General features: G+C 36.1%; 3 protein-coding genes and 3 pseudogenes across 4 annotated transcripts; 4 read left to right on the top strand and 2 right to left on the bottom strand.

The window, feature by feature from the left end:
* Window positions 1-12,262: 12,262 nt before the first annotated feature.
* LOC146894038 (zinc finger protein 431-like) lies at window positions 12,263-12,680 on the top strand (annotated as a pseudogene).
* A 1,162-nt stretch (window positions 12,681-13,842) lies between these two features.
* Window positions 13,843-15,434, top strand: LOC148122876 (uncharacterized). The gene is given in 2 exon segments (XM_087898303.1): window positions 13,843-15,270; window positions 15,272-15,434. Coding segments are annotated over 2 exon segments (1,368 nt in total). The 5' UTR covers window positions 13,843-13,980; the 3' UTR covers window positions 15,350-15,434.
* A 4,138-nt stretch (window positions 15,435-19,572) lies between these two features.
* Window positions 19,573-20,232, top strand: LOC146895760 (U6 snRNA-associated Sm-like protein LSm2). Its single transcript, XM_087898532.1, has one exon. The coding sequence runs from the start codon at window positions 19,600-19,602 to the stop codon at window positions 19,885-19,887; it is 288 nt and encodes a 95-aa protein (XP_087754658.1). The 5' UTR covers window positions 19,573-19,599; the 3' UTR covers window positions 19,888-20,232.
* A 3,434-nt stretch (window positions 20,233-23,666) lies between these two features.
* Window positions 23,667-24,601, bottom strand: LOC148122875 (olfactory receptor 5L1-like; annotated as a pseudogene).
* A 20,952-nt stretch (window positions 24,602-45,553) lies between these two features.
* LOC148122874 (olfactory receptor 1165-like) lies at window positions 45,554-46,528 on the top strand. The gene has a single exon (XM_087898337.1). The coding sequence runs from the start codon at window positions 45,554-45,556 to the stop codon at window positions 46,526-46,528; it is 975 nt and encodes a 324-aa protein (XP_087754463.1).
* A 1,687-nt stretch (window positions 46,529-48,215) lies between these two features.
* LOC148122873 (olfactory receptor 5D3-like) lies at window positions 48,216-63,811 on the bottom strand (annotated as a pseudogene). Its single transcript, XR_015735493.1, has 2 exons — window positions 63,514-63,811; window positions 48,216-50,579 (listed from the first exon to the last, which is right to left on the bottom strand). The product of XR_015735493.1 is annotated as an olfactory receptor 5D3-like (transcript).
* Window positions 63,812-72,089: the final 8,278 nt, after the last annotated feature.

Below are 72,089 nucleotides of genomic sequence, written 5' to 3'. Positions count from 1 at the left end.
GGTGTTCTACTTTTCAAATACTTGTACCTGATGTCTTACTGTGGATCTGTTAGAACTATGATTTTCTCAAGAAGAAAACTGCAACTTTATGGCATACCAGGCCTTAAGGTTGGTTGTGACCCTGTAATGCTTCCTTGAGCAGCTTAGAGGCCTGTTCTATGATGTATGGGGATGGGTCTAGAAGCTGGTTGTAAAACAGGGGTGGGGGAGCTTCTTTATAATGATTTGGAGTCAAATGTCGGGAAAATCCTGGTGAACAAATGTGTATTCTAGCATCTCTAATAGGCTTAGTCAGCATATGCTTTGGGTCCTCCCCCAGCTAAATTCTATTTTGTGAGACTCGGAATAGTTGAGTGCTACACAACACATGAGATGCCTTTTACAACCTTCACAAAATTAATCAAATGGATCTTACAGGTAGAGATTAAATGCAAAGTGCTGAAGGTCTAGAAGATATTGGGGAATCTAGGCCTCTCTGAGTTTGGCAACCTGCTTTTCATGGAAGCACCAAAAGCACGCAGAAGTTGAGTAGAGAGATGTTTCTACATACAGCTCCCAACACCTAATGCTCTGAGCAAATTCAGCCCACGGAGCTGTTATTCAAAGGCCTGCATCTTGGTCCAAGGACTTGCAAGGGCTGCAAGAGACCTCACAGGGCAGGGAATCTGGCTGCAGGTTCCCACCCAGATCTGGGGAGGACCCACCATACTGGCTCCGGCACCTCTTCATCTGCTCTGCCCCATTTGGGATCAGCAGCCCCGTTCTCACCATGGCGTGGTTTTCCAGCTTTCCCAAACTCTCCGCGCAGCTCCCTGCAGCAGCGATCACACTGCAGCCCCCAAATCGCTGGCACCAGCTCCTCTTCAAAGCCAATCCTGCAGCCTGTGGCTGGAAAAGTTCTGTGTCTGCCTGGAAGTCGCGTCCAGGAAAAATTGTGCTGTGTCTTTAAGTATACTGTACCACTAAGGAAGGTGCTCTTGTCACTCAGGCCTCACTAGCCAATCAGGCACCCAGGTGACCTGCCAGTCAGAAGTTCTGCAGGATTCTTCCGGCGGCGGCTGTTTTCAAGCTTGATTTTGAAGAGAAGTCGGCGTCCGAGCTTTTTTTCTTCTCTGCTGTGAGTGCAGTAAGCAGAGCAAAGCATGGACAAGCTGGAAAATCACAATGTGGTGAGCTTGGGGCTATTCTCAGACAGGGAGAAGCAGCTAGCTGAGCCATGGGAGACCGTGTTTTGCATCCTTATCTGGCCGGGTAGGAGCCGGTGACCAGATGCAGAGTTCACCATATTTATGCCTGGTCCTTCTGGTCCTGCATGCCCCAGCAGGGTCTGTGTGATCCTGCCCGTGATTCTGCATGTTTTTTGAAATTCCTGAGCTGACTGGCAGCCTCTGAGTGACTTCACTATCCTTACTTCGCCAGTTCAGAGATGTGGGAGCGGGACTGTGGTTTGAAATACCCTTGTTGTGGACTTCACTGTGAAATGCAGGCTCCCTTAATGCTTTTATTGACGCAATGGAACACAAATTTGCCAAGGTCAGAGAGCCCTGGTCCCTCTAGTATCTTTCAGAAGTTCTGCACATTGAACATTTAATATTTAGGTTTAGGATCCATCCTGAGTTAATTCTGTGGAGCTTGTAAACAGTATTTCTTGTATAGAGTAGCACTCCACTGCTAAACTGTGATGTAGCAGAGTAGAATTGATGGAAATAGAATTTCCAGTTCTTGGGAAACATTAAATCACAACATAGAATTTAAGAAAGGGAGAGCTGCACACCAGATACCCCAAAGGGAATGTTATTCTAACCTGTTAGAGATTAGTATGACAAAATATAAAAGTTTGTTTCCCAGGATTAACCAGCTACATTCCCATAACAAAGGAGACAAACCTGATTTACAACCAGCACAAATGACCATCCCTCCATTAAAAAACTGGCTTCTAAATGCTGCTCAAGGGGCCATTACAGGGTCACAACCAACATTAAGTTCTGTTGTGCCTTAAAGGTATTAATTGTAGAATTAATCTCCAGTTTTTTTGAAAACTAATTTTGAGTCAAGGTCTCCTATTTTGATTGAGATGTGCTTGAACCCTGTCTGTCTGTAGCCCCACAAGGCATTGCCCTTGTTCTCCTTTTGACTAAACACTAAACCTTGGTTTACATGTCTGCAACACCACACAGTTCTAAAATTGTGTTTGCATCACATAGTGGACTGTCCATTGCAGAACAGGAAAGGATTTGTGTGTGGAGCATGGCTTCTTCCTTCAGACCAGAAGAGGAGCAACATTGTTCTGTGTTCACTGCAGGAGGAAACAGACTAGATAATGGCTAGGTCACAGGCTGCACTGCAGGGGTCTCCATTACAAAGAAGGACTGATGTGGCATGGTGAATGACTTTCTTTGTAATTTCCCTTCATGTATTAATTTCTTCCATGTGAATAAAGACAGAAAGAGTTGGTGGGTGTACAATTTAGGGAGGATAGCTTGAACTACTAAATATTCAGTTTCCAAGTAGAGAACTCTCCTATGCAGATAGCTACAACCTTACTTGACATAGTTAAGTCAGCTGAAAGGTTGGAGAAACAGGCGATTGACTCTAACACCATCACATTACAGCACTCAGTACCTAATATTTTACATGGAACAAAGTCATACAGTCTCTTATTAATGGCATTCTCTCTATCAGGAAAAAGCCTACTCCATTTCAGATTTAGTATAGATAAATTTTCTACTTTTTTAAAATCATTTTAAATCATCAATTATTGGTATCATTTTTAACATTCATTTTTTAAATGCATTACTGCTATATTTTTCAATGTTTCCTAGCTTAATAATTTCATTCCATTTTTTCTTAAGTGCTGTTTATTTATTTATATCAGTTTAGTGGAGGTTTTCTTAACTTTGTGGTCCCAGATCCCTTTGGGGAATCAAATGACCCTATCTCAGAACTGGCCTAAGACCATCAGAAAGCACAGATATTTTATGTTATAATTCATAACAGTAGCAAAAATGCAGTTATGAAGTAGCAGTGAAAATAATTTAATAGTTGGAGACTAAACACATAGGGAGGAACTGTTTTAAATGGTCACAACGTTATGAAGATTGAGAACAACTGGTTTATATCAATGTCTCCTGTAGCTCAGGCTTCCCTCACACTATGTAATTGGGAAATGCTCTGAACACCTAATCCTGCCTCTGCTACCCAGTGCTGGAAAGACAGTCCTGCAACTCCTTCCAAGCTTGACCTTGACTCGTCTGTAGGAAGGAGAAATAGATTAGTGAAAGAGTATCCTCCAACTTCTCCATATTTTATTGTGAATTTATAAGTGAAGTAGGACCGGTGTAAGAATTTAGTTCACTGACCAACTGTAAAGCAAGCATAGTTACAACAGAAAAGAGGATGGACAAGAAAGAGGGTGAAAGCTTTCCTGCTGTGACAGTAGCTGACATTAGCAATGAGAAGTGACATACCACAGACCATGCATTCACGAATCGATATAAAAACTGAACTTACTATTAAACCAAATTACTGTAGTTAGAGTAGTTGCAAACTAGAAGAACTGAATAAAATGGTGTGGTTCTGCCTAACATGACTGTATACCCTGAGAGAATGATGTGAGTTGTACTTGGTGTGCTGTAATACAGATCCCTAGTCTCTGGAGCACATGACCATGAAGCTTGTTTCTACTTTTTAACCATATTTTATTGATATTGTAATTACATTATTTTCACTATCTCTCTCTTGTTTCCAACTGTTCCCATGAACCTTTTATTATATTCTAATCCATGGCCTCTTTTTGTTTAACAATGATTGTTTGAATGTGTCCTGTGTTTGGTTGCAGGACCTCCCAGCTATGAAGTAAAGGGTTGACTACATTGGACATTGAGTGTGTAATGGAATGTGCACACATAGGACTGTGTGCCTTGGAGGAGGAACAGGAAGTGCTCTGGGAGAATGGAGGATTTTACTAAACTACAAATTATGGTCTTGTCTCACCATAGTGTGGAAGGACAAACCTGGAGGGTTTTTGTACTCTAAGACATTTGATCTCTATTCACCCAGTAGGATAATTGCTAAGGTTTTGAAGCTAGGATGGGTGATCCTAGCTAATGAAGGACTCTTCTAGGCAATCAGGAGCACCACTAGGAGGTAGTTTACAGATTCTTTACAGGATTCTCTTGTTCTGCTGAAGGGAGCTGTAAGGAGGACCACAAAGCCATGCCATGGTGAATGTAGGAGCCACTGTGCCCAAACCAGCAAGAGCAGGTTGGCTGAGCTGTCAGAGCTGCTTGTAAAGAATGGACCATGAGCCAGACAGGTTCTGTTAATTTGTGTGGTGACCTGGGTAGTGGCCCTCAGCCTCTGAGCTTTGTTGAGTGTGGATTCCTTGGGGGAAGGGGAGACTCTGCCAAACTGTTGTGGGAGACTATGAGCTTATAATATTGTTACCTCATGCTATGTAATTGAAAATTACTTTAATCACCTAATCCTGCCTCTGCTGCCCAGTGTTGGATAGATAGTCCTGCAACTCCTGCAGGACTGGGACTTAACTGGTCTGTGAAAAGGAAAAATAGACCAGCTAATGAGTGACCTCCAGTATCTTTGTTTTTTAGTGCTTGCTTATAAATGAAGAGGGATCTGTGCAAGAATTGAGTTTATAGGTCAAGCCTGAAGCTGGTAGATTCACAGTGCAGAAATGGAGAGACAGGCAGTGGTTGAGAACTTTCCTACTTCAACAGTAGTTGAGATTAGTAATGTTTAGCTATATACTGATTGCCTAATTAGGAATTAGGTAATTAATTTTAGATGTTCCATAATTGTCCTGGTGGACATTTCTTGTTGTCCAGAGGCCAAGGCAATCAAGAATATAGATAAAGAACTGACCTCATGAAACCAAATTGCTATAGTTGCAGTAGTTCAACCAAAATAGATCTGAGTAAAATGTGGCCCTGCCTAAGAGGACTGTTATTTTACTGGTTTTAAATATACACCCTGAGATAAAAGGTTTGGGAAATATTTGATGTGCCTAATATAAATCCCCAGTATCTGAAGTACATGGCCATAAACCCTGTTTCACTATTTTTAAAATAATTTTTTGAGATTTTAACTGTATCATATCTACATTCTCTTTCCTGTCTCCAAGCCTTACCATGACCCCTTATTATCTTCTTATTCATAGTCCATTTTTCTTTAACAACAATTGTGAATGTGACTTGTATTTGTCTGCAGGATTTCCCAAGTATGAAGGGATGGGTTGACTGCATTGCTCATTGAGTGTGTAATGGAATGTGCACAGAAAGGACCCTCTGCTTTGGATGAGGAACAGAGTATACTCTAGGAAAGTTGATGAATCTCTACTAAAATATAAACTTTGTGGACTAGAACCCGGTCTACTGGGCTGGAAGGCCAGAACAGGGAAGTACTGTGCTGTCTGGTGATTTCTGATCACCCATTAGGGGAGCTGATAATATTCTGAGGCCCAGCAGGGTGGCCTTAGCCAATGAGGTACTCTGAAAGTCTTAGCAATCAGGAATAGTAGTGGCAGGTAGGTTGCACATTCTTTCTAGGATTCTTCTCTACTTTTGTTGTGATAAATTGTAAGGAAGGCCATAAGCTATGCCATGCTGAGTGTAGGGTGTTCAGGGAAGGTCTGTTGAGCTATTCTTTCTGCTGGGATTTGGATGGACCATGAGTCAGGCTATGGTTATGTTGCTCTATGTAATGACCTGCACAGTGCTCCTTGTCCTCTGAGCCTCCCTGTGTATGGATTTCCTGTGGATAGGGAGACTGCAGCCCAACAATGGTATGGTAGGATATTATGCTAGTAATTTCACTGCCCAGTGTACAAACAGAGTCATGCTTTTGGTGTGCAGTGGGAAGACAGATTGGAAAACTGATAATCTGATTTCTAGAAGTTCTGAATATGCAGTCTACTTTCAAGTTTGTCTTATAAATGTTTTAAATAGTTTAAAAGCTGGTAGAACTATGGTGATATTGTCTTTTAGTAATACATGATTAAAATACCTCTAACTTTTTTCTACCACCAGCTGCAATGGTGTGATTCAGTGATGGTTAGTTCCAGGGGCAAAGGGAGTTTCTGAGCTGTGGAGGTTTCTTAGGTGTGTATGGTGTTGGGCAGGTAGATAGAGAAGAATCTACACGTTGTGCTATAATCCATTTGACAGGAAGTAGATATTATTCTATAGTGGGATTGGGCATCATTGGGGCTGGGTTTACCTGAAAACACCAGGAAGTCTAAAGGGCTGCAAAACCATAACAAGAGATCATCTGTTTTTGCAAAGAGGGCTCTAAAGCATGGGACCTCTCTGGAAGAAATACCAGTAGCTGGAGGGTTACAAACAACTGTTTCAGGGTCACTTTGAAGTAATTTTGTGAAAATTGTGAAGTCTTGACAAAGACATCTTGCTGCCTGGACCGTTTTCCAAAGTTCTTTTGTAACATTGGGGCATCCATTTTCAGTTTACAGGCCCATAGTGTCTGGCAGACTTTTCCATGAAGGAGAAAATTTCAAAGACAGTTCCACCTATAATGGCAGTTTTTCAGTCACCTTTATTTGTGTCCTTCAGAATGTCTAACAGACTCTTTCATGAAACAGGTACTGTCTCATCTTCTTTAGGCAACTTTAACAGTCATTTTTTGTAGGTCCTGCATGTGCAGTTTATACAACATACCATCAAGCAATCCAGGCAAGAGCAGTTTCTTGCCCAAATGGCTAGCCTTGTCACATTGAAGGCAAATTCCATAATGAGTTTCATCAATGCCCATCAAGCTCTCTGAAATAATAGGTGCTACCAGAAGGAGACATGTCTCACTGTCATGAAAAGGCCTGTTTTTAAAACATTTAAAATGCCATATTCTGTGTGTCTTTGAAAGATTTGAAGAATATCTCTCCATATGAAATATGTCTCTGTACATCTAGAAAGCCTAGCTAATATGACTCCAAATTTAACTATTATAAATGACTATCTATTGATTTGTATTTAACAAATACCTTAAACTGGAACAGAGATTCATTTAACAAAATTGACCTTAAATTTGTATCAATACACCAAAGTTTATTCAAATGCAAAATATTATTTCTATATCATATCCCCTTTAAATGTAAATAAACATTTATAAACAATATTTGGGAATTTTGGAGTAGTTTTCTCCAAACTGCTTTCTGCTTTTTATTGGGCTAAGTATTTTTGAGGGTTCATGGAACCTATCAGGGGATCTTGGTCCATCAAACCACCTTATTCTGGAAGGAATCAACAGGTTCTCATCCTCTGCAGAAACAAAAGCAGAACCTTTTTTTCCAAAGCAACATATCCTTAGACCCAAATTTTGAAGTCAAGATACCTTTAAACTATATATTGGTTTGGCTTAGCAGCCCATAAGATGAACTGTCTCTCTGTACTTAACTCATTCCCAATCAAAAAACTCAAAGAAAATACAATAATACACATAATCTATACTCTCTGTGTATTTCCCATCTTTACGTGGCTTATTTTTCTTACTGCTTTAATCTGTGACTGTCTTCTCTCTCCCAAGCTTGCTTACATTTATACACTGTGACCCATTTACAGGTCTTTTAATCTGAATCTGTTTATTTGCACATTTGTAATTATTTTCTGACCAGAAGCACGTTTTTAAAATGCTGAACAGGCATGGCTAGGACCAACTCCTTAGCCCTGCCTGCTTGTTCTACTTAGTCCAACATGATAGAGGTATGTTTATTGCCAGCTCTGTGAGCCATTCTCTGTGCCCCAGCTCCAGGGACTTGGTGCATCTATGTTTCCATTAAACAATTTGTAACATGGTGCACACAGATCCCATTTCAGTTCAGTACCTCCCAAAAGAGTCAGAGCTATTTGTGTCATCACGAAGCAGGAAAACCTTCCCTAAAGAAGCTGTGCATCAGTTGTTGCCAATGCTGAGTCAGGAAGATCTCTCTTATAGAGGCTGTGGCACCCTTGCTTGCTGTCAGCTAACAAAGCCCATCTGGAAAAATATGTGGCTTCCAAGAAGTCTTACTTAACTCTGTTCTTTTGTGTCTAGATTTTTTTAACTCTCAGGTTTTTTGTTGATGAAGTTGCCTCATTTTGACACCATTCTGTTGAGAGACGTTCTTTGTTTCCTTGGCTGTCCAGAAATAATTACACAGAAACTATATTGATTACAATGCTGCTTAGTCAATAGCTTTGTCTTCTTATTAAGTAACACTTACATCATAAATTAACCCATTTCTATTAATCTGTGTACTGCCAATGGTTGTGGCCTACCAGTTAGGTTCCATCCAGCATCTGTCTCCTTTGGCAGTTACATGGTATCTCCCTGACTCTCCTTTCTTTCACCTCTATCTTCGCTTGGAATTCCCACCTTGCTCTACCATGTGCTGCCATAAGCCCAAAGTAGTTTTTTTTGTATTAACCAATGGGAATAAAGCATATTTACAGCTTACAGAGGGGAATCCTATATCATCTTGGAAGCTACAACTGTATTGATCCTAGAAATTGCATAATCTTCTATTTTTGAAAAATAAGGAGCGCTTCTTAAAATGCTAAGCATTTCTTATGATCTTAAGCTGTGCCATTGGTAGAGTAAATATGGCCTGCATTCTTGCTCCATATATTATAATATGGCAGAGGCATATTTGCTGCCTCCAAGAGAAATGTACATTGCCCCATTTTCCTGCATATACGGGGTCTCAGTTGCCATTAGCAATCTGCTCACAAACCTTATAGTTGGTCCTCCAGGAAGATTCAGAATTTCCTCTGGCAGCACAGTCTGGAAAGCCAGCATTTTAAAATTTTCAGCTTTATTATTTATTTATTAATTTGTTATTTATTTATTAAAAATTTCCACCTTTGTCCTTGGCTTCTCAGTCAGCCCTCATTGACAGCCACATTTAGAGAGTCCAGTTTGATCACATGCTCCACCAGTTCCATTCCAGCTGGCCTTGGTGAGCTCCCATTAGATCAGTCACACCGTCTCAGTGGGTGGATGCACACCCCTCATGGTCCTGACTTCCTTGCTCATGTTCTCCCTCCTTCTGCTCCTCATTTGGACCTTGGGAGCTAAGTCCAGTGTTCCAATGTGGGTCTCTGTCTCTATCTCCATCCATTGCCACATGAAGGTTCTAAGGTGATATGCAAGATATTCATCAGTGTGGCTATGGGACAAGGCCAATTCAGGCACCCTCTCCTCTGCTGCCCAAGGAACAATCTGGGGACTTATCCTTGGACCTGGGGACCGCTCTAGAATCAAGTCTCTTGCAAACACTAAAATGGCTCCCTTAATTAAGATATTTACTTCCCTGCTCCCATATCCAACCATCCCTCATCCCATCCCTCCTATTCCCCCAAGCTTTCGCAAATTCTCCCCTTCTCCCATCTCCCCTTACATCCAACCCCCCCCACACACACACTCCCGTGCACCCAAGTGTTGCCTGGCAATCTTGTCTACTTCCAATATCTAGGAGGATAATTATATGAAAATCTTCAACTTTCTTTCTGCTACCTCTAAATCAGGAAAACTTCTCTAAAAGAAGCCGCAGCATTTTACCAGTAAGCAAAATCCATTAGGGGAAATAAATGTGGCTAAACTTCATTTTTTACTGTCTAGAATTCCTTTCCTAGCTCTCTAAGATTTTAAGTAGATTTTAGTTGGCTGCGTGGGCACCAGTTTGTTGTGGCAAGACACTTGTTAGTTCCCAGCTGCTCAGCTCCAAAGTAATCACACAGAAACTGTATTAATTACATCAGTGCTTAGCCCATTAGCTCTAGCTTCTTATTGGCTAATTCTTACATATTAATTTAATCAATTTCTATTAATTTGTGTATTGACAGGTGGCTGTGGCTTACCAGGTAAATTTCTCAGCATCTGTCTGTGATGGAGGAGGGTCATCTGTCTATGTGTCCTTTCATTGGTTAATAAAGAAACTGCCTTGGCCCTTTGATAGATCAGAAAATTAGGTAGGTGTAGTAATCAGAACAGAATGCTGGGAAGAAGGCAGTGAGACAGTCGCCATGACTCTCCTCTCCAAGACAGACACAGGTTAGGACCTTTCTTGGTAAGCCACCACCTCATGGTGCTACACAGATTACTAAATATGGGTTAAAGCAAGATGTGAGAATTAGCCAATAAGAGTCTGAAACTAATGGGCAAGGCATTGTTTAAATGAATACAGTTTGTGTGTTGTTATTTCTGGGTGTAAAGCTAGCCATGCGGGAGCCAGGCGGGAACGCAGCCCACTGCTCCTTCTACAACATGACTTCTCTCTAACTCTGCTTTCTTCCTTCTAGCATTCAGTTTAGTTTTTCCCACCTACCTAAGTTCTGTCCTAAAGCTGTGTTATAGTCCCAAAGCAGTATCTTTATTAACTAATGATAATCACAGCATAAAGAAAGGAATTCCACAATTTGAGTTTCTATTTCCTCAACCCATTTCCTGTTCTTTGTGCCTGCTATATTGTGGTTGAAACTAATCAGTCAACTTTCTTCTTTTGCTGTCATAACTTTCCACCATCGTAAACTCGATCACTAAATCACACAAGATTCAGTAGAATTTGCTGCTAATTGGTGCTAAGGTGGTTTGGTAGCCTACTGTTTTCATTTTTGTTTGTTATTTTTTGAAGACTAGGTTTGTCTGTGTAGCCCTAGCTGTCCTGAAAGTAGCTCTATATATCAGGCTGGCTTCAAACTCAGAGAACCTCTGACTCTGACTCCCAAATGCTGGGATGTAGTAAAGAGCTGCGGGCAGGCCTGCTTTTCGCCTCACCCAGCTCTTCCACGGCTAGCTTAGCCCCGGAAATAACAACACACAAATTGTATTCATTTAAGCACTGCCTGGCCCATTATCTCTAGAGAGTTAGTTACTGGCTAACTCTCACATCTTGATTAACCCATTTCTAACCACCTGTGTAGCATCTCGAGGTCGTGGCTTACCGGGAGAGATTTAGCATGTATGACCTGGTGGCTGGCTCCATGAGGTCTGCCTCATAGCCTTCTTCCCAGCATTCTGTTCTGTTTACTCCGCCTACCTAATTTTCTGTCCTATCAAGGGGCCAAGGCAGTCTCTTTATTGACCAATGAAAATAACACAATAGACAGATAACCCTCCTCCATCACTGGGATTAAAGGTGGGCTTTTTAGTTTTTATATTGTTGTATAGTGGTTTTGTTCCTATCAAGCATATGCTGTTGTACTGAGCTTCACCCATATCTTGAATTTTAAAATTTGACAGAGGGTATCATTATGTTTCCCCAGGATGGCATGTATTCATGACATTAATACTACCTGTGCCTTCTGTGTTATTGGATTGCAGATGTATAACCTTCCTGCCTGTTTTGTTTGTTTTGAATTTTTATTTTAAAAAGAGTATTATACCTGAATGCATGGATATGCACCATGTGAGTACCTGGTCTTTACATTCATCTAAAGATGGTATTAGAAACCTTGAACTTGAATAATGGATAGTTACTATTCCTCCATGTAAGTCCTTGAGCCCACCTCTATGCAAGACCAGGAGGACTCTTTACTGTTGAGCCATCTTTCCTGCTCTGTGTTTATTATTTGTAATCAGCATATTAATTTCTATTGATTTCATTTACCCATTTTTAATTTTTTAAAAACACAGTGCCTTTTAGTAAAATCTCATTTATGTTGCAGTTTAAGTTGGGGTACTTCAGTTTTCTGGTAGATGAATAAAGAGTTGAAGTGAATGTGTAACTGTTTGTAGAAACTTCAGAAAAAACCTATGAGTTATTTCTAGCTTTTATGCTTGTTTGATTGATTTTTTTTCCATGTAAAACAGGTATTTAACATATATTTCTGGCTGCCCTAGTAGTGATTGCATGGACTAGGCTGGTATTCAACTCAGAGGCAGACAGATATACATGCCTCTGCCTTCTGAGTGCAAAGATTAGAGAGTCATGATTCAATGCATCCAGCATTTTCATTTATTTTCTTTTTTGTAGTTAGGAATTAATCATTCATACAATTTTTTTTTATCTGTACTCTGTACTGATGTTCTGTTTATGCATCTTTCATTGTTGGTTAGTAAGCATTTCTCTTGCAAGGTTCTGAACCCATTCAAAGGGTTCAGAAATGGCAGAGGTGAACTTCCTATTCAGTTTGTTTCTAAAGTATCTTAGAGATTCAATAATGATGTCTTTGTCATGGAATAAGTATGGGAAGCACCAGAATTATATGACTACACTGTCAAAGAAGTATGCATTTACAGTGTTATCAAAATCATACTTTCTGTTGTTCACATGTATGGGATATTTTAGAATTCAGTGACCTATGATGACGTGCATGTCGACTTTACTTGGGACGAATGGGCTTTATTGGATCCTTCTCAGAAGAGTCTCTACAAAGATGTGATGGTAGAGACCTACAGAAACCTCACTACTATAGGTAAGGCTGTATTATCTTTCATGTTTCATATAAGGGGAGAACTATTCGATGGTTATTGGTGCTCTTTTTTAATATGATTGAGAAAGAAGAATGGGGTAAATGAATCATGCATGGTTGTAAGATTTGTTTCCAATGGTAACTTTAATTTTTTACAATTTTTAATATAAATCATACAATTTCTGGCATTCTATTTTAGGATACAGTTGGGAAGACCATAATTTTGAAGAACATTGTCAAAATTCTAGAAGACACGAAAGGTAATTTTCGTGTATAAGCTGATACAAATGTACCTCTGAAGAATTTGTAATGTATCCTATATGTTTTAAACAAAATCAACAGTGTAAATAATAAAGTGCATTGATGTTTATTAAATTCTCACAAAATCATATTCCTTAATTTTAGATAGGTGAACTACATTTGCAAGTTATTCTTTTAAGAAGGAAGTTAAGAAAACAATGTCTTAACCTATATTACCATTTGAATCATAGTACAATGAGAGCTATTGTATTATTGTAAAGTTGTTAATCCATTTATCTCATATTATTCATATTATAAAGGTATACATGTTGAATAGGTGATAAGTATATCTCTAAAACTATCTATTACACTAATATTCCATAGAAAAGGTAGTTTAACCCATATACTTATAACTGTGTTAAGTTTAGTGAGGGGGCATTTAGAGTTATGAATCAAGAGGCAGCTGTTGCCTTAATCCATATACCACAAGTCTATGAGGACAGAAAGTCAAACTGTGTGATCTCAATGAGGAAACCTTATATTTGTTATTCTTCCTTTACTAGGTACATCATTTATGACTCTGGATATAAGACACATGAGCATAGGGATGTGAAAAAATATAACATACCTCTCTCAGAACAAATAGAAAATATGTAGCAGTCCCCTTGTTGAGTATACTTATTGAATTTGATGTACCCGTATACAAGTAATTGGTTTTCTAGTTTCATTGTTAATATATCAACAAATTAACATTTCAGAAATGAACCATCAGTACAAGGACTGTGTAAATACTTCTGTGTGTCCTAGTTCACTTAGCAAATGTAGCATCACTTGCAGTATAGGAAATGTTATGAATACAATAAGAGTGGTAAAGTTCTGATTTTTTTCAGTTCTCTTCAAATACATGAAAAGTCTCATACAGAAAAAATGATTCTGTAAATGTGAGCCATGTATTAAAGGCTGTTTTCAGTTATCTTCAAAGATGAAAAGCAAGCCTTAATGAATGGGAAAAACAAGATTGTAAACATGGTGATAAAACCTTAACATATAATTCCTCTTTAAAATAAGACTAAATTGTAAAATTAATTTATTCAGATAAAAATATTCGACAATGTATTAAATGTAGTAATGCTTTCACATATACCATTATCATTGTAGGTATGAAAAAAGTCAAACTAGAAAAAAAAGTTCTGCATATTCTCAATGTGGTAAAACCTTTGCATGTGACAGTCATCTTCACAGTCATGAAAATACAAATACTAGATTAAAACCCTATGAAGGAAATGAGGGTGGTAATGCCTTTTCAAGTCACAGTCATCTTCAAATGCATAAAAGAACATGCACTGGAGAGAAGCCCTATGAATGTAAACAGTGTGGCAAAGACTTTGCCCATCATAGTCTTCTACAAAGTCATGAAAGAACCCATACTGGAGAGAAACCCTATGAATGTACTCAATGTGGTAAAGCCTTTGCAAAGCACTGTAATCTTCAAAAACATAAAAGAACCCATACTGGAGAGAAACCCTATGAATGTAATCAGTGTGGTAAAGCCTTTACACAGCACTGTAATCTTGAACGTCATGAAAGATCCCATACTGGAGAGAAACCCTATGAATGTAATCAATGTGGTAAAGCCTTTGCACATTACAGTAGTCTTCAAATACATAAAAGAACCCATACTGGAGAGAAACCCTATGAATGTAATCAGTGTGGTAAAGCATTTGCACAGCACAGTCATCTACAAAGTCATGAAAGAACCCATACTGGAGAGAAACCCTATGAATGCAATCAGTGTGGTAAAGCGTTTGCACAGCACAGTCATCTACAAAGTCATAAAAGAACACATTCTGGAGAGAAACCCTATGAATGTAATCAGTGTGGTAAAGCCTTTGCATGTCACTTTCCTCTCCAAACACATAAAAGAACCCATACTGGAGAGAAACACTATGAATGTAATCTGTGTGGTAAAGCCTTTGCACGTCACAGTCATCTACAAAGGCATGAAAGGACCCATACTGGAGAGAAGCCCTATGAATGTAATCAGTGTGGTAAAGCCTTTGCACATCACAGTCATCTACAAAGGCATGAAAGAACCCATACTGGAGAAAAGCCCTATGAATGTAATCAGTGTTGTAAAGCCTTTGCATGTCACTTTACTCTCCAAACACATAAAAGAACCCATACTGGAGAGAAGCCCTATGAATGTAATCAGTGTGGTAAAGCCTTTGCATGTCACAGTAGTCTTCGAAAACATAAAAGAACCCATACTGGAGAGAAACCCTATGAATGTAATCAGTGTGATAAAGCCTTTGCATGTCGCGATAGTCTTCGAAAACATAAAAGAACCCATACTGGAGAGAAACCCTATGAACGTAATCAGTGTGGTAAAGCCTTTGCATGTCACTTTACTCTCCAAACACATAAAAGAACCCATACTGGAGAGAAACCCTATGAATGTAATCAGTGTGGTAAAGCCTTTGCACAGTACGGTAATCTACAAAATCATGAAAGAATCCATACTGGAGAGAAACCCTATGAATGCAATCATTGTGGTAAAGCATTTGCACAGCACAGTGCTCTAAAAAGTCATGAAAGAACCCATATTGGAGAGAAAGCCTATGAATGTATTCAGTGTGGTAAAGCCTTTGCATGTCACAGTAATCTACAAAGTCATGAAAGAACCCATACTGTAAAGAAACCCTATGAATGTAATCAGTGTGGTAAAGCCTTTGCACATCACTCTACTCCCCAAACACATAAAAGAACCCATACTGGAGAGAAACCCTATGAATGAACAGTTGGGGTTACACCAAAAAAACCTTGTCTCAACAAAAGAATTAAAGTTAAATAAAAAAGGAAGAAATGAAGGGAAGACACTCACAAACATGCTAAATTGAGCTAGGAAAAGCCCATCAGGCCTCAACTCTACACAATGAGCTGAGTATAGACAACTGAGTAAAGCTGGAGCCAGAAGGTACTCTTGTCCAGGAAAAAGCTCATCAATTGCCTGCATGATGCTAAAAATATCAGCCTGGAAATCATACACACAAGTAACTCTATATGGACAGAACAGGTTATATTTAGGAATATATATGTATGTATATATATATGTATGCAATGATAATTAGTGACAATAGAGGCTATGGAAGGAGAGCCGGTAGAAATATATGGGAGCGTATAGAGGGAGAAATGTAATTAAATTATAATCCTCCAAACAAAAGCAAAAATAATTTTAAAACTTCCACTAAATATATAGAATGGATAAGGAAAATGTGGTACATTTTCACAATGGAGAATTACACAACAGAAAAAAAAATCTTGAGAATAACAAGCAAATAGATCTAGAAAACACCATATTGAGTGAGGTAACCCAGGCCCAGAAAGACAAATATCATATATACTCACTCATAAGTTGCTTTTAAACATAAAGCAAAGAAAACCTGCCTACAAATCACAATCCCAGAGAACCTTGACAACAATGAGGACCCTAATCTATATGGCAGTAGAAAAAGATAAGCTCTGAATAAATTGGGAGCATGGGAACCATGGGAGAGAGTAGAAGGGGAGTCGAGAGTTTGGGAGAAGAACAGAAAATGTAGAGCTCAATAAAATCAATCTTAAAAAAGACAATTAGAAAGAAAAGACAATTTGAAAAATCAGAAAAGTTTTCTTTATATTGATTATTATTATTTTGTTTTTTCAATACAGGGTTTTTCTGTTGCTTTGGAGCCTACCCTGAAAGTAGCTCTTGTAGACCAGGCTGGCCTCAAACTCACATTCATCTGCCTGCCTCTTTTTCCTGAGTGCTGGGTTTAGAGATGTGTGCCACACTGCCTGGCCTGGAAAACTTTTCTTGGTAAGATTGAAAAATCTTAGAAATCAGGTTTGTGATGATTTCTGCTGATAACATAAAGTTATTTTATGGTAAATTTAAAGTAAATTGATCACAAAATACTTATCTGTTTCCAAGCAAACAAAATTCCCAAGATCTAACTACATGACTATTTTATAGAGAAGTTCAGCACCCTGATTTACATTGCCTAGAGCAAAAAGAATCTCATCCTTTGCCCAAAGTTATAGAATTCATGAAGTAAGTTGTTAAAAACAAAAAAGAGTAAAACACACACAGACACACAAACAGAGAGAGAGAGAAAGAGACAGAGAGATAGGGAAAAACAGAGACAGGAAAACAGAGAGAGACAAAGGCAAAAGGCTTTCTTATATTTTTGTTGATGTAGGTGTGCCTTCTGTCTATGTGTTATTTTCATTGGTTAATAAAGAAACTGCCTTGGCCCTCTGATAGGACAGAAAATTAGGTAGGCAGACTAAACAGAACAGAATGCTGGGAAGAGGGCAATGAGGCAGACACCATGAAGCCAGCCTCCAGGTCAGACATGCTGAATCTTTTCCAGTAAGCCACCACGTCGTGGTGCTACACAGATTATTAGAAATTTGTTAATCAAGATGTGAGATTTAGCCAATAACTAACTCTCTACAGATAATGGGCCAGGCAGTGTTTAAATGAATACAATTTGTGTGTTGTTATTTCTGGGGCTAAGCTAGCCATGTGGGAGCCGGGCAGGATGAAAAGCAGGCTCCTTCACTACAAATGGCATCAATGTGTGGATAACTGAGTCCACAGAAAGCTTGAGAAAGCTTGGGAAAGAATAGAGTAAAGCATGTTTTCTTGTAGCAGCAATTTCTCGGGTCTGCTCTGCTTGCTAGAGGCAAGCAAGTACTCTCATCTAAGAGAGGCTTCCTGACTCAGCTTTAGCTTCAAAACCCTGCGGCTCTTTTAATAGGTTCTGCCACAAACACTTATACGGTGTTGATGAAAAGCTGAAGTCATGGTTTTCAGTTTTCAACCGTAGCAGGAAAAGAACTGCTCCATTTTAAAATGCTGGTTTTCTGGGCTTTCCTGCCAGGACAATCTCTGACGCTCTCAGGCAGGAAGTCCTACTGAGTGTGGTCTGTGAGCATAATGCTGCAGCTTGTATGATGGCAGGGACCTTGAACCGCCACAGAGTTGTGGCAAAAAAAAATGGCTGAAGCAGTTCCTTTGCCATGAGGCTGAAAAGCTAAGGAATGGGCTTAATCCAACCATCAAAGTCATGGTTTTAGACTCATGTGGTCAGAAAAAGAGAGATACAGTAAAGAGAGATTCAAAGATGAAAAAAAACTCTAAATGGTTTACTATGTGTTAAAAATATAGGCAAGCTAAAGGTTAAAGTTCTTAGGGTAAAAAAGGAAGAAAGAAAGTTGTTGGGTGTGGAGATACATACCTTTAATTTCAACACTTGGGAGGCAGAGGTAGATTGACCTCTGTGACTTCAAGGTGTGGTAGCACACTCCTTTAATCCCACCGTTGAAAGGCACAGCAAAGTGGATCTCTGTGAGTTCAAGGACAGCCTAGTCTACAGAATTATTCCAGGACAAAGATATACAGACAACCTGTCTCAAAAAGTAAAAGTAAAAATAAAAGAAATAGAAGTGAAAATAAAGCCTCATAAAGATGGAAATACATAGAGCATCTTTATACTGTATGCTACTATGATCTCTTTGAACTGTTTGAATGCTGAGAAAGGAGCAACAGCTGCTAAAAGATATTTGTTTATAAATGCTGCTGAACTAATCCAAGATAGATATTTTGAAAATATCTTGACTTTAAAATTTGGATCTAAGGTTATGATGCGTTGGAAAAGTTCTTCTTTTCTTTTCACAGAGGATGAGACCCTGTGGATTGCCTGTATCCCAACATGGTGTGATTGACCCCATCCCCCTGAAAGGTTGCTATGAATACCCTCAAGAAATTACTTTGCTCAACTGCTGACTAAGATGAATCTAGCACACAGTTTATACCATGAAAGACCTGATTAACAGCGCCCCTATACAGCAGGAAGAAGTTGGAGAGAAATAACTTCGTCCATATTCCCAAATATTGCTTATAAATGTTCTTTTACATTTAAAGGGGGATATGATATAGATATAAATAATTTGCATTGGTATGAATTTTAAGGTCAATTTTGTTATATATATATATATATTTCTAATCTTGATTGAGGTATCGTGATTATGTAGTTCATTTAAAAATGTAATGTATAATTAAAAAAGGTTGTTAATGGATAATCATTGATGATAGTCAAGATTGTAGTAATGTTAGTTTCATTTTGTAGATGTGCATTGATATATGTAAGATAGGCATTCTTCATATCTTTCAAAGACTACAGAACATGGCATTAAATGTTTTAATAAGTTAGGGCTTTTCATGACAATGAGACACATCTGCTCTTGGCAACACCAATCTACTTCAAAAGGAAGATGGGCATAAAAGGCTTCTTATGGAGTTTGATAGCCATTTGGGCAAGAAACTGCTCTTACCTGGACTGATGCATAGAGTAGACACAACGATCCCACACAGAGAGGACTGCTGAACTTGCCTAAGGGTGAGATGATCTGTCAGGGTTCCTGATTCATGAAAGAGTCTGCGAGACATTGTGCAGGACACAGCAGATAGTGACTGAACTGCCTTTGAAATTTCCTGTTTCATGGAAATGTTTCTAGATACTATGGTCTTGTAGGCTTAAGATGGATGCATCAACGGTACAAAAGAACTTTAGGTGACTGTACAGGCAGTGAGATGTCTCTGTCATTTCTGAATTTTTAGAAGTTGCTTATTTCTTATTTAATTAAGTAATATTATATCCATCTGGAGTCTTTGATAGAGTTGAAGAATGGTTAGTTTTCCTTAGTTATGATGCAAGATGAAATAGATATAAATATTGTAACTGTAGAGCGCCCGGATTGCCGCGCGCTCTCGGACCGGCGTTTCTCGCGGCTCCCCCTGGCACCTGCGTGATCTCGTCCCACCCCACGCACGAGCTCTCGGGCGACTGCCCAGCCTCTGGCCCGCAGCCTACGGCCCTTTCCTCCGTGGTCCAGCACCATGCTCTTCTACTCCTTTTTCAAATCCCTCGTGGGCAAGGATGTGGTCGTGGAACTCAAGAGTGACCTAAGCATCCGTGGAACCCTGCACTCCGTGGACCAGTATCTCAATATCAAACTGACGGCCATCAGTGTTACGGACCCTGAGAAATACCCGCACATGTTATCTGTCAAGAACTACTTCATCAGGGGCTCGGTGGTCCACTATGTGCAGCTGCCAGCAGACGAGGTGGACACACAGCTGCTGCAGGATGCAGCCAGGAAGGAAGCCCTCCAGCAGAAACAGTGATGCACCTCATCCCACCACCCCTTTCCCATTGGTGACCATAACTTGATGTCCAACAAAGGACAAGGACACCCTGCCCAGTCCTTCAGGTGTGTTTTGTTTTGTTAACAATTTATTTTTTTTTGAAATGAATGGATGAAAGGGATACTAGTGGGGGCAACTGCCCTCTGTTGACAAGGGAGGGTAAAGCTGGGAACTGAAATGTTCCTGGTCCCTCCCTCTCTTCCTTCCCTGGAGACAGGAGAGCTTCCTAGATCTTTTCAGGGCAACATGTGATACACTTGGGGAGAACTGAAAGAATCTGTCCCGCATCAGGAATAAAATTTATGATGGAAACTGAAAAAAAAATATTGTAACTGTAATTCTTGCTTGTTAACTGTTTTGTTATTTGTTATTTTACTATGTCAAAGTGAAAGCCTTTCTTTTTTTTAATAGAAAAAGGGGAAATAATATAGGTGGGCCTTCTGTCTATGTGTTATTTTCATTGGTTAATAAAGAAACTGCCTTGGCCCTCTGATAGGACAGAAAATTAGGTAGGCAGACTAAACGGAACAGAATGCTGAGAAGAGGGCAATGAGGCAGACGCCATGGAGCCAGCCACCAAGTCAGACATGCTGAATCTTTTCTGGTAAGCCACCACCTCGTGTTGCTACACAGATTATTAGAAATGGGTTAATCAAGATGTGAGAGTTAGCCAGTAACTAACTCTCTACAGATAATGGGCCAGGCAGTGTTTAAATGAATACAATTTGTGTGTTGTTATTTCTGGGGCTAAGCTAGCCGTGTGGGAGCTGGGCAGGATGAAAAGCAGGCCTGCCCGCAGCTCCTCACTACATTTTGTATTCTGAAACTTTTCATGCTGAAAATGTTTGCTATCAGTAGAATCGATTCTCATTTATCATCAACAGTCTCTCGATAAAACACCAAGTAAAGTTGAAGCATTCTCGTGTGCAACCTGCATTAGAACACAGGTAAGCAAGGCACATTTTAAAATGAAAATTTCAATAAAATGTGTCCATTTCTAAATTCAGGCAGCTAGAGTCTTCTGTTTTTGAACAAACCTGAGACTTTTCTCCCATGCATGGGAGATTTTAAACATTTCTCATAAGCAGAGAGTTTACTCTGTAAATTAATCTCCAGGGAAAAGGATTCATTATGTCAAGGAAAGACTAACTTCTGTGCCATAAAGGTACTAAAGTTGAACTAAAGATGTATGTCCTGGAAGACTAAAAGTTATTTTCTGTCGAACCATCCAGGTTTAGTTAAAGTAACATAAAGTTCATGTAAAAAAAAAACATCATTTGAACTAAATTTTTACCATTATAAAGATTAAATGACATTCATTTAACTGGAGATATTTTCAAGTAAAGTGTTAAAATATTAAGAAGTTGTTCTTGTGTCTGAGTCTATTGACCCTACTAATAAGTCCCTCACTTGTTTCCTAGATAAACATTTCCTGGAAATTTCTAGAAATCTCATGAAAAAAACACTGAACTTTTACATAGAAAGAAAATATTTAATTTTATGAACAGCCCAAGGGACCTAAGAGATTTATTTTAAAAGAGCAAACCTATCCAATGACTATTATTACTAGCATTATTATCAAATCTATGTTTCCATATTAAGGATTTGCAGTGTAATTTCAGAAGTCACAGAAATTCTTATAAAGTCACTTGACCGAGACACTCTCTTGAAAGCACCCACAGTTAGGTGTGGTTTATTCATTGTCTGAACACTAAATAAATTCCATATCTCCTTCATACTGATCATTAGATAATTCTTTTCTGCAGGGAAATAAAGACTCCTCGCATTATCTGAGAGATCACTGCAAAGGTGTCTTAGGCAGATACAGAGAGCAGTCTGACACTTTGGCTTCTGCCTCACTGCTGTGGCTAAGAATCAAAGCTCAGTGTTCTCACTATAAAACAAACTTGAATTGTATGCAGAGCTGGTGGATTGCTCTGAGTTGATAATTGAATAATGTACGTGTGCAGTCAAAACATCAGAATTCCCCCAAATATGTATAACTATTATGGGTATATCAAATGAAAATTAAAATGTCTAACTGTTACATATCTTAAAATATACAAAGTGATCAGTCCTGGAAACATACAAACAACATTAAATTAAATGGCCGTAGTTTGTAGTGTGTGTGTGTGTGTGTGTGTGTGTGTGTGTGTGTGTGTGTGTGTGTGTATGGAGTGAGAGAGAACTATAGTTCACATTACATGAGTATTTCCCATAAAGTTTTCTTTTATCATATTGTTTGGAAACATTTTAACTCACAGCTGGGCCCACCTTCTAATGAGTAGAAGTGAATAATAATAATATACAATTAGATTCTCCTAAAGTTTGTATAAATTCTATTTCATTTTAAACTCATCATAGTCAACCAAAATATAGTGTAGTGTTTGTGGTAGTCTTACAAAGGAAAAACAGTGAGAAATCATTGATAAAATCAAAATAAGTTGCTAGAAATGGCACAATTTTGACTTCTGGACTCCCCATCTCCTTGACTCTATGGACAAAGGCATAAACTCAAAAAGATGTCAGCACAGTGTTATAACTTGTAGATGGAAAGCTGCATTTCTACCTGTTCTACCTGGGTTTTCTTCTTGCTTTAAAATACCAATCTAGACCTCGATGCTGTGCTTTTCTGTGTATTGTTAGATGAATGTAATGCCTTTTAAGATGTTCATGTGCAAAGCGTCATTTCAAGAAAAGTAATTTTTAACACAAAAGCATTCCAAAAACACATCTTAAAGAGACTTTGGATGTCTACCAAGATGTTATATGGTGAATCAAGACCAGGTATAAATGCTGATGATGATAACAAGGAATTTTTTTGAAGTATCAGCATTGTTGTCAGGAATGTTTTAAACTTTAAACTCAATAAATAATGCTGTAGATGCATTATTATTTATATTGGAACTGTAGATGCATTATTATTTATATTCGAAATGTTCATTTGATGAATACCTCAAAAATATCTAATTAAAATTTATAAGAGAACAGAAAAAAGCAGTAATTTGAATTGTGAATACAAAAAGCATAAAAATTTTTTAGAAGAAACTTGAACGGAACAATAATTACTGGCATCTTTGTATTCCTTAAGTTTCAAAAATTCAGAAATATGTATATAAGATGTTTTAAAAGCATATATCATACATAAAATTGAAGGACTCTATCAAATTATGTTGTCCCGCGCTACCATCTCGCCAGCAAGAACGATGCGGCACACTTAGGATCTTTCTGCAGAAAAGCTTTAATGCGTCTTGAGAGAGAGAGAGCATAAGCTTCCAAAGCGGAGACCCAGAATGAGGGGAACCCGTCCCTTATATAGGAAACAGTCCTTGCTTCAGACGTGTCACTCTTGGATTGGTCCACTGCCCATCAACCCAGATGATGCCTCAGGAGTAGGCAGGGACAGCAGCAGTGGAAAGTTATTAAAGGCATGTGCTACAACACCTTGAACTCACAGAGATCTGTCTCTGCCTCCCAGGTATAGGGATTAAAGGTGTGTACTACCACACCTTGAGGTCACAGAGGTCAATCTGCCTCTGCCCCTTGATGTCAGAGGTTAATCTACCTCTGCCTCCCTTGTGTTGGGATTAAAGGTGTGTACTGCCACACCCTGAAGTCACAGAGGTCAACTACACAAAACAAAAACAGTCACTCTGAAATGCCTTGTTTCTTCAGTTTGTAGAAAAACCTTGTTTCATCTATTAATCCCTCTGCCAACATCTACCATAGAATTCTGAACATTGACAATACAATGTTCATTAGGAATTTATCTTAGAGTGTACAACTTTCCTGAGAGCACATTTCACATCCTTGTTCTGAAGGCTGTAGATCAAGGGGTTCAGCATGGGAATCACTACAGTGTAGAACACTGTGGCCACTTTGTTGGCATCCCCACTGTTTTCTGAAGTGGAAGAACAATAGATGGAAAGAATCATTCCATGGAAGACAATTATGGCTGTGAGATGAGAGGCGCAGGTAGAGAAAGCTTTTCACCTCCCCTCTGCAGAGCGCATTCTCAGGATGGTGATGAGGATAAACAAGTAGGAGGTGAAGATAATCACAGTACTCAAGCTCTCTTTGAAGGTGGCTATGACAAACAGCAGCACCTTATTAACAGTGACGTCAGAGCAAGCCAGTCTTAAGAGAGGAGGCAGATCACAGAAGAAGTGGTCTATCACATTTGAACTAAATGTCGGGATCTCAAGGGCTAAGCACAAGTGAATCAGAGAACACACTAGTGCACAGAGGTAGCAGCCAGACACCAGCACCATGCGGAGCTTTGGGGCCATGATGACCATGTACAGTAGTGGGTTACAAATGGCCACAAAGCAATCATAGGCCATCACAGCCAGAAGGAAGACTTCAGTGACTACACACGTGCAAAAAAGAAAGAATTGGACCATACATGCCAGGAAGGATATGGCTTTCTCCTTATTGAAGATGTTAGCCAGCATTTTGGGCACAATGGTGGAGGAGTAGCAGAAATCCACAAAGGACAGGTGGCTGAGGAAGAAGTACATGGGGGTGTGCAGTTGGGAGCTGACCTGAATCATGGCAGTCATGCCCAGGTTGGCCAAGACAGTCACCCCATGAATGAGAAGAAACACCAAGGAGAGGACAACACTCACCTCAGGGACATCTGAAAATCCTGGAGAACGAACTGTGCCACAGCAGTGCAGTTTTTCTCGAACATATGCTCCATTTAAAATTGGTTGGAGAAAAGAACCACATTATTTTTTGTGTGTGTTTTAAAATGTAGTTTAACCTCTTTCCTCTAAACAGATTCTGGATGTGGGGTTGTAGTAATTATCTGTAAAGATATAAGAAAATGTTTATCTCAATTTTTCCTTGACTAAGGCCTTGATAGTAGATATGCTTAAAGTCCACAGTTTAATTCAGAAATCACAGCAAAATGAAAATCTGTGCATTATACTTAATTAACTCATTAAGTTTTGTCAAAATTGTAAACATGACTTCAAATTAAAAAGAAATATTAATTATTATTTGTTAGTTAACTTATTTATCTCTAAAATTCAAGTTTAATTACCCATAATTCTTATCAGCCAATCTTTGAGATACCAGTACCCTGGGAAATGACTTCTACACTTGGAGCTAGCCTTCACTATCTCGCGAAAAATTTAAATAACTGATGTTATGAGTTATTGACTCTCCTAAGCTCTTTTAAAATAAAAGAACAGGTTTAGTTTCTAAGTTTTCAATTGTCTCTGTGAACTAATCAATCTTATTTGGTTAATTTCAAGATTTGTTTCAAGCCATGGTTCATAGAATAAATATTCTTGTTTGCCAACTTCCTTTTTAAATGAATGACTCTTTAGCGTTTTAATTAAATATCTTTTTAAAACAAGTATGTTACATTAAATATTTTGGGAAACTAATTAAAGATGTAGAGCGTGTCATTAAGACAATTGGCTGCTGATAAATGTAAGTTATTTGAGCTATTGTAATTTATAAATAAAGTGGAAAATTGAGTGTGATTAGAAAAATTTGTTAGACATGAAAAAACATATCATTTAATCTGATAAACTTGTTCAATTTATTGCACAGAGTAGGAGAGAATGGGAAAGGAAATTAAAAACTTGATGGATATAGGACAAACATTGTATACAAAAACTATATGATTTGATTTTGCCTCTGAACATAAATAATTTTATTCATATTATGATTCAATGAAGGATTTATAGCATGATCAGATTCTAAAGAAAACTTGCAGGCTATAGCTGTATAGGAAGTTGGAATGATTTAAGAACTTGAAATTCAAATATGCAGAAAGTCCCTCCATTGTGCACTTGCCTTGATCCTGATAGAAACATCCTTGAGGCACCAATAAGACATTTGTGGAGGAAAGAATATAGAGAACACCAGACACAAGCTTTTCTCAATTTATCACCTGATTTATAAGACATGAAGATATATTCATTAACATGTCTAATTTTAAGCACATGCCGTTGTTCTGCTTTGATGGGGATTAATTCCTCAAATGTAGAAGAAAGGTGAACATTTTTTCCTTCTCTGAGTTCAAAAGGAAACATAATTTTAAAAATTATTTACCATTAAAAGGGCTAATGATGAAAAAATTTCTTTCTGATTGCCTAAAAAGGCTACTTCTCTATTAGTAAGAAATGTGACACAAGAGGACATCTACCAGTGCCCAGGGCAGTTTCTGCTGTCACAGCAGTAAGGGAGCCTGGTAACGCCTAAGGGAAAGGCTGCTGATTTCCCCATGTACTTTAGATTTTACACTAGATACATTACATAAAGTATGAAACTGTCACTCGGCCTAGAGTTGGAAAAAATGCATAAGAGTGACATATCAAACATCTTTTCTAAAAACTGAAATAAATCCTCTCTTCTACTTCAGACAGGGTTCTTATGTCTATGCTCCTGTATGAACCATGCTGAGGGTATTTATTACTGCTATACTTTGTGTTTGATTGACTGGGAGAAAAACACTACACAGCATCTGCCATATGGAATGGGTGAGGTTCGCACGAGTGAGAAATAACTTAAACGACAGACAGACACTTTCGTCCATTTGTTCACACTGTTTCCCTCTCAGACCAGTAGCTGTCCTACGTCTTTCAGCAGAGCAAACAACATTTTCTGCAGAATTATCTCTTCCCAAGGAAGGAGTATATCTTCCTACTTGCATTCTCATAGCATGGTGTGTACTAATGCATACTCTAGCATCAAGGTATAAAACTCAAGTTTTAGACCAGCCTGGTACATAAAGGGAGTTCCTTCACAACCAGGACTGTGACACAAAGAATCTCTGTCTCAGACAAAACAAACAAACAAGAAATCAAAACGTAAAGAATAAAAAAGAAAACCCCCTTTTTATATGTTATAATGATATAATTATACAGTGAGGAAGATAATTCACCTTTCAAGTTCTCAGAAACTACTATTTTAGTATATTCCACTACAAAATAATGTATTTATCTAGATTCAACCAACCAACCTGCCAAACATGCTTTATGCCACCTTCTGCCTCTGGTCATTTTACTGCAGAAAATGCTACAGTCTTTATGTGTGTGTATTATCAAAATCTGTGATCCCAAGCTCCTGAAAACAAGCCCCGATCTCTATGGCACATCAGCGTGACAGCAAGGAAATCACTCCCTCTTGAGATTCAATTATAAGTATAATAAGATATAAAATGGGGAAATTAATCAGTATGGATCAGAGTATCATATGATAGCATAATTTAATTCAAGTTTCTTTCTTTTTCAGGGGTGGATGGATGGTTTAGAGATGGGCTTTCATTGTAGTTTTTGAAGCCTGTCCTGTAACCAGATCTTGTAGACCAGACTGTTCTGAAACCCAGAGAGATAAGCCTACCTCTTCCTCCTAAGTGCTGAGATTCAAGGCGTGCACCGCCTCTGTCTGGCTTCACAGTTCTTGATGAACAGTAAAGGTTATTCCTGAGCAATACCTCTGTGTAATATGTGAATAGGTGACATAAGATGACATGTTTGACCAGTCCACTACATATATAATAATGGGTGACAAGTCACCACAGACTTTCCCCAAAGAGCAGAGCGATGTAATAAATCCTGCTGAGTCCTCTCTACATCTTATGTAATAAACTTATATAAACTATTGTCATAATCCAAGTTTATAAAACTGAATGAGTTCAACACATCTATGTCACCTTTACAGATAAGATGAGTAAAACGTAGGCAGATGAAGCCTACCCTTAGCTTAAAAGTGTGATCTCTGTTAGAAATACCCTATTAATCTTTTTTCTATTATTTTCAAGTTTTTATTGAGTTATACTTTTTTCTTTGCTACCCTCCCTTCCTCCCCACACCATTCTGCCCTCTTCTGTGACCCCAACTCCTAATTACTACAGAGATCTTGTCTTTCGCTCCTTCCAATGAGATCCATAAATGTTACTTGTAGGGTCCTCTTATGTGTCTAGACTGTCTGGGGTTGTGGACTTTAGGTTGGTCTTTCTTTGCTTTATGTCTATAAGCCACTGATGAGTGAGTACCTATTATATTTGTCTCTTTGGTCTGGGTTACCTCAATCAATATGTTCTTTTTTTTTTTTATCCTAGATCCATCCTTTTGCTTGAGAATTTCAAGATGTAAATTATCTTTTACCACTGTGCAGAACTCCTTTGTGTAAATGCACCACATTTTCTTTATCCTTTCTTCAGCTGAGGGGCATCTAGATGGTTTCCAGCTTCTTGCTATTACAAATAATGCTGCTATAAACAAAGTTGAGCACGAGTCCTTGTGGTATGAATGAGCATTCTTTGAGTATATCCAACAGCAATATTGCTGGGACTTGAGGTAAATTGTTTCCTAATTTTCTGAGGAATTGTCATATTAAATTCAAAGCACTTGCACAAGCTTGCAATCCAGCATAAGCTGTCATCAGAGTTTTTGATCTTGGACATTCTGACAGGTGTCAGATAGAATCTCAGAGTTGTTTTGACTTGCATTTCTCTGATGGCTAAGAATGTTGAAGATTTCTTCATGTCTTTCAGCCATTTGAGATTTCTCTGTTGAGATTTTCTCCTTAGTTCTGTACCCCATATTTTATTGGATTATTTGTTCGTTTGATGTTTAGTTTCTTGTGTTATTTTTATATATTGGAGATAAAAGGTTTTTAGAATGCTTATGACAGTATATCTAAAGATATAAATAATATTATAGGAATTGGTTTATTCTTTTTTTAAAGTAATTTTATTAAATTACAAAAGTTTCCATTTACGCCCCTCTTCCCAACACCCTCCCACTCCCCCCCCTCCCTCTCCACCTCCCTCTTTGTCCCTAAGGGCAGTCAGGGTTTCCAGCCCTGTGGGAAGTTCAAGTTCGTCCCCCACAATACAAGTTGTGACAACTTGTATTTAACATTTAGTTTTAAAATCTTTGTATTAGTAACACAACAATAAAAGAAATGGTTCAAACAATCAGCATTGGTAGGAACAAAGGACATAGCACTTTAATATATGCTATGTACTCCAATGAGGAGATGCCACTGTCTTAGCTCACTTTTCTATCCACCATCCCTCAGTTTTTAAGGATTTTCATATACATTCCGGAAGATTCAAACAGTTTCAAGTAACTCTCCAAAAGCGTGATTTTCCAGATGTGCTTTTAAGATTATGTCATTTTCTTATTAATAAACATGAGTAATATAATTCAAAATTAAAATGTTTTAAGTTTTTCAAACAAAGGCAGGAACTGATCCTTGTAAAATAAAAATTAAATAGAGAATGCAACCATCAAAATATTTTAAAAGAAACATACAAACATCTTGAAGAAGACACAGGTTTTTAATCTTTATTAAAGATGTCATTATTTACTATGAACCAACTACTTGACTTCAGGGAAATGCACCCTAGAGAACCCGCACTGATAATTGTCTTGGACTACAAACATCTAATTAGAAGAAACTTCCCCTTTTGTTTTTAGAATGCATACTTTTCCAGGACAATATTGTGTTCATTTTCAGACCTCATATACAAAGTTTCTTTCATCAGAATTTATATTTATGAGAATTAATAAATTAACAAATGTATGAATATATGAACAAATCTAGTAGAATTCACCAAGAATAGTTATACTAGCTATTGTTCCAATGTTCAGGACATTGTCCTATTATACGTACATTTGCAACAGCTCTAACTGAACTTAGTGGTTTATAACAAAAAGTTGGGAATTTGTAGTATGCAATGGGAGGTATATTTTATATATTTTTTATATTTTATTTTTTCACTGTAAAAATAAAACTTTAAATAAGAGAGATCATAATTCTTGATCATATGTGACACTGAGACAAATATACTTGTCCTAAAAATTAAGCAAAGATAATTAAAATTTTGTTTTAAAGAAAGGTGCCAAATGCTGTCAATCATATAACAAATGGAAAAATGGATTTGTTTATGACATTTATGGTTTACTACTACAATAAGTATCTAAAGAGAAAAGAGAAAATAATGTTGACACATAAGAACACATCTTTTAAAAGATATTTTATGATACAGTAGGCTCCAAGTTTGATCTAAAGGCTTATTAAACAATTGTAATTATCATTACTTTTATTTGATTTAGAGTCAAATGTATATCTTTATTTAGCATAAGGATCTGGACCACAGTTGAAAGGATTTTTATAGAGGATAATAAGGAAATGCTAAATTATGTGTAGAAGAGGAGAATGTGATTAAATATGTTATTTATATATATGCAAATGAAATAAAGAAATCTATTAATATGTAAGAAATATACTAATAAAATGTAAATACAAATAGTTAAATTTCAGTATTGAAACTAGAACATATAAATAATATTAAAAAGATAAAATACATTCCACATTATTTTCATATTACACCTGAATTTTGAGAATTTTGTCTTATATTCCCAAACACTAATTAATATATTTTGCTATAGCATTACAATAAAAAGTCACTGTAATTTTGTTTTGAAAATTTTCATATCTATCTACCTACTCAAATTTGGGCATTTTAAGTCCTCACTCTCATCATCTATCCATCTCCATTAATATAATATACTTTTTTATAATGTTGCAAAACACTAATAAAAAAATAAGTTTGGAAAGGAAAGTGTTTGCTTGGCTTACATTTTTATTTCACAATCTATCAGTAAAGAAGTCAGGGAACAAACTAAAGTAGAAACCAGGAGATCAAGACATTAGGGATAATCACTGAAAATTTACCTGGAAGGCTAAAGTTTGATTTAACATATGTGACCATGTCCCATGTGATTGTATGCTATATCTCTAAAGCTCCGGGGCATTCATACTATCAATTGTACTATAATAATAATAATGTAATGACTTTAATGGATATAAAGTGAAGGAAAGCTTAGGAAAAAGATTTAACAATAGCAGTTCAGCAAATCATATATATGGGTATTATGTAATTATTTATGCATACATATGTGTATTATATCCTGCGTGTAACAGTACATATGCAGGTATAAATAACATGTATAATATATAATGTAAATACAAATCCTTAATAGTTATAAAAGTTTATATATAGATAAAATTATTGAATGTATGTAATATATATGCATGTAATATATATAATTTCCTTAGTTGTTTATATGCTATTATATATAAATGTACGTTTATATTTCCTATATATTACATTCGATCATACATTATATATAATGTTTGATCTGAAATATATATGTATTATATATGTATGTATATGTCTGTCTATTTGTGCATCTGTACACACACACACACACATATACATATATGTATAATTCTATAAACCATACCTGTTCTTCACATGTGCTTTTTGACATCTCCTGGAATTATTTTACTGAATCAATATTAGGACCCATAAAATCAAATTTTAATGACATGATCCTGTTCATTTTTAAAAATGTATTTATTTGCTTATTTTATGTGTAGTGGGGTATTGCCTGCATGTTTGTCTGTGCACAGTACATGTGGCTGGTAGACAAGAGCTAGACGTGCCTTGGCATAGGTTTTACAGGTGACTCTAAGCTCTCATGTTGGCCCCAGAAATTTAAGCAGCCAGTGTTCTTAACCCCTAAGTTGTCTCTTCAAACTTCTTGCCACTCTTTTATGTATGTGTATGTGTCTTTGAAATTTAATGAAGTTATATGCCGGTGAGGTTTTGTGCCTTCATAGGCCAGGGTGGCTTATGCTAAAATTCTAGATACTGACAGACAATACTGGGTCTTATGGAAGTGCAGGATGTGCAAATAACCCCTGAGCCATGTTTATTTCCACAGAAACTCATTTTTACACCTAATCACAAATTTTATTCTGATGGATATGTTTGCTATATAGATAGATATAGGTAATATTAATTGTGATTGGGTGACAAAACTTATCAAGACACTTGCACTAGAATGACCCAAATAAATGCATACATATTAAATTATATCATAAAATCCTGTGCACATAAATGAAGTTTAAATGTTAAGGCAATTTTAAATTTCTAACAATTACTTGTCTCATTTTATAAAATGCTTGAATATTATTTTTAATAATATTTCTTCATTAACATAGATAATAACCACTAGCTACAATAACTAAAATGCATAGAAAAATCATATCTGGAATATTCCCCTCTCACATCCACAGATTAAGGACTTTACATTTACTAGCTTGAGTGTATATTATCTACATTCTATACATGGATATATATATATATATACATGGATATCTATACGCATATCCATGCCACAATGAGATAACATAACACTACAGTAAATATGGATATAATAGAAAAATTCACACCAAAACTAAAGAAAATGTAAATATTTATATAACTACAGCCACCATCTCTGACCAGCTTTCATGAAAGTATCAGTTTTCTAAGGAAACAATATAGACTTGTGTTAAAAACATACACATCTATTGTTATCAAATAAAATTTCAGTAATTAACTATAAATATGCAAATACTTTTCAATAAATGACTTCACATATTTGTGAATATTTTCAATGCTATTTTTGATATATTTTAAAACAAAATGTCAGCAGAAGTGATTATTCAATGGCTAAGAACATATACTAGGCTTACATTGAGTCATTAAGTTTGGTTCCCAGCACCCACAAGGTTTGTCTCAAAGAATGTATACTGAAGCTGTTGGGGAAATTTATGCCATCTCTTGGTCTCAAGAAAGACACACACACAAACACACACACACATACACACCCAGAGAGAGAGGGAGAGAGAGAGAGAGAGAGAGAGAGAGAGAGAGCACCTACACACATTTAAATAAAATTAAAACAAAAATCTGTTTAAAAGAAGAAAGGAAAATGTAAGGGAAACTGGTATTGACATATAAAAATAATAATAATATGATATATAATACCGAGTGTATTTTAAATATACTAATTATAAATATGGCAAGAGTTATTTTTAAGGTTTTTATTGCACATTTGTGTTGAGCAAAATGGCCAGTGTAAAAATAACCCTTAAAGAATTACGTGAAGCTTTTCCCTCGTTTTCATTACTGGTTATTGAATAGCTCTAAATATTTGCTTTTGAATTATTATACCAATTTCTTTGATGATTTGCTTTAGATCATCTAAAAAGTCCTGTATTTTCAATATACAACTTGAGTTAAACATTTTCCTAGGCTGCATTATGCTAACGTACACAAACATGGAAATATATAAGAAGTAATTGTTCTTGAAATATCTGAAGAAAATATGGGAAAATGGCCTGAGATTCATTTTCTAAGAATATTTAAAGATTGGAGGTTATTGTAATGCATATTTTGTGAATTGGAATATTGGAATAATTTATATAGGGAATCTAATCAACAAGATTACTGATTGTTGTAACAGACAACAGGACCTTAATAAAAATACCTCATCTTTCTAGAACTACATTTGCTAAGAGTTGTGAAGTCCTGAAAAGTTCTTGCTTAGCAGTTAATATGAAAAAATAGCCATGATAATGGAGTCCACTGGATATATCATCAATCATGTCATATGATGTTAGGCTACACCATCAGGAAAAGTTAGAAATACCAGATTAAATATTGCATCTAAGAATTAAATATGGGTACCAAGTCATATCACAAATATATGTCATCAAGGCATGAGGGACCTGAAGTCTAGGGAGTGTCAATAAAAAAGTCCAAGGAGGCTACAGGTTGAGCAATTAGAAACAAGTTGTCGCTTGTAATATCTGGATTGTATGTTACATTTCTAAAGCACTGGGGCATTTCCATAATCAACTTTAACAGTGATAGAAAATATATAAGGCCTCTTTAGGATGTAAGATGTAGAAATACACAAGAAAAATAAGTAATTTAATGATAGACCAGAAAGATGTTATGAATTAAGGCCTTAGAAAATATGTTATATTTCTAATTATCAATTTTTTCCAAAAATAAATTCTATTGTCAATTTCTTTTTTTATTTATAAATATTTACTATTTGTGTGACAATTTATGTTAATGTATAACAGGGCATTAAATATAAAAGTAAATATAAAATACAAATGTAAGGACTACCAGTGTCTTAGTAATAAAATCTCCTAAATTCTTATTAGTGTGAGTAGCACAGACTGGGCAGTGATCCTCTCCATTGATATCAGGATCCTCTTTCATTCACCTGTGGTATTTTCATTATAATGCACCAGAATTTATGATTTTTTGTCATGAATATTTATAAAATAAAGATTTACAACTGTACTTTCTTTATTGGTGGCAATTGAACTTACCAAAATAAATATCCAACTTATTGCTTTAATTTTTATTACTTTTAAAAGAATTGTTAAGTATATTGAAATGTTTAAATTTATTTAAAAGGAGTCAAGATAGACTTTAAAAAAATTTCTCATAGCTTTGAGGTTATAATATAAATATGTCATTTCCCTTGTCTCACTCTTTACTTCAAACCCTCTCATATATACATCCTTAATCTCTTTCAAATTCATGACATTTTTTTTCATTAGTTGTTCTTATTTGCATGCATATATTTGCAAATATATTCTAAATAGGACTGCCTCAGGCTACATAATGTTACTTATATGTATGTTTCCAGGACTTACCATTTGCTATTGCTAACCAACTGATGCTTTCTGCCCACTTGAGTTTTTATATTTACTAGTATCTCCCATCTTCTCATAGCTTATTCATGAAAGAGTACAGTTTACAAACATTCATCTTTTACCTACAGTTTATAAAATGTGTTGGCAATTCTTTTGCAATTCGCTTCAAATTCGTTTTATTTTTCTGGCATCAGATTATGTGTTTACTCTTTCATTTCTGATGATTTTGAGGCTTCTCCACTTTTTCGTACTTCTCATACATTTTGATCAATTAATTTTGTGTTTGTCTAAAAAAGTACCTTATTTATGTAAGTTCAAATATTTTTTTCTTCACTTTAAATTTTGTGCTTCACATGTGTCTTAGTCAGAGTTTTTTTACTGTGAAGAGACACCATAATTATGGCAATGTTTTTAAAGGAAAATATTTAATTGAGACTAATTTACAGTTTCAGAAGCTTAGTCTGTTGTCATCATGGTGGGAACGTGGCACATGAAGTGAAATATGGTACTGGAGAAGTAGGTGAGAGTTCTACACCTGGATCAACAGGCAACAGGAAGAGAAAGGGACTAGGCCTGGCTTAGGTCCTTGAAAATACAAAGAACACTACCAGTGACACACTTCCTCTAACAATGCCATGCTTCCAAATCCATTCAAATAGTGCCAATGACTTTTGACCAAGTATTCAAGTCTGTGAGCGTTTGAAAGTCATTCTTATTCAAGCCATCATAACAGATAACTGTATGGAAAATTTTTATTTTTAATTGACTCATATTAGCTGTTCATATTTATATTTTGTAGTATGATATTTCATAACATGTGTGTTGTCGTGCGAACTTGTTCTGAAGAAATGCGAACAAAGTATCTTGTCATCCAAGATAGGGCACCAAGAATAGAAGCAATTTCAATCAAGTAGCTTGAAACAATGAATTTAATCAGGGTTTCTTTTAAGAAACACAATAAACTGTACTTACTATATCAAGGGCAACTCATAGTCATCAGTGCCCTGGTAGGAAAAATCTCTCTCCAGCAATATTCAACTGTTATTAATTCATTTTCTAAATTTAATTGTAAATGGAGAATGCTCATTTGTTTTCCAGCTGTCCAGATTCGAATAATCACACAGAAACTATTTTAATTTTAACACTGCTTGGCCGATGACTCAGGCATATTTCTAGTTAGCTATTATAGTCTTAAATTAACCCATTTAATCAATGAATCACCACGAAGCTGTGACCTACCAGTTAGATTTTGGAGATTGTCTCCTTCAGAAGCTACATGGTGTTTCTGTGATTCTGTCTACTCTCTCTATATATTTCTGTTCAGATTTTCTACCTGTCTTTGCTCTGCTAAGCTGTCGGTCAAAAGAACTTTATTCATCAACCAATAAAAACAACACATGTACAGAACGACATCCTACATCATTTAATGTCAAGGCTTACCATATTACAAAATTAGGAGGAATAGCAAGCAAACTTATGAATTGTAATTACTACCATATCTCTGGTCCTAAATTTGTACAAATTTAGTAAAATTAAAAGTGAATTTTTTTTCCTGTTATTTTCTTTATCGCAAAATCTTTATTACTGCTTTAATTTTGTTTCTTATAAGTTTAATGAAAATTTGTGTTTATGATTAAAAGTTGTAAGTGTAAAGTCATGTATCCATTTTTTTCTAGGTTTTCCAATTTATTGACTCAATACACTCAAAAGGGTCCCTAGTAGCACACAGTGTGCCTATATGATGGCTCTTTATTTGTTTGCACAAATTTGTAATTGGGTTTTGATGAATTTTCTTTTACCCTAATGGAAGGAATGTTTACTGTCTTTTTTCCCCCTAAAGTAACTTCTATTGTATTAGTGGTGCAATTGTGTTGAAAGTTACGCATCCTCAGAAAAATTCTTTAATAAATTAGAAAAGCTAACATTTATATTTACTATGTCTGTAAATTCTACATAAGAATGGCATATACATTGCATACTAAAACAATAGTCTGTACCATCACTTAATATAAAATGTGATCCCATAATTACTTGTTGGGAACTATATGTTCTAGTTTCAGATCAGCGTGTTCATCTTGTTTTTTTTTTTTCGTTTGTTTGAATCTTCTCAGATTCTATCCTTCTTTTCCTCAGTATTCTTGGTTTAGTTTTCCCATCTACCTTATTTATTTTATTAAGCTATGAGCCAGTCAGTTTCTTTATTAAACTAATCACAGCAACATGTGTTCATATAATGTAAAGGAATATTCAACAGTCTTCCATGTCCTGCAGACTGTTCTCCAACCTGACATTCCAAGTTCTGAGTCCAGGTGAGTTTTGAAGACCTGGAAGGTGCATTTCAATTCTCTGAGTGCTCTCAGTAAATTTAAAAAAAAAAAAGATTTTAATAATGCCTGGATGGTTTTTCTTGACAAAATTTATTTTCCTAAGGCCAGATTATCAGTGGGTTGAATTTCCTCATATGCCTTAATGTTTTAAGGTAATTATTGACTAAATTAGGATGATGAAACTTGATTTAATTTTGTTTTCAGTTCACATGTATACCCCAAGTACCCAGGGGTTTTATTCCCTCCTGACCATGCAGTTATTGTAAAACATAGCACCTAAATTTGTCCTCTGAGTCTGGCTTCCCTTCAGAGACATTTTGTGAAGCCCAAGGCTTTCTTTTATAATGGGAAGAAATCAGATATTTTTTGCTTCCTTAGAGGCTACGAATTTGTAAGAAACTTTCACTGACAGGATAAGTATGGGCAAACTGGAAAAAAGTGTATATTTTAATAATTTAATAATTTACTTAACAGAATAAAAATCCATCAGTAAGTAGTCCTGTGAATTTGCTTAAGTTTGCCTAGTTTCCAATGAATTATTAGTCAAACCTTACATATTAGCATATTTTTATTTTATGTGGAAGTTTTTAAAATATTACATTTATGTCATAAAAATATTGTTAAAACAGGAGTATCTGCTATATCCATCTCACCAAGTAGGAAATAACACAAGGTATTAAACATTATATCTTACAAGCCTAAAATATTTGAATGAGTTTGTATTCTAAACTCATTTATTAATTTAATAGTATCCAACAATTATATTTGAAAAGTAATATTTTTAATTCTGAAGTTTTACATATATTTAGGAAATATTTTGTTAATATATACAGCAATGATGACATTTAGTGGGCTTTATATAATTGGAATTTTCTAATATGTATTAGAAGCAAATAATTGCAGTTTATTTTTGATACCTGCATTAATCCCTGATGTTTTCATGAAGGTTGGTCTGGGATTGGATAGAAAAGTGACTGCATTCATATTTGATAGAATTTTAAGGACATAATTATAGTTAGGAGAGAGAGATGGGTGTCATGAAATGCTTGCTGCCTGGGAGAATATTTGCTGTGTCACTTGGAAGACTGACTGTAGGTGTAATTAAATAGCACTCCCAATTATTTTTATAGTCAGGTTATAGATGTGTACATATTTACATTGGAACCCAGATACTTTTAAAGACAGTTGTAGATTTTAAGGGAAGGTACAGAACAAAAACATGTTAGTATCTACCATTTTCTGACTGAGAAGTGTTGCAAAGTAAAAAAAAAAAAAAAAAAAAAAAAAAGGAAGGGCTATATTTTCAAAACCTTTTATTTGACCTCAATCTGGGTTCTTGGAGCCAGAAGTGTGTGTGTGTGTGTGTGTGTGTGTGTGTGTGTGTGTGTGTGTGTGTGTGTACAAATACATAAACACAACTTGCTAAGTCTCTTTTTGTTGTTTGTATATGTTTTCAGTGCTTACCAGTCTGCACTTAACAACCAATAATGAAATGATAGCAACAATGTCATTATGAACTACAACAAAATAAGGCACACAGAAGAAATCAAAACAAAACAGATATAAAATCAAGGGTCACAGTATACCTATTCTCAGCGACTTAATCTGCTAGAGATGCACTGAGTTCTTCTCTAGCCTCAATTTTAATGAACCTCAAGATGAACTTCATCTGTTGTTCTGACAGATTGTTTTAGCTGCCTGTGTAGTAATGGTGTTTTATATATGATAGTCTATCTTTTCCAAGTTGAAACCATTTAAATTAAGTCTATTTCAGAGAACTCCCCTGTTCCTCTTTGGCCTAGGCAACAGATGTTTACAAGGCAGCACCTACCATTGACCTTAGTATTGGCCTGGAGCAATTTTCCAGGAAGATCCTCTGAAAATTGCCCTCTTACAATATTGTCTTTTTTATAAAGAATTTATACAATGTTAAATATTTCAGTTGATCTTCAAAGTTGACATGGATTTCAATGAAGCCTACAAGTTAATATTAAATGTGGTAGAATTATCAATATTTTGTGAGTCCTGACTAATTTGTGATGCTCGGTAAGACTAATATGTTTACATATGATAATACAATAGACTTCAAGGACTAATACCAATGTCACGATAAATTGCTGTCATTATAAAACTCAGTTTCCTTAATATTTGCATATTTTATGGTTCATAATTACTGATAATGATTATTTATTGTTCTTTCTAAGATGCATTTATAGATAGACAGGGAAGCAGTTAGATATACAGAGAGATGTAAAGACTTAAATCTAAGTGTTTTATCAATACCAGAGAGATAATAAAACATTAAAAAATTCAAAAAATGTCTGAAACACTTCTTTAGGAGCCATGATGTGTAGATTTCTAGAACCTTTTCAGATGGAATAAGGTACGAAAATTATTGAAAAACCAAAGATCAGTTTTATTAGAAAAACGTGAAGTTATGCATAGACTGTTCATATGGAAATTTTTATGCAATTTTGAATTTAGAATATTAGTAGAGTGCTTGATTACAGTCATCCTGAGGTCTGGATTTCTGTCAACACATCGAGCGGTAATGTGGAGCGGCAATTGTTTCCTTTTCCTTTTTCTTTTTCTTTTTCTTTTTAGTTTTTTTGAGACAGGGTTTCTCTGTAGCTTTGGAGCCTGTCCTCGAACTAGCTCTTGTAGACCAAGCTGGCCTCGAACTCAAAGTGATCCACCTGGCTCTCCCTCCCAAGTGCTAGGATTAAAGGCATGTGCCACCACCACCCTGCAAATGACTACTTCCCACCATAACAGGGACTTAAACCCTGGAACCTCAGATTAAAAGTCTGATGCTTTACCGACTGAGATATCCAGGCTCTTTTGTTTTCTGACAGTATAAAAATATAAGAAATTCCTAGGTGGATACAGTTTCAATATTCCTAGTTTCAGGGTCATTAGTATAATATATCTTGTTGCTGTGAAGTGCAGTGTTTAGCCCATTTTTATTTTCTCTTTTCTATTTTTTTGACTTTATTTAAAAAATTCTATTTTAATAAAAATTCTATTTTTATTTTTATTTCTATTTTTATTATAATATAATAGAATAGAACTGAATCTTGGGAAAGATTTAGTAATAGTCAAAAATAAGTTTATATAATAACTTTAGCATACATATATAAGGCATGTATTTAATTTGCAAATGTATTGATTTTATTTATTGTTCTGTAGCTGAGGAAATGAATACGTAATGCATATGGGCGCATTACAGGATCAAACAGCGTGCAAATATTCAAGCCGCACAAAAGAGACACCAAACTTGAGAGCAAGAATTCTCACTTATTGTTATCTTTGTCATTGTCATCAAGATTCTTACTAAAGGAGCACTCCAAAAAACATTCTCCACCTGTGCTTTCACCTGTGCCTAACAATGTTCTGCTGTACTCATAGACCCGTGCTTAGTACAGTATTAGCCCAATAGTCATCAGAGAGGTTTCATCCAGTTACGAGTGGAAACAGAGGCTGAGTTTCCCTCCCCTCACTCACACCTTAGGTTGAATTTAGGCAAACCTGCTAAAGAGAGGAAAGATTGCAGGAAGCAGAGAGGTCAAGGATACCATAAGAAAATCCACAGAACCAACTAACCTGGGCTCATAGAACTTACCCAGACTGAACGGACGGACATCCAAGGAGTTTGCATGGGACTAAGCTAGGTCCTCTGCATATAAGTGACTCTTATGCAGCTTGATCTTCTGGGCCTCCTAACAGTAAGAGGAGGGGCTGTTTCTGACTTCTTTACTAGTTTTTGGAATACTATTTCTCATACTGAGTTGCCTTGTCCAGCTTTAATTCATGGGAAGGTTCTTAGACTTACCACATCCTGATATACCATGTTTTGTTGATATCAGTGTGAAGTCTTCCCTTTTCTTAACAGATATGGAGGAGAAGTAGAGGTGAGAGTCGCAAAGGAGAGGAGAGAGAAATTGGTGGGAGAGGAGGGAGGGGAAATAAATGAGAAAAAAACTCGACCATCAATCTCATATAAGACAATACCGTATCAAATGGGATAGAATAAATGAAAAGATAAACTCAAGTAAGTGATAATTTGAAATCCATTTGACTTCCTTTTGACAAAATTAGTAGACAGGTGGCAACACTTTACTTTCAGTCTGCTGAAATGTCTTAACTTCACGTTTTAAGTGTGGTAAGAGTGTAATCCAAGACACACAGTTTGGTAATGCTTTAATAAAATAAGATTTGGATTACTATGCCAAAAATCATTATAAATAACAACAAACTTTAAGGATGCCCCCTTAAAGTGCTTCTGTAATACAACTCAGTAAATCCTCAAAATATTAACACATCAATTGACAATAAGTATGTGTTTGTATAATCAGCTTTATTGTAAGATTAGCAATTTACTTAAAATGAGATATTAAAAGACAAATAATGCTACAGAAAGTCTGTTATTAACTTATTTACAAATGCAAGCTGATAAACATGATATAATTTTTGGAGATGTCATATTTTCAACAATAAATTCATATTATTTTGAATCGCCCTTTTGTTGCTGTAAGTTTGCTGTAATTTTCTACTAATAGTTACCAACCTGTTTACTGTCCCATATGATTTGGTGATTTCAGTTAATTATACTCATAATTGGGAAGCAGTTCTTAGTCATCTTGTTTCTAGTTCATGGTAAACTTTCTCGAGATTTCTGTGGTTTGATTTCCTGGGACCATGCTTTGAGAGTTAAAACACAATCTTTGACCGTCATATTTGGTTTCTGAGTCTTACTCACATTGTAAGAATTTTTAAGCTAAACATTATCCTTTTAGTAATAAATAAATTTTCTTGGCTCTTCTCCTGGCATATTTTGAAAATGGAACTCTTATGACTTAATTCCCAATTAGATTCATGTCTTTAATCAAAGTTTCATAATTTGTTTGTAATTTATGGAATTGATCAAAAAAACTTTCAATTAATAAACCTACAGTGGGAGTATGGTTTTGGGTGGTTAGTTAATTAACATGTCGTATCATAATTTAGATGTGAGAGATTCTAAGTTGAAAGTATATTTTTATTAGGGAAAGAGCTCTGTGACAACATCTGATTCACCTGAGATTCAGAATGCAAGGTATTGAACTACTTATTATATTAGTAAAAATCTTGACTTGAGTTTGTGTTTGAGGTTTATTAGTGTATTGAGTGTGTAGTAGGCATTGTATAATTAAAATAATATTAATTAAACATTTAATTTTGACAATAATTTGGCAGTATGTACATATAAATGCTCTTGTTGAGAGATGGGTAATTTGATAAGCCTAAATGCTATGAAGTTAGAATCCACACATGAGTGCACGTTGCATGATTCTTCTATTTCACCTAAACTGTAACAAAAAAGAAGATGCAAACAATGTGTGATAGTTTGGGAAAGTGCAGGAACCTAAATCTGAAAGCTTAATAGTAATCATAATAAGATCAAGGAAGAACACCGCTTCTACTGTATCTTTGTCAGAGTGTTTCCATTCATGGTTTCTCATTTAGTTACACAAGTCATAATTTACAAAATATTAATGGTAATTCTATATTTGCTTTTCATGTATTATAAATTTTAAGTAAACTCAAGAAACCATGAAATTGCAGGAAAGAACAGCTTATATTTTGTGGGCATTCACTGATAGGTGTCAAAAAGTATTTATTGCTCTAAAAGTAACTTATTTAAGCCATATGATAACAATGACAGTGACACCAATACTTTTAGTTAATAATTACTCATTATGTTTTAATGTCCAAGGGTAATAGACCTTACATAACTTGTTGGCGCCACATATGAATAGTTCATTTAAGCAGAATTTTAGCATATGCTCGCCCAATCCAGTCAATGGTCTTACTGAAGTCACATCTGTATATTCAAAAGAATCAGTAAATGGCCTGTTATTAAGACTTGAGTAGCAAGCCCTGTTGTTCACAATACTGGGACATAGTTATGAAGTTGGAGAATACTAGGTATAGAGCAATTCACTTAAACGTCAAATTAATGCAAAGAGAAAGGAGAGACATTTCAGACATTTGTGAAGCCAAAATTGCATTACATCTAAAATAGTAATAAGGGTAAAGCAAATATTGAAAACCTATATTGTGCACTATTGAAAATGTAGTATTACTCTACCCAAGTTTCAATTATCAGAAGTACAAGGAAAGTCGTATATACGGAAGAGTACAGAGCACTACTGTTTTTCATGCTTGTTTATAAGAATGTTTCTATGAGGAAGCAAATATTTACTTCTAAAGGTCAAATTTCAAACAGAACACTATAAACTTTTAAGATTTTAAAAATAGGCCAAAAGAGTCTGTAACCTTATTTTAGAGATTTAGGTTTGCTAGAAAATGTTAAGTAATCTAAGTATTCAAGATTAGAAATGATTGGACAAAAATAATTTGTCCTTGAATATAAAATACTGTATAAGATACCCCATTAAAAGTGAATCTCTGTATTGGCATTTTCAATGTAGAGAATTCAGACAGTTAGAATCGTGCATAAGGGAAATTAAACCTATGAAACAAGGAATAGAATAACCAGTGCATATGCTTTTTTATAGAAAAGATAAATCAAGAACTTTTGGTTTTCAATGTGAAAAATGACGATTTATATTATACCTCTGTCTTACAAAACAACATTTCCCTAAATTATATAAATTAAATTTTTGTACTAAAAATGAGCATTTTAATTATTTAATTATCTGTTCAACAAAATAAACAAGGTAGGAGACAAGAGATGTGACTCTCTACCCTTTGTGTTAATGTTTTTGTGTAAGATGAGTCAGTATTGGAAAAGAACTGACTTTATAATCTTGTCTTTTATTAAAGGATTCTGTGAAGTGTTGAATATTAGAGTGTATGCTAAATTTTATTTATGTTTCATGTCCCAGTTCATAAAATCATGACTGTGATGCTAAATTCATTTGCAAATTTCTGTACTCTTTACATTATGTATATATCATTGTACTTCAAAAGAATTTGAGATTTTATATTGTATTCCTTTCCATGCATGTCATTTTATCAACATGCACATGAAACCCTGAAATTCCTTTTCTTTTAGTCAATAGTTTAATGTTCATAACTACTAATAGAGGCATTTTATATCTTAGAATATAGAAACAGGAAGACAAAAACAGAAATAGACACTAAAACTCAAACACCATACAATTTAATAAGACAATGTTTAAATTTTTTCATAAAAATACCAACCATTTGGACTTGAGTTTTGTGCATGGTGATAGATATGTGAGGTAACCCAGACCCAAAAAGAGGACTATGGTATATACTCACTCATAAGTGGATTCTTGTCATAATTAAAGGTATTTGAGCCTATAATTTGTGATCCTAGAGAAGCTAAATAAGAAGGTGAACCTCAAGAAAATCATATAGTTATCCTCCTGGATATTGGAAGTAGACAAAATTGCCAGGCAAACTTGGGTGCACGGGAGTGGGGGTGTGAAAGTAACGGGAGATGGTTAGAGAGAAGGGAGAGGGGGAGGATTGGGGATGATTTGGGGGAATGGGATGGCGGGGGAGGGAGGAAGGATGGATATGGGAGCAGGGAGGTATATATCTCAACTAAGAGAGCCATTTTAGGGTTTGCAAGAGACTTTATTCTGGAGGGGTTCCCAGGCCTAAGGAGAGGTCCCCAGATTGTTCCCTGGGCAGCAGAGGAGAAGGTGCCTGAACTGGCCTTGGCACATAACCATATTGATGAATATTTTGCATATCACCATAGAACCTTCATCTGGCGATGGATGGAGATAGAGACAGAGACACACATTGGAACACTGGACTTAACTCCCTAGGTCCAAATGAGAAGCAGAAGGAGGGAGAACGTGAGCAAGGAAGGCAGGATCAGAGGGAACCTTCATCCGATGATGGATGGAGATCGAGACGGAGACCCACATTGGAGCACTGGACTGAGCCCCCAAGGTCCAAATGAGGAGCAGAAGGAGGGAGAACATGAACAAGGAAATCAGGACCATTAAAGGTGCATTCACCCACTGATACAAGGGGACTGATCTAATGAGAGCTCACCAAGGCCAGCTGGACTGAGACTGAATGAGCATGTGATCAAACTGGATTCTCTGAATGTGGCTGACATGGGGCTGACTGAGAAGCCATCAATGGCACTGGGTCTTGTTTCTTCTGCTTGTATTGGCTTTTTGGGATCCTAATCTGTTTGGATACTCACCTTCCTAGACCTGGAGGGAGGGTGAGGAACTTGAACTTCCCACAGGGCAGGAAATCCTGACTGCTCTTAAGATTGGAGAGGGAGGAGGAGAGAGAGTGGAGGTAATGGGAGGGAATTGGGAGGAGGGGAGGAAGTAGAAATTTTTATAAATAAATAAATTAATTAATTAAAAAATACCAACCATTATTTAAGAAGAGTTATTTGGGAATCTAAAGCCATTGCACACATCTGTATAGTAAGAGCCTTGTTTACAAGCTCTACTCCAGTAACAGAATTATCAGAGATGGTGTCCTAAAACTTAGATGGTGAAATGGGAATTATATCCAGTTTGGAGTGTTGACTATCCCTGAGTGATAACATTAAAGTGTTTACACAGGGGTGTTCATGACTTCTTGGTGTATATTAAATTATATTATTTCTGACTGATATAAGAAACCTATGTGTATAAAAAAATTGTGATTCAAAGTCACACTATGTTCTTTTCAAATACCAATTGGTGTATGCTATAGCATGAATTAAGGTATATTCTCTCTCCTTTCTTACTATAAACATCTTCGACTGTATCCTTCTGCCTGGAATGAATTTTCTGATTTTCTCCAATAGGATCCAAATGCATCACTCAAGAAACCAGAGTACTGGAGTCTTCTTTGTCTTCTTGGAATTCTCAGAGTATCCGAACTTACAAGTGCCTTTGTTCCTGGTGTTTTTGATCATATACACTATCACTGTTTTGGAAAATCTGGGTATGATTTTGGTCATCAGGATCAATGCCAAACTCCACACTCCCATGTACTTTTTCCTCAGTCATTTATCCTTCATTGATCTTTGTTACACCACAGTGATTGTACCCAAACTCTTAGACCTTTTGATAATGATAGACAGATCTATGTTCATCAAAGGATGCATAGTCCAGTTTTACTTTGGCTGTGCTTGTTTGGTTGCCCAAATCTTCATGTTAGCAGTGATGGCCTACGATCGCTTTGTCACCATTTGTAACCCTCTGCTCTATACTGTGGCTATGTCTCGTAGGCCCTGTACTTTCCTTGTAAGCATAACTTACCTCTGGGGTGGGCTCTGTGCTACCACAATCACATATTTTCTTCTGGCACTATCTTACTGTAGATCTACCATCATTAACCACTTTTGTTTTGAGTACTCTGCCATCCTCTCAACCGCCTGTTCTGATTCTTCCTTCAGCCAGTTGGCATGCTTATTAGTTTGTATGTTCAATGAGATTTGTAGTCTCCTGATCATCATTGTCTCCTATAATGTTATCTTTGTTACTGTCTTCAAGATTCCTACTAAAGGAGCACTCCAAAAAGCCTTGTCTACCTGTGCGCCCCACCTGACTGCTATCTCCCTCTGCCACGGAATCATTCTTCTTCACTGTGTGCTCAAGTCCAAGAGCTCACTGCTTCTTATTAAGATAGTCACTGTGTTTCATAGCATGGTCATCCCTATGCTCAATCCTCTTATTTACAGTCTAAGAAATAAGGATGTAAAGGAGACTGTGAAGAAGTTAATCCATGTAAAAATCCTTTCTCCCTCATAGCCACACACATGCACACACACACCTAGAGAATTTTTTATTAATATTTTTATTCATTGATTTCATATTATTCATGTAATGAAACAAAAAAATTCTGAGAAACTGGGGATGTGTGTGTTTAACAGTTACATTATTTACTACAAGTGGCTTTATAGAGAATGTAAATTATGTTTTTTAATCTTAGAATGGAGAGAGCTAAATCATGATTCTATAATGATATATAAATATAAATTTCATTATATTTTGTATTTCTCTTTTTTCATTCTTTCTTTTCCTTTCTCTTTCTTAAATCACACCTCTTTCTTCCCTTTCTCTGCCCTTTATAATTCCCCCTTGTATGCATGTTAACATTTGTACAGGAGGACCTTTATATTTATATATGAGTATATATGAATGATAATTCCCTTTGTTTGCTTTTCCAGCAAGCAATAAGAAGGCATATTATATTATGCACATTCTTTAAACTTCATTTGAGCACTTTTAGAATCATTTGTCTTGCCTTCCATCCATAAGAAAGAAATACAGTTTGGAAATTATAATGTTTATAACATTTTAGCAATCATAGTTTCTAACTGCTGGTTCTGAGATTACATAATTTGCTTTTGCATACACATCTGAAACTTATGCATATAAAATTTTAATGTACAGAACATACAAAGGGTAGGTAAAATTTTAAAGATTTTGTTCAAAGCAGTATTTACATTATTATTTGAAACATCATTTACTTTTATATGATCTTTAACTATCTGTTTGTCCGAATTACAGCTGGATTCTTTCTTTGTTTTCTCTTGTCAGTCTTGCATACTTCAGTCATTTAATCCTTGTATGTATCTTATTAAAGAAATTTACCTTTAATTATTATGTGTATGTTGGAGTGTGGGCTTATGAAGCTGAGTGCAGTGCCCATGAAAGTCACAAACAGTCTTGGATCCTTTGGAACTGGAATTACAGTCATTTGTGGGTTGCCCTTTGTAGGAGTTGATATCCGCTGTAGGAACAGCGTGTGTTCTTGACCAGTGGACCGTCTTTCTGGACCCTGCTAGTATGTGCATCCATGTTGGCAGGAGTTGGACTATAGCTACTTGTGGCAATCTATAGTCATGTTTTCTATAGTCTTCAGGAGGCTACTTCCTTGTCATTGTCTTTGTCACACTCTTGAGCTACTGCTGATTCTTTAATAGCAATGTGTTATTTGCTGACCTGATCCTTTCTCAGTACAAAGTTCACAAACTATTCTCTGTGAGCTTCTTGGCACTGGTGCAATATCCTACTCCGAATAAGACATCAGCCAGAAGATTGCTTTTTTTCTCTCTAAATTTTTGAATAAAATACATAGCCTGAATCAATTTTCTCTCTTCCTTTATTTATATTTATATTCCTATTAATCAGCGTAATCATGATTTCAATGGTGGGATGATACACAGCTGTCTATATGTCTTTCATATGTCACTAAGATTTTCATGGTACCTGTCTTCTTTGTCTTATTTTTTTCTGTAAAATATCAAGGCTTTCAGAAGGTATCCTTTGTCTTTGTTTGATAGATCATCACCAGACTATGGCCTAAGCAACAACGATGTGAAGGAGATAGATAATAAATACCAACTGATATAGTAAAGCATATCATTTTAGACATTTTATTTGACTTAGAAAGTAACTGTGCTATTGTTCAATGTCAAATTGTCAAATCACAAATGTGAAGTAACCCACTTATAAGAAATTATTATCACATTATTTTACATTACAGAAATTAACAGGCCTAAAATCACAAATGTCTTAGAAGTAATCCCTAAAGTGAATATTCTGGCAAGAAGATTTGAGTATCAGCAGACTCTTTCATCTCTATCCAGATCAACATTCCTTTCAACTTGTAAAATTATTTTGAGATATTCCGAAGTACATGTAATTTTAGTGCTGAGTTTTCAATCATCACTTTTTTCAGCACTTTGTGTAGCTGAGAGACAATCTTCACTAAAGTTTACTAGATAAACTTCACTGACTCAGACAGTTAGTGATGGATATAAACGTATATTTAGAAGGTGGTTTCATGCTAAGCATCAGAATTAAGTCTCCCCCCCTAGATTCACTTTCATACCCCGCCATAGGCTTTTTAATAGATTTACATTACAAAGTATGGATTCCTTCCTATACCCTCTAGTGGGTCGCAAATCTATTTCCAGAATGGGTGGTTACCACAACACTATCACTTTTTTGTAGTTTTGTTTTCTTCTACAAATGAGGAAAGCCAGTTACAGTGTCAAAATTATAATTTAATGTATAAATATCAGGCATGGTTTTTAAAAATTGTGACATACATTAAAAGTACATATAAGACAAATAGAGTTCATTTTTATTGTAATTTCATTCCCACTACATTATTTCTTGTTAAAAACATTACTTTAAATGTACATAACAATTGGCAGAGTTTTTTGTTAAATACATATCATATCTAATTTACAGACTACCAGATATTAAATAAAGGAGGTATACCGATAGTTAAACTCTATGACTGTTGATATAGTAATGTTTATTTCTAAGCACCTAGAAAGTTCTGATTGGATAAGTATTTTTTTAAAACTCACTAATAATAAAGGAAATTACAATATTTGTTTTAGAAATAAGAATCAACAATTAAAAATAAAAAAAAACTTTAATTTACAATTTGTTGTAGAATATCATTGAATTACATTGAACTTTATGAAAATTTTGATACTGCAAAAGACATCAGTCTTGATTAGCAAGTTAGAGTTGCAAAGATACAGAAATTTACTTCAGGCAATTAAGCACCCTACTAATTACAAAATAATTTAATCAATTCCATGTATCTAAATTTTAGCTAGCCAATGACTGAAAAAAGGAGAAATTTGTTTCATAATGAATGTGTACTATCTTAAAAATTGTGCACATTGAATTTCAAGTATGAAATCTTCACTTAAATAAAAAACCTCATGGCTACTTTCTTTATTATTTATAGCTAAATATTCAACCTCAAGTTAAAAAAAATGGTTAACAAGATAACTTGGAGTTAAACTCCCTGTCTTCTTTATTTTTTAAGTATTAATTTTGTTTATCATTATAGAAAGTGTGAGACATTCTGTACAATATTCCTTAAAAATGAATGAATATGGCATTATATGATTTTACTGATTAACTTCCTGACTGTCTCTTTGACATCTTTATTCCTGAGACTGTAGATCATGGGATTTAACATGGGGATGAAGACTACATAGAACACTGAGGCCACCTTGACCATGAGTCATGAGCTCTTTGTGTATGGTACACAGTAGAGAAAAAGAATTGTCCCATGGAAAACAATTATGGCAGTCAGATGAGAGGCACACGTAGAGAAGGCTTTTCTACGGCCCCCGGTGGAGGGCATCTTCATTACAGTGATGAAGATGAAAATATAGGATGTAAGAATGATGACCAAGCTGCTTATTTCATTAAATGTAGCAGAGACAGAAATAATCTCCTGGCTGATGTAAGGGTCAGAGTGGGATGCAGCCACAATAGCATCATGCTCACACACAAAGTTATTTAAAATATTAACTGCTTGAAAGGATAATCTCATCAAATAGTAAGTAAGCGTTGTGGAACACATTAGACCCCAAGAGTATGATGCGCCCACTAAAATGGAGCACAGTTTGGGGGACATGGAAACTGTGCAGCGAAGAGGATCACACACTGCAACAAACCGGTCGTAGGCCATCACTGCCAACGTGTAGGTTTCTGTCACCACACATGTACATGCAAAGAACTGCAGGATACAGCCTGAGAAGGAGATGGTTCTGTCTTCTACAAGCAAGTTTTCTAGCAGTTTGGTGTCACAGCAGTGGAGTAACAGAAATCCACAAAGGTCAGGTGAGCAAGGAAAAAGTACATGGGGGTGTTGCGAAGCTGTGTGTTGACCCTGATGATGGCAATCATGCCCAGGTTTCCCAATACAGTGACGGAAAATGTGGTCAGGAAGAGGAGGAACAGGGGCACCTGGAGGTCCGGATATTCTGAGAAGCCCAAGAGGATGAAGGTCACTGAAGTAGTCTGGTTTTCTTGGTCCCTGAGATAAAACAGAAAAATTGAAAAACAGACACAATTAAGAAGACAGGGTGAAAAATGTTTGCAAAGAACTACAAATAATTTCATTTCTGTGTTTAAGTTTTTTAATTCAAAATATAAGTTGACATATCATAATGTATGCTTTCCTTTGCAGTATAATGTTGCTTACTCCATAATAAAATACAATTCACAAGATTAAAGATGGATCACTCAAACATAGGATAAAATTTTATCATAAATTGTAGAAAGTATTATTGGCTGTTACGGCAGGCACACTGTAAACTCATGGTGTATCACGACATATTTTAGTTATACAAAGCAGCAGCTACAGTGAAAACTTGGATCTTTTAATTTCCTAATTATTCAAAATAACTACAGCTACAGAAAAAATGAAAAGGAGTTACTCCTATATGTGCTATGCTCTTCCAAAATGTCTTAACTGCTCCTTCCTATGATTTTACTTACATTTTTCTTAGAACTACATTATAAGTATTTACTGACTACTCAGCATCAAATTAACACTGTTGCACATAAGATAAAAATGGCATGTCTGTGTGCAAAAATTAAAGCCTTATAGTATTCACTGTATTGTGATTTTATTGTTTAAAATAATATTAGACTTGTGCCCTCTATATAAAAACTATCATTGACGTATATATGTAGTTTTTCTTCAAATACTACTTTAGGTTTGGTTAATTCAATGCACAACACTTATTATATCATGAATACCTTTACAAATTTCACACAAACTTTATTGAGTCCAATTCTATAACTAGACCTTTTAAAACTTTACACAAACCTCCATTCTTTCTCTGATCCTAATATAAAAAAATGTGAGCAACTTAGGGTTGAAGGAGAAATCTTTCCCATCAGTAACAAATGTGATTTCAACAACTTCTGATACATCTTTTCAACATGTGTAACTTTTCAGTCCATTTCTCATATTTGGTGCTTATTTTAATGCACTTGATACTAAATTTCTAAATCAACCATTTTACTCTAGGAAGTGTCATCTCTATTCAGTTGTTTGATGGCTCTGTGTGCTGTACACACTATAAATACGTTCCTGTAAAGAGCAAGTCCTTCCTTCCTTTCTCTGAGATCCAACTTAGACTTCTCATTAAATTTCTTCTATGCATGGAATATCATATTGAATATTTTAGAAACTAAAGAATTATCAAATTTAATTTGTATCCTCAATTTTTCTTTTGAGAATTAATATAAAGTGATATATGTATACATACATATATACATATACATATATAATTACAAATAAGTATTTCATGAACATCTTATAATTGATTAAAGTTAAAATGTTTGTATATCTAAAGAAAATACATTTAAATATACGAACAAATAAAATTATTTGGAAATATTTGTAACACAAGAACCATACAATGGGAAACAACACCATAAATTCATCTAGTTAGTTGGACTATATGATGATCATAGATGGTAGATTTACGCATAGATTTTAAAGCCTGAGAAGACTAGGACCTTATATCACTTTCCTTTTAAAATAAAATAAAGTGAGAGTTGAGCAAACTCACCACAATGCAGAAAAGTTTGATGCATCCATTTACTTAAGACTCTTAACGAAAATTAAAAGGCTCCAGAGCCGTCTCTGCTAAGAATTCAATTTATTTTTTTAATTAATTAATTGTATGAAGCATAATAAAAACATGAAAAAATGTCTTTGTGAAAACTGAGAGAAAGGAAATGGAAAAAGCAGAAATTCAGCACCAAACTGTAACCTACATGTATGTCAGAAATACTTTGGGAATGTGAACCCTAGAGAATGAGACTGAAGAATTTCCATGGAGGCACAAATCAAACAATTAGATGAACTGAAACCACATGTGATATTTTTCTTGTAATTTTCTCTAATATTAGCAACATTTTCATAGCTAATTTTAATGATTCATATACCTTATTAAAATTTTATGAGATGGTAAAATTTTTAAACTTAAATACTTACAAGTAACATTAAAACACATTTAAATTAATACATAAATGGAGGACTAGCTGTTATGTTATTAGAAGGCATCATTCAAGTTTCCAAAAGAGGGGAGAAACCAACAGTTCTGTCTAGCAATGACTCCTTGATCTACAACAATACCAGCATTGCATGATACCCATAGGGGTACAGTAATAGCATACATACATTGTGGTAACCAACAGCTTTCCGATTATACTTAAGATCCAAGCATCAAGAGGGAAGCCATGCCAAGTTGGAAACCTAGATAACTTCTCAATTCTAGTAGAGTCATGGATTTTGAAGTAGAACCTACCACTACCATTTCACTAAATCAGCATAATCGCTAACAACATTCTAAATATTTGTACTTATACAAACAGATACATATAGTCTTTATCCTTCATCAAGAGGGCTCTTTGCCACAATCAGAGACCATTACAGAAAATCACAACTAATCAATATGCAGAGTTATGGAGCCCAGTCTTAATGTACATATCTATGAAACAACTCTTACAACTAAAGCTCAGGGAATATTACAAAAGAGAGCCCAAAACACGAAGAACAAATTTGGGTGTAGTTGAAAGAAGACAATTTACATTCCAATAAAAAGTGAATTTAATTCGATATGTGTGGCAAGAGAAGAAAGTTTGTGCAAATTACCCAAGACTTAATTTTAATAAAAGGAGATAGCTGGTTTAGGTTTTTAGGGGCTTGGAAAGAAAGAGGAAGTTAAATACCTTAGCAGCAAGTATGTACTCAGAGGAAAGGAGAAAAGGCAGCAGAGGGCGGCAGGGAAGCCATTAATTATGGCTTGCACTCTGCATTTGTTAAGGAAATGATAAGGAGAGAGAGAGGGTGGCATGGAAATTCCTCATGACAGAAAAGGAAATGGAAACCACATGCACACATGTTGCAACACATATATGCACATACATGCACATGTGTACAAATGCACACACATGTACAACACACACATTCAAATACATTCTCACACACGGTATAGAATTTTAAATGCTACACAATGACTGTTTCAGGAGTATGATTTGCAGGCTTCATCTTTGTATCTTTCCTCTTTTTTTTAAAAATGAGTTTGTATCTTCTAAGCTATTAAAGAAAAAGGAAAAAAGTGTTAAGAGGATTTTAAAAATATTAATAGAATAGAATTTTTTCCCCCAGAGAAATGTGATGTTAGATTTCAATTCTCCTCATGAAGAGCTAAACGCTTCAAAAAGTGGTATTCAGTCTTGTTAACGTGCTGGCTACACAGTGAATCTACAGCTGCTCTCTCCCAAGCATATGCATGGATGCCTCGTTAATTGGGTGCAGGGGAGGCGGAGTTGTGCCTTGAGGCAGAGGCAAAGAAACCTCCAGAAGGACAGGTGATCTGTATCGCTGTTTGAGTAGCTGTGGGCCTGTGAGAGCATCACCTGGACCCTCAGACCTAATGAATCTAGCTCTTGAATGGGCTCGTGTAGATCATGTTTTGAAATCCTCTTGTTGACTCTCTTGCTTTTGAAGTATGAGAACACAGAGTTAAGAAATGCATGGGCAATGTTACTAAAATAAGTTGAGGTCATAGGGAAAGTAGAGGGTTTTTATTGGTGTTTTCCTACATCAGGGGCTCATGTTTCAACAACTATTAACTGTGTTTTCTCCCATGGTTATCTATGACCAATGGGCCTGGGCATTTTCATCACGGAGCTGTTTTGCTCCTCCCACTCTCCTGTTTAGAGCAGGATGTCTCAGCATCACACTGCAGGCAGGCAGGGCCAGATAATTGGTCATGGGAGGCCACCCTGTTTGCAGCAGGGCTTTAGCAGCCTCGCAGACCTCTACCCAATAGATGCAATTGGGTTTCAAATATTATGTAGGCACAGTCAAATGTCCCCAAGAGGCAAAATCATCCCAGTTGAAAACCACCAGTTGATAAAAAGAATCAAAACCTAACAAGGCATATTTATTAAGTAATAGTATATTTCCTTGATTTATTAATGCAAACATAAATACCTGACAACCAGAACACGAGAAGGTAGGGTTCCTTGACTCCACAGTTCATCACATGGGCCTGGTCTCTAATATGTTGACCATCAGTGCTGCTCAGAGTTCTGTTGAAGGTTGATTTGTTGTTGTTTGTTTGTTTTGTTTTTTGTTTTTGTTTGTTTTTTGGTTTCGTCATAAGGAAACATGGACAAACCATTTGTTATTCAAATATTAAATATAATGTTGTATAGAAAGTGCTCAGCAATTTGGTGAAGAGTATTCAATAAAACATATTTTTATAAAAAAGAGGAGCCAATAAATATTTAAAGTCATAATATTGTGAAATTTGTTGTGAGGTTGTGTCTCGTAGTAATGCACACCCAGACAGTCTTACTAGCAGAACTGCCTAAACATAAGCCTAAAAAAACTATAGTCATGGCAAAAAGGACACCGGAAAGATCAAGAGCCCCAACCTTTACAAAGAACTATAAACAACTAAAGAGTTCTGAGAGTGGGGAGGACAATGCTCCCCAGGAAAGAACATTACTGATTATTTATTATCAAATGGTCACCCCTGAAAAATTCATATAAATAACATTATTTATGAATGTATAAGTATGTAGATGTGCATATAGTTGCATGGAATGTAAATGTTAATGTAAAAAGATTCATGCATTTGAAAGAGAACAAGGAATGATATATGGGACAAGAAAATGAAGAAAAAGAAAGAAATGAAGTAATTATATTATAATCTCAAAACTAAAAGAAATTTTTAAGAAATCAGTATGTTCCCGGCACAGAAGATTCAAAGCCTTCTTCTGGCTTTTTTGGGCATACTACATGCAGAAAAGACATTCATTTGCTTAAAATAAGAATACAAACTTTTTAAAAATATTTTTAAATACAACATAGTATTGATTTACACATGGATTTACAACTTCAGAAGATTATGATCACACATTTCTTTCCTTCTAAAATAGAGAAACATATGATTTATTTATTTATAATTTTTTTTACAAGATTAGTACTCTTTTTAGGAAGCTATAAAAATAATAAAATGGAAAAAAACTAAACACTACATTTTGCACAGAACCACAGTAGTCATATATCCAGAGAAGATATACAAATGCCAAATCATCAGGACTAAATCAGGTCACCATTGGTAATTGCTAGGGAAATGACAAAAAAAAATCAGGAACAACTCACCGATTTTGAGTAAGAAGTGTATTGCTTTATTTCTTTCTGTTTGTTTGTACATTTGTTTTGTTTTGCTTTGTAGTTGAGATACTGTATATACCTGGCTGCAGGAACTTCTTATGTAGATCAGGATGATCTTGAATTCAGCGATCTTCCTATCTTGACCTCCTGAGTGCTGGATTAATGGTGTGAGCTGTTACCACTCCTTTCAGTTAGATGTGGTGGTGCACACCATTACTAGCCACCTTGGGAGGCAGAGCCAGCTAGATCTCTGTGAGTTCAAGGGCAGCCTGTTCTACAAAGTGAATTCCAGGATAGTCAAAGCTGAAGAAAGTAAGAGAAGAAAAAAAGGAGACGGCTGTAAGGAGGTTGGGAAAGCATGGGAAGTGGATAAAATATATGGAGATCGTGGTGTCCTTTTAGTATTATTGGAGAATATGTAAATCTGTGATATGTTTATGGAAACATGCAAGGTGCTTCATAAAGCAATTAATGTGCAAATTCCACATAATCCAGAAATTCTACCTCAAATAAGTACCAAATTAATTAATACCAGACTCACATATTCATTTTCAGGTGATCCTTACTTACAATAAGCAAATGACAGAAACAAAGCAATTAGCTATCAACAGATATGCATCCTTCAGCAAGAATGATCTATACAGACATTAGAATAGATGAAATCAACACAGAAAACGCATAGCGCACAAATCCAACCCTGTGTGGTACTTACGAACTTCATGGATACAATAAGATTCCATACAGTTAACCAGGTACAGAAGCTGGGAAAGAATCATCCAGCATGTCCACAACTCTTGTTGGGCTGGTTAAATGTTCTGGAGACAGTGAATACAGCAGCACAACACTGTGAATACATTTGGGGACACCAAATTGTCTACTCACAAGCGTTCATGTAATAAATTTATATCCAGGATACTTTAAATTTAAGTTCTTAATAGGTAATAAAACACAGCTTTGAAGAACTGGTAAAATATGTGGCTTGCTAGTTATGACTAAAATATAAACATAGTTGTATGTGTGTGATGATTTTAAAGTCCTGTTAAGAGAAATGCAAAATATCCTTTCATGATGCTGGTCTCACTCAGGTTTGTAATTTTGTGAGCTTAGCCCTCAATAGTTTATCACCTCTCCATCTCCACACAAGTTTATATAATTGTTCCAACTATTGTAAACTCTTTAAACTGTGTGCTAAATTACTACATATTTTAATCTCAAGATTTGACCTCATAATGTGTTTAGTGTTAATGCCGTTAATTGGAAATCTTATATGATTTAGAGGAAGGAGAGATGACAGTCAGAGGCTTCTCCCAATGTGTTGTCCTTTGATAAAGGACATTTTATCTGTAGAGTCTAAGTCCTCATTTGCCTTAAGTTTTAAAAGGAGGGTTAAAATTAGCAAAAACACATAATTTTGGATTAACAGATGGTGGTAGAAAGTTTTATATATGGATAAGTGCAGTCTAGGACTAATATATCTGTATGCACTCATACGTACATTGAAATGTGTTTTTTAGTCTCATGCTTTCTGTGTTTACACTTATATCTTATGAAATTATATATCCAGAAATTAATGATAACATAAATATTTCCACTGCAAATGCTATTACTCTTTAACTGATGGAATTTTTTTTTTTAGATGCGCTAATCATACTACAAAACTCTTCAGATCAACAGCAGTGAGATTTTGGTTTTGTTTACAAGCAAACTCCACTAGGTGGCAGAATGGCACCATAATTCTAATCAACAGGAAAAAAACGATCTTTTTTTAAGGACAGAAATATTGAATAAGCAGCAATCGTTATTTTTATTAGAACTTGATTATTGATTCCAATGCTTTATCAATTAATACACAGTAAACAGATCTTCAGAAATAATAAAGGACATGCCTGAATTTAAATGATCATGTACTTTTTCGCTTATATTTTTAAATTCTGACTAAAAATAATTCTTTGGCTCTTTATCATTTAAACTATCACTAATTTTAAAAATAAAAGGCATAGTTGACTACAAAATAACAATTAATATATGTCTAAAATCTATATAAATCTATATATAACTAAAATATTTACTAGATTAGTTTTAATGTTAAACATATCTGTGTACTACTATACATTGAGCACTTTCAACAACAAAATTATTTTTTACAGTAAATATTTTAAAGTTGCCATAAACGTACTCTGATTTATAATAGAGTCCTTTAAACTTTAAGACTAATATTAATAAGAGAGGAATCACTAAATATCTTTAAATAATTCTAATTATAAATGGCCTTTAAAAATAGAAACATTTCACAAATTTACATGAAATTTTTTACAATGCCCATAATAATCCTCTTTTAACTGTCCCAGTTTTAGTAAACCTCCTACTAAAAAGAGTCATACAAAAGGTCCTGAAACTTAAATTTAAAAAAAAGGACTAATTTAGTGAATTTTAAAAAATAGCACCAATAAAGATGCAAAAGCTTATGAACTACTAACTCCATGACAAAGACATAAGACTATACGTGAGAGGCTGGACTGCAATAACCTAAGCTAGTGGAATGTGAAATCAAATGTAGTTTGCTACACCAGCAGCTGTGTAGGCCATTTTTAGACAAACGTGATCAGAAGAGATAATGAAAGTCACTATGTACCAATGAGGGGAGTATTCCTTCATATTGATATTATTTTATAAATAATATAAAAATAATAAATAATTTTACTGAACATTTGTCTACCCAATTTCAGAAATGAGGCCCCACTCAGCACACAGATGGATAGTTTTGACCCCATCTAAATTGCATCCTCCCTTCAGTTAATTTTCTTTGAAAGATATTAGTATCATACAAAACAAATATTATGATTGATACTGAAAACATTCAATAGCACTTTTTACAAAGTCCTTGGCCAGTGTTTAGTAATAGTTGGCTGATGCATACAGTAAGTGGTCTTTTTCTTTAGACAATGCCAAGACACACTGAGGAGAAAATCCCATTTTACTTTGTGTGGTGATTTGAATAAGAATAGCCCCTATATTTTCCTGTATTTGAATGTTTGGTCCTTAGGGATTGGCTCTGTTAGAAGGTGTGTCCTTGTTAGAGTAAGTGTAGCTTTCTTGGACAAAGTGTGTCAGGAGGTGGACTTTGAGTTTTTAAATACTTAACCCAGGCCGAGTATCTCTTTCTCTCTTCCTGCTGCCTAACGATGCAGATAAAGAACTCTCAGATCTTTCTCCAGTACCATGTTTGCCTGTGCACTGCCATGCTTCCCTCCTTAACAACAATGGATGAATCCTCTGAACTGGTAAACCTGCTTCAAATAAATTTTTTTCTTTTATGAGAGTTGCCATTGTCATGGTGTCTATTTGTAGCAATAGAAACATTAACTAAGACACTATGTTTAAAAGAAAATGGTAACAAAAATCATCCTTTTCAAGGTTTATTTTGGAGTTATGTCCATTAAACCTCTCAGGGTTCAGAAAGATTACTAGAGCAAGTGAAAATCTGACTCTTAAGATCTGAGGGTAAATAAACTAATTCACTTATGTTATCTCTACATCCTCTCTATTTTTTAAGAAAAGAAGCAGAGAGAAGGGGCAATTCCCACCATGATTTTAGTTTGTAAAGACATGGTTGAAAAAAATCCACAGGCAGAAATAATGATTATCAACATTAATCATTATTTATTTATCAACATTTATTTATTTCAGAATCACAAAAAAGAAAAGTAGAATCTAATAAAGCAATGATCCAGGAAAAGGTGACACTGAAAGATCTGGATAAATCCAGATCCCCCTAACAGGAAAAAATAGAGCCAAAAATCTAGCAGGAAGAGAAGAATCAGAAATCTAGGATTAGCCAGTTTCAGGGTTTCAGGAACTATCTGAAGATAAAGTTAGATTGTAATCTTGAGAGTAATCTTGAGAAACAGGGAGTTTCCCCCTAGTAATTATCATAGGTATTTTTGGAATAGGAACTAGCTGATTATGACCTTGAGAATGATCTTGAGAGGCAGGGAGTTGCCCCCTTGTAATCTCACTGGAATTTTTGGAATTTTCTGTGACACCCTCACTGCCCCCTTTCAGATTACTGGGCTGTGTGGTTTCTTCCTATAAAAACTACTTCTCCTGGTCACTTGGGGTCGAACTCTTCCCTTGCATGGGTTATGAGTCTCGGCCCCAGTGCACTGGTTCCCATCTTGTTATCTTGTCACTAAACCTCGTGTGATTGCAGCAAGGACGGTCTCTTGTGAGTTATTGGGGTGGTCACGTTATCCCGAGGCTTGAGTGAGAGTCTTCCAATATCGGGGGTCTTTCAAAACCATCCAGAGACTTCAGACAAAGAGACCCTGTTGAGATGACCTGACTATGCTGTCTGCAGCTTGCTGTGGTTTGAAACCTGTTTGCTTTAGAACTAAGATGCAGACTGAACATTTGAGTGTTTTTAATTTCTGACACACAGAACTCATTTTGATTAAAATATTAAACCTAAGAACTAAGACCTAAACATTACTTTCAGGGAAAGAAAGACTCAAAATAAGAAATGACTAAAATTTTTCTTCACTTAAGAAGGGGGCAGACTGAGGGCTTAACAGCTGCTCAGAGAATGAAAGTGGTATTTAATAACAACAAATGGTATTGTACTCTTACCAGTAATGACCTGATATTTGCAACTGCATATAAGATAATGAGAAAAATTGGTATTGGCCTATAATGTAAGAACAATGGTACTGACCAAAAGAGATTTGAAAAAGTTGGTATTGATTGACAATGCTAAGAATTATGATTTTGACTTGTTGTTGCTGGTAACTACTGAGAAAAGTTTTAGAGACACTGTAAATGTTGGGAGTTGATACATATCCTAAGAATTTTAGATCTAAGTGGTGCTCTAAATCGAGGGAAAAACATTTTCAACTTAGGCGATTCTCTTGATAAAGGAAATCAACAATTTCACCTGTAAGTTCATCTTGTGGGTTTTTTTTTGTGGGAAGGAGAGATCATTTTCTCTTATTTTTTTGTTCTGTTCTTTTCTTATTTTTATGTTATCTATTGTATTTTTAAGTTTAGATGCATTTTTCTTTTCTAATGAGAGAAAGGGTGTGAATATGGGTGAGTAGCGAGGTGGGTAGGGTCTGGGAGGAGTTTAAAAATATCACCAAGATTAAAATCATGTAAAACACTGACACTGTCATAGGTCGCGGCCCTATGAGAAAGTTTGCTAGGATCTTTCTGCTTAAAGAACATAGCAATAAAATGACCCCTAAAAGCATACTGCGATCCCCATAGGTCAAAGAATAGTTTTACCCTCAACAGAGATGCTTCTTCTTGATGTGGATGGGAATAAACACAGAGATCCAACACTGCCTGATATACAGTCTGTGAGACTTTGGACCACTAAGAACTAAACAGAATGTCTTAATCAAACTCTTCCCCTGAGTGTTCAAAGAGTTACAAAGAAAAGGCAAAAGAATTCACAGATTCAGATATGGCAGATGACTCCAAGGAAGCAGTGTCCTCCAGATAAAAGAGAACTGATGTACACATGAACTCAGAGACTGTGGTAACATTCACAGAACCTGCTCAATTTAAGTCTGCCAGCACTGAGAGAGGGAAGGGAACAGATGGTGCCAACCCTAAGCCAACCCTAAGCAAGAATCTATTTGCAATTGATATCTATTGACAAAGAAAAAAATCTGCTTTCTTTAATAGAGTCTCCTTGTCTATCTCAACCACACTCCAATGCAGATTCCTATCGAACAAAGAGTTGTCCTTTACATAAGAAATTTGCTAGTATTTTTGTGGACATTTTGCTCCATTATTGCACGGTTTTTTATTATTGTTCTTTTGTTTGTTGGTGGTGAAGGTTTTATCTTTTGCTTGTTTGTTTGGTGGTTGTTTTGTTGATTTTTATTTTATCCATATATTATAATGCATATTTTATTATATATATATACAGGTTGGTTTTATGCTTTTAATTATTTTTATATATAATATATGAGACAAAGAGAAGAGAAAAGAAGAGAAGAGAAGAGAAGAGAGAAAGTTGAATGAGAGAGATGGAGATATTTGAGAGAAATTGGGGGAGAGGAAAACATAATCAAAATATGTTATGTAAAAAAATTTCAATAAGAAAAGAAAGGAATAAAGCAAAGAGATTCACAGGCTCAAATAAAACAGAAGAATAAATTGATAATAATGTCTTCAAGTTCAATAGTATTTTATACTCTGAGGTGCTTCATGCCAACTAAAGACTGAGAGTCTCTCAGTACTACTGAGTCTTAAGATCTGTGCTCTCTGTTCACACAAATTCTGAGAAAACTTTAATGCCTGCTTCATTTCAAATAAAGATGCAGCTCAGAAGCACATTACATACATATGTATTCCTAAATTCATAATTAATGAGCAACTTCAAATGGAAGTGACATCAACGTCTGAGTATAAGTCTATAAGTGGCAATACATTTTAATTGGTTTCAAGATCTGGCCCTGATAACAAATTTTAAGACGTGGTCATGTTAGTGGGAGTGAAGACAGATCTCATGTCTGATGGGGGAGGCCTTTAACTCTGGTTAGGAAGGTGCATGTGATATAGGGTGAAATGGGGGAACAGAAATTTTTGCAGGATTTGACTCATTTCTTGAAGGAACCCATGCAATCAAAGGTTTAAAGATATGGACCATCCTAGAGGAGTATGTGGTGTTGAACTTTTGTTTTGGGAGCTAGCCTGTCCTGATAGAGGGCCATGATCTGTAAGACTAGTCTGAAGGTTAGAGACTTTGATTTTGGCTGAAATCAGGGTCTATGAGGCTGACGTAAGACTGTGGCCAGTCTACAGTTTGTTTCTATTGGGTAAGGTCAAATTTGGGTAAACAGAACCTGACAAGGCATATGGCAGGCAGAAGTAGCTCTTCTAAAGAACTTAACTGGAATCTCTAGTCTTGGTATTTGCAAAATTTTAGATTTATTTTGCCATTCACAGAGTTGGGGATGAGACAAGGTCAGGACAATGCTTCTGTATCCTCCCACACAGAGAATATATTCTGCTATGTGGTTTGGTATAAGTGCCCACTCTTACTTAGCAGGCCACCTGATATAGCCATTAGGAATGAGAACAGGCTTGGGTTCGAAGGGTTACCGAAAGACTGAGGCTGTGACAATTTTAATGAGATCAACCAGACTTTATATAACTTTGTCAAAAACAGAATCTAATGACAATTGACAGGATCAATACAGCTGTTTTGCCAGGAAACAGTAAAGTTTGCAAACTAGAAAGGGTAATTATTAGACAATATTAATGTCTAAGCACAACTGTCATGTCAAGTTTTAATATTTCTTGACTATTAAAGAAGAAACAACCTTTCTCAAGACCTAGATATATTACTTTTATGTATATACCCAAAGGATGATCAATTGTACCACATGGACATGATGTTCATAACAGCATTGTTTGTCATAGTGAGAACATGGAAACAACCTAAATGACCCTCAACCAAAGAATGGATAAGGAAAAATGTGGTACATTTACACAATGTACTAATACACAGCAGGAAAAAAATGACATCTTGAAATTTGCAGGCAAATGGATGGATCTAGAAAACACTATATTGAGTGAGCTAATCCAGATCCAGAAAGACAAATATCATATGTACTCCCTCACAAGTGGCTTTTAGACATAAAGGAAAGAAACCTAGACTACAATTCACATTCCAAGGAACCTAGACGCATCAATAACCAAGAAATAGTTGTCCCCTTATTTTAAAACATGAAGAAAAATGCAGACTTACCAAAAGTACTGAGGTTTCTGTAGGTCTCCATCATCACGTCTTTGTAGAGATTCTTCTGGGAAGGATCCAGCAAACTCCATTCTTCCCAAGTGAATTTGAAATGCACATCATCATAGGTAACAGCATTCTAAAATATTCCAGACATGTTTCTAACAGAAAGTATAATACTGACAACATTGTAAATGTATATTCTTTAACAGTATAGTCTTATAATTCTGGTGCTCCCCACACTAATTCCATGACATAGATATTATAATGTAATTACTAAGTCACTTTAGAAGTAAACTGGAGGGTCACCTCTGTCATTTCTGTACCCTTAAATGGGATATCACCTTGGAAGAGGAAAATCTTTTAACAAACATAGAGAGAAAAGTAAACAGATCAACAGTACAAAATGCATGTAAAAAAATTGTATGAAAAACTAACTACAAAAAAGAAAAATAAGATGGATAAGTTGGTTATATTAGCTTATGCGTTTATCTCCAGCACTCAGAGGGTAGAGGCAAGTATTACCTGCCTCTGAGGTGAATGCCAGCCTAGATTGTGCAGTCAGGACCAAGACAGTTAGAAGTACATATTAAGACCCTATCTCCCAGGCAAAAATCAGTCAAACAAACAAAAGATAGAAAGAACTCACAGGTGTTTACTGAAGATTGTACAAAGAGTTAATAATATAAATGTTGACTATAGCTAATCAACACAGGCAGGAGAAATGGCTCAGTAGTAAAGAACTCTTGTTGGTCTTGCATACAGGTGGCCTCAATTGTCAGTACTTATATGGGGGATCACAACTATCCATTATTTCCAGTGTAGAGTTTCTGAGATCATCTTTTGATCACTATGAGGACAAGGTACCCATGTGATGCATATCCAGATATACAGGTAAAATACTCATATTCATTAAAAATTTAAAACAAACATAACAGGCAGGAAGAAGGTAATACACTTGTAATCCAATGACTCAGAAAGCTCAGCCAGTATTAATGGCATGAATACATACCATCTCGGAAAACAGAATGATACCCTCTATAACATTATAAAATTCAAGATAAGAAGTGCTTGACGTGTACAAAAACCTACATTCCAGGTTCATCACCCAATGACATAAAAAGAAAAATTCCAACATAGTTGCCCCACCTTTAATCCCAAGACTTGGGAGACAGAGTCGGGGGAGCTCTGAGTTAGAGACCAGCCTAGTGTACAGAGCTACTTTCAGGACAGCCAGGGCTACACAGACAAACCTAGTCTTCAAAACCAACCAAACAAACCAAGAAATTCAAACAGCAAGTTACCAAACAAAATGTCTTAGCATTGAACAGCAATTGCTTCTACTGTATCTTATGTGACTTAGAGAGAGAGTCTATGATGGTGTTGAAGGTCTGACAGCAAAAGCAGGAAGCTGGCTGATTAGATTTAACCACAACCCAGTCAGCAAAAAAACAGGAAATGGGTCAGGGCTACAGAGACTCCTATCACACCCCCAATGATGAATTTTATCCAGAAAGGCTCCTCTTACTAAAGGTTTCACAAGCAATCAAAAGAAAGTCACCAAGGAGAGATACATGTTCAAATACATCATCCTATCTGGTAGGTTTTACAATCAATCAGTTACATTCTGACCCAAATAACTATCGGCTGATGGTCATCCATGAAGAATATGCATTCAGTCATTTCAGTGATCCTCATAGTCTGCAATGGTCTATACACTGTTCAAACGTCCAAAGTCTCTTCAGACAGTGATATCTTGTAATTTCAGAAAACAAGTTACATCTTTCCAACATACATGGCAAAGAATACCATTCATATACCAAAAAACAGAAATGGAGACGGTGAGGGACAATTGGATCAAGCATAGACTGAAGCACAGCAGGACAAACATCAAATCCTGTAGCTCTGTTTCAGATGCATGGGGCTTCAGGTTGAAAGGGCTTAGATGGCCCTATTACTGCAACTTCTCATACATCTCTCTCTTTGGTTACTTTTACCCTCAATATGTAGCCACCTCTCCATGGAAGATGTCTCATAGCTTAGGTATCTGAAAATCTTGTGGTCTCAAAATGTAACCCAGGCTGTTGTGGAATATTATTATAAGATGTGCTATATTTGTTTACGCTGTGAAACATTTGCTTTACTGATGCAAAGATGTTTTCTATTCTTCTGTGTTGCATTTGTGAAGCTGTAAAACTTTGCCTGCATAAAATATGTTCTTTTTCTAATAAATAGCTGAATGGCCAAAATCTTGATGTGAAATGATAGGCAGAATTGGTAGGAAGAGAGAAGAAATGGGAGGAAAAATCTGGGAAAAAAGAAAAATAAGAAAGGGGAATAAGAAAAGGAGAGGACACCATGGGCTATTCACCCAGATACACAGCAAACCATAAAATAAGAAGTAAAGACAATGCCTGGAGGGCTAGGAACCAGAACTTGGATAGCTTAGAGATCTAATGTAAAACCAAATACATCTGACCAAGAAAAAAAATCAATGAAATGATTCATAATTATATTCTCCTATAATCAGTGACTGGTGCCTGGTCCAATTGTCTTCAGAGTTTTCTTTTTGCAGCTGATGGAAGCATATGCAAAGATTCCTACCTAAACATTAGTTGTATTCTAGAAATCCTGCGGAAAGAGGGGGTTAGAATGGTAGGATCCAGAGGAGTTTAGAAAACCCAGAGAGCAAGGCCCACAAAGTCAATTAAACGGGGTTCACGGGAGTTCAGAGAAACTGAGGTAGTAATCATGGAGTGCTGATAACAAAAACTTTATCAGAGGTGCAGCTGACGGTAATTGAAGTTCAGGTGTCAGTCCACCAAAGGATTATCACTCTGATGGATATGTCTCATTCAAGCAAGGCTTAAAAGAATGCAGTTTCCAGAATGTATTTTGCTTCTGTTGTCTCCCTGCATGCCATTGCTACTATGTATATTGTATGGAAATTCCCTCCCTCCCTGTGTGTTTATCTCATAAATATATTCCAACTATTGGGCACATGTATACCTTTGTTAAGGGTGGGAAGGCGATGTCTTCTTAAGTTGTACAATTTTTATGAATAGAAATAACACTTGGATAATTTTCAAAGCTATGTCTGTTGTTATATACAAGGCCTATGAGTCATACCTGAAAGCTGTTTTATATCATAGCTTATGCTGAAAGAAGAAAATAGTTACAAACCCAAGCTCTAAAACAACTGTATTTTATTAGCTGATTTAATATTTCAAAGTAACTCTAAATTAAGACCAGATGCTTGCTAACAAATTTTAAGATATACATTCCCAGAAATAGAAGTCTAGTATACAAGGACATTCTGAGCTATCTGGATAGGTTATAAATACAAAAAAAAGGTCAATTATTACTAGCTGGCAAATGATTTAGTCCTTGCACCCATTCCTGACCTCAATTTATAAAAATATATTCTGACTAGTCAAAACTATAGAAAATAACTTGACTCTGTAATTCCTAATGAGGACTGCTGGTATTCTTAGGTAACCAGAAGTTACACAAAAGATAGGAAAATATATTTCAAAATTTAAAAATGTTCTTATCGTCACTGTGCTATTGGAGAATGCAATAGTGTGCTAATATTAAGAAATTTAAGGCAAACCTAAGTCCCTACCAAAGCATTTATGACACAACTCTCTTTCTGTAAGCACTTATAGGAAGCCAGCATTTCTGCTAATCACAAAATGTTAGATAACATAATGACTGATTGTTGATGTGCAGCTGCACTTTACAGCCAATTAAGAAGTTGAGCTTTGCTACTTGTATGTATCAGGATAGCTCTGCCTCTTATCAAATGATGACCTTAAAATGTAGCTCCTGCACCCAGCATGAAAAGAGGCTATTGGGTATATGTAGCTGTTGAGACCAAGAAGACACAGGAGTCATCTACAGAAAATAGACAGAAGCTTAGATGAGAACAGAGCAAATGAGAGAATAAAGAAATTACCATTAGAATGTGTGTGTTCCTTTCCTAAACACCCTTAGATAAACAAGTTCCCTAAAGCCCTTAGTTTGCTGTGGCATTTATTTTTATACAACCCTGGAGCAACCATAAAAACTAGCCTTTTGGGCTGCATTAATGGAGTTTGCATAGCTGTGTGCCAGGTTCTCAGCATACATGCCATGGTGGTTTAGCTTAGGGTGTTTGTGAGACTCCTAACTTTAGAAATCATGGTGTTTCTGACTCTTTTGCCTACTCCTGGGATCCCTTTCCTGATATTGGGTTACCTTGTCCAGCCTAGTCTTATTGCACCATGTGTAATTGCCCCTTGCTCTTTTCTGAAGGGAAACAAATTAGTGGATTTGGGGAAATAATGAATAGAGTAGTGGGCATAGAAATAGTATAGGAAGAAAACATTGTAGTCCGGATTTATTGTATGAAAGAAAAATAAATACAAAGAAAAAAGAAAAAAATGAAAACGCACTCAGTCTAAGTTTAATGATCCTCATAATCTGTAACAACCCAAACAGTGCCAATGTCCAAAGTCTCTTCTGACACTAAGGGCAATCTCATTACTGTCACATCTTGTAAAATAAAAAAAACAAATTAAATATTTCCAACTTATAATGGCACAGAATATACTCCCATTCAGAAAAAGGGAATATGGCTGTGTTCAGCCTGCAATTCAGGCAGACATCTCCTGCGCACATGCATGTCACACCAATCAGAAGAACAGGTATGGAGGCAACTTGCAAAGCCATGTCCCTACCTCCAAAGTGGATGGATATCCTCTGCTTAAGTGCAAGCCACATTGGCCAAAACAGCAGGTAGGCCAACGGATAGAGAATCCATGTTGGATTAGAACCATGTCAACCATCAGAAATCCACATAGGCTGCTCACCTGGGGACCTCCTCTGTTCTTTCATTAATCTCCCAATACTAGCTCATATCCCACATCCCTCTTCATCTATGCATTGTGGCTTCTAACATGAGTGGAGATCCCTTGCTCAAACAAAGGACACACTACCTCGGGTGCATGGGGGGGTGGGAGGGTCGATGGAGGGGGAGAGGACTAGAGAGAAGGGAGTAGGGGAGGAACAGGGAAAGCTTGGTGACCGGGGATGGGGGGGGGGAGGGAGGTAGGATGAATATGGGATCAGGGAACAATATATTTCAACTAAGGGAGCCATTTTAGGGTTTACAGGAGACTTGATTATATATGGGATCCCAGGTCCAAGGAGAAATCCCCCAGATTGCTCTCTGGACAGAGGAGAGGGTGCCTGAATCGGCCGTGGCCCATGACCATACTGATGTATATTTTGCTTATCACCATAGATCCTTCGTCTGGCGAAGGACGGCTATGCAGTCGGAGGCCCACATTGGAGCACCGGATTGAGCCCCCCGAGGTCCGGAGGGGAAGCGGAAGGAGGAGGAACATGAAAAACGAAATCAGTACTGCGAGGGATGCTATCACCCACTGATACAAGGGAACGGATCTGATGAGAGTTTACCAGGGCCAGCTGGACTGGGACTGAACGAGGACGTGATCTAGCCAGATTCTCGGAATTTGGCCGGATTCTCTGACTGTGGTTGGCCCGGGGTCTTTCTGAAAAGCCATTGACTATGACACTGGGACCTGTTTCCTCTGCATATGCTGGATTTTGGGGATCCAGTCTGTTTGGATGCTCGCCTTCCTGGACCTGGAGGGAGGGGGAGGGAGCTGGAGCTTCCCACAGGGCAGGAAACCCTGACTGCCCTGGGGGACTGAGGGGAAGGAGGGGGGGAGTGGGGGGAGTGGGAGGGTGTTGGGAGGGGGGGCGGAATTGGAAACTTTTATAATTTAATAAAATTTACTAAAAAAAAAAAAAAACAAAGGACACACTATCTGCCAGTAGTATATGTAGGCTATAAGCCCATAGACCTACCCCACTATCTCAGTGTCCCCTCAACACTATCCCCAAGATCCCTCTCCAAACTATTTTTTTTGGAGTCACAAAGTTGGACAGATATTCCCTTCTGGAAAAACGGCAACCCTACTGTAAGATTTCCAGCCCCCAACATTGGTGAGAACCCCTGTTCAACAATAGGCCACACAGACTGGAATACCAAAGAGCAATTAGAAACCAAGGAAATAAAAACCCATCCAATAAAGACAACCTGGGAAATCAGCACCTAGAACCACAATCACTTCAAACCCAGATAACTAGACACCAGCATAAGAACACAATCAAAAATAGCCAGAGCAATATGTCTCTACTAGATTCCAGCTATTTTTCTACAGTATGCTCTGAATATTACAACAGAGTTGAAGAACAAGTATGTTAAGACCAACTTTATAAAGATGAGAGATGACCTTAAAGAGGAAGTGAGTGAATCTCTTATTAAAGAATCAGAGAAAATTAATAATTTCCTTAAAGAAAGTCAACAAACAAACAAAGGGACAGTTGATGAAAAATAATGAAATTGTTCAAGACCTGGAAATGGAAATATAAGCAAACTGAAGGAATTCTTGAAATGAAAATCTGGGTAATCTTATAGTAACTACAGAGACAAGCTTCAAAAAAAGAATACAAGACATGGAACACAGAATTTCAGTCTTTGAAGTTATGATAGAAGAAATGAATATAATGATTAAAAAAGTATTAAATATAAAAATCTCCTAAAACATAACATCCAGGAAATATGATGTAAGACCAAACCTAAGAATAATAAAGAAGAATCTCAAAGTCCCAGAAAACATTTTCAGAAACATTCATAGTCAAAAATTTTCCTAATTTGAAGAATTCAGGAGAATACAGCCCACAGAATCAACTAAGCAGGGCTCATAGGGGCATACAGAGACTGAAACAGCAATCACAGAACCTACAGGGGTCTGCACCAGATTCTTTGTATATATGTTATCCTTGTGTAGCTTGGTTTTGCGTGACTCTGAATTGTGAGAATGGGGGGAGGGGTGTCTCTGACTCTTTCACTTCTTCTTGGAAACCTTTTCCTCCTACTAGGTTGCCTTAGCTAGCCTTGATAGGAGGGTTTGTTCCTAGTCTCATTGTTACTTGTTATGCAGGGCTTTGTTGATATCCCTGGGATATCTGCTCCACTCTGACGGAAAATGGAGGCAGAGTTGATATGGTAGAGAGAGAAACAGTGGAGAGGGCTGGGAGAAGTGAAGTGAGGGAAAACTGTACTTGGGATGTATTGTATGAGAGAAGAAGAAATTTTTTAAAAAGAAAGGAATATTAACACAGTGAGGGAAGATTGGACCAGGAAAGACTAAAATTCCACAGGGCAAATAACATAACCTGTAGCTGTCTCAGACAGGTGGGGCTTCATTCTCAAAGGGCTTAGATAACTCTACCCCTGAAAATTTTCACACTTGTGCCTCCTTTGCTACTTCCACTCCCTGTATGCAGTTCTCCATGGCAGATGTCTCATAGCTTAAGTATTTCAACATCCTATCATCTCAAAATACAACACTGACTTCATCTTCACAGCTTCATGCAATGAACTCTCACAGTCTCCTCGCTGTGACTCCGCATGCAACAGTGCTGAACTGAAACAAGAGAAGAAGAATTTATGAAATATAAATTTTGCATCTTTCTTGTTTCCAGAACTAGTACAACATGGATGATCCCCCCAAATCTGCCTTCTAAGTTGTAAAGGACACTACTAAGCTAGGACCAGAGTTACAGCAGGTTCTGTATGAAGTTGCTTCTTTGGATTAGGAAGCAGTTCCCTATTTTTTCCATAAACTGAATGCTTGCATTGCTGGAGTCTTACCTTAGGTTACATTCCTAGACTTTAAATGCCAAGGGCCTTCTCTTTAATTATGTAAAACTTCCTAAAACTTCCTGCCTGTTTTTCACCACAGGACTGACATTTGAAACCACGTAGTGCTGTTTTTTTTTCTGTATGAAACTGACTTTTCATTTCTTTCTGCACCACTTGTTTTATTTTCATTGTAGACCCAAATGAGTCTACACCCAACAAAATTAATACTTTATTGAACAAATCAGCCAATTACTTTTTAATTCTACCTTATTCAATTTCTCAGTAATGGAGAAAATAGGAATGATTTGGGGACAAAATATTATACAAATAACTGCTAGCTGAATTATCATGGAGTCTATTTCCCATTTAAATCCTATGACCTCAAGCACTTTACTTCCATATTCCTAGTCCTACAAAAATAGCTAATTAAGCTTCTGTGTGAAGCTTTCTATGATTTTTGCCATCTGAAGTCCTAATATCTTCCACATTCCTCCAAAAGACAATATTCCCACATTCCACCTGGCAACAAAATCCGTTGTGGCATACTACATTTTGGTCTAACTTGCTTGTTTCTTGCTGTGATTCAATTCTCTAACCAAAAGCATCTCAGGTAATAAACGTGCTTATTTGGCTGATACTGCCAGAATACAACCCATAATTGGGGAGCTTAGCATAGAAACTCAAACTACAAAGTAAAGGCAAAAACCACAGAGAAACTTTGTTTACTGACTTCCTCTCTTGTTTGGTCACTGTCCTGTACTAACCTAGATCTTTCACCTTGCTCAGGCTCACATTTTAGGGAGATAAAACATCAGCAGAAAAGCTTTCCCATATCAATCATCAATCAACACAGTTTCTCACAAATATA

Source organism: Myodes glareolus, chromosome 2 (assembly GCF_982192425.1).
Source record: "Myodes glareolus chromosome 2, mMyoGla1.1, whole genome shotgun sequence".
NCBI lineage: Eukaryota > Metazoa > Chordata > Mammalia > Rodentia > Cricetidae > Myodes > Myodes glareolus.
Note: the sequence above shows the minus strand (reverse complement) of the source record. Positions and strands in the feature narration are given on the sequence as shown.

Excerpts from the sequence above, each read along its gene's own strand:
- LOC146895760 (XM_087898532.1), top strand. The coding sequence starts at position 19,600 with ATGCTCTTCTACTCCTTTTTCAAATCCCTCGTGGGCAAGGATGTGGTC.
- LOC148122874 (XM_087898337.1), top strand. The coding sequence starts at position 45,554 with ATGAATTTTCTGATTTTCTCCAATAGGATCCAAATGCATCACTCAAGA.